Here is a 72,089-nt window from a genome sequence, read left to right on the forward strand (position 1 = left end):
TGCCACAGTGGGTGAAAAAGTTTGTACCCAAAACCTTTAGACATCTTTGCTGCGGGAAAAGGTTTTTGACAATTTACCCCCTCAATTTCATATACCTCTGTCATGCCCCTTTTCAGCCTTCTCCTGGTCTATCCCTGCTGCCCATTGAATAAAAAATACATTTGCCATCCTCAACTGGCACCTGACCCATGTCCAGCAACATTTCAGAAATCTTGTCAGTGCCCCCAAAATCTCCTGCAGTACCTGGAGTATATCTCAATGTACCCTGGTGATATATTCATGTTTAGGCGAAACATTTCCAAAGGTAATCTTTCTTTTAAGACAATATAGATGAAAAGTATTATTTTAAGAATTCATCAATGTTATCTGGTTCCTTGCATCCATTTCCCCTTTGGAATCTAATTACACACAAAGCTTGCACTGGCTCCTTAAACATCATCTGTATTGTTCACCATTCAGATGAATGATTGTCCCTTTGGCACGCAGCAATCAGTAGGTCTGGTACCTTTGGCCATCTCATATACTTTAATTACTTTATTCATGCAGGCGTTTTCTTTCCAGTATATCTATTGTCTTTTTCATTGTAAAATGACACTTAGAAAGACAGTCCATCTGAGCCCTCAAGCCTGCAGTCATTCGGTCAGGTATCAAGGTGACACTGGCCTCAACTCTATCATTTTTCCCCTTAAACCTCAATTCCCCAATGGTTCTAAAATCTTCACATTCAGTAAGCTAAATGACTAGCTTTAGGAGGGGTCAAGAACTGTAAAGATGAACAGCCCTCTGTGAGAAGATATTCCAACTTAAATGGGTGATCACTTATACTGAAATATTTTCCCCACGTGGAGACACATTGAAACATTCTCTCAGCATTGACCCTGGCAAACTCCTTTAGCCATGTTTCGATAAGATCCTCTTTTCTAAGCTTTAAAAAATACCGTCCTATTCAAATAACGCAAGTTTTCTAACTCTGGTCTTACTAAAACCCTACATTAATACTATTCATCTTGCAATCTTCTTTCGTGTCCATCATCCATGTTCCAAATGTTGACATCGATGTCATCGTCCGTCCTGAAAAGGATGCAAGCTTCTGGCAACAATCAGTGGGAGGCATCACTCGTTACAAGATGATGGTGGTAGCAGAATTAGCTCAGGACACTTCATTTCCAGTCCCGCGACGTGGATGCTTCTGCTATGGGGCCCTTCTTGCAATAAAGACCAACATTCCATTTGCATCCTGTTTTTTTGCCTATTTAAACAATTCCTTTTAGCTTATCCTATCTAAGTGGATATCCATTCATTTCCTCGCATTATATTCCATTTGCTCCTGTTATCAACAGTTGAGGTGTCAGCAGATTCTTATGGGAGCCCATAAGGGATGGTTTGGCAACACATCACACATCAGTCCTAACTCTTGTGTAAGAAGGAACGGCAGATACTGGTTTAAACCGAAGATAGACACAAAAAGCTGGAGTAACTCAGCGAGACAGGCAGCATCTCTGGAGAGAAGGAATGGGTGACGCTTCAGGTCGAGTCTGAAGAAGTTGTCTCGACCCGAAACGTCACCCATTCCTTCTCTCCAGATGCTGCCTGTCCCGCTGAGTTACTCTAGGTTTTTGTGTTTATCTTGTCCTAACTTAGTTAGCCAACTCCAAAGATATTACACCCAGTGGCATCCTATCAAAAATCTACTGCAAATCCAAGTAAATGACATTTACTGATTCCTCTTTTTCCACCATGACAGTTGTACCCTTAAATAAATCCAATCTCAATCTTTCCCAAAATCCATTATGCATATATTTTGTCACTATACCGTAAAATGGATTCCAGCATCTTCCCCAAAATGGGTATCAGACCAACTCGTCTAGTTTCTTTATTCTGTTGATTTAGCTCCTTTCATGAATATGCCATACAAAATATTTGTTTAAAGCCTACCATTTCCTTACTTACCATTAATTCCATCAAATACATGTAGTCTATGTTTCTAAATCCTCAAAGGAATTAACAGTCGGAACTAATTTCCCACGATGGGCAGAACAGATTCCAGCTTTATGGTAAGGATGACAAGGTTTAAAGGAGATGTGTGGTGCAAGTTTCTTTTAGTACACAGGTGGTGGGTGCCTGGAATGTGCTGCCAAGGGTGGTGGAGGCAGATACAATAGTGATTTTGGATAGGCACATGGACATGTTGGGAATGGAGAGTTATGGATCATGTGCAGACAGATAAGAGTAGTTCTAATAGCTTTCATTTAAAAAAAACTACTACGCATCTTACTCTTTTTTTCTTATTTTCTTCCACGATTTGTTTGCATCCTTTGCTGCTTTGTATTTTCCCAGTCTTCTGGCCTTTTGCTAATCTTCACATCATAGGCCTTTGTTTCTAAATGGAAACCACCCTTAACTACTTTAGCTTACTACCCTGGATACATTATACTTCTCAAGACTTACATTTTCAACATTATACTGTTGGGAAGCAATTAAAAATCCTTAAAATCCACCATTCTACCCTTTAATCTATTTCTCATGCAATCTTTATAGCTTTTAATTAATTACCTTTACCTATGTTTAACTTATCTACGCACTTGTTTGCACACCTGTCCCACCCTGCCACACACTAATTATTATCACCATAATTTTCGCTCATCCAAATCTCCTCTTCCTCCACAATGACTATTCTTCAGTCTAACTATACCATTACTAAGATTGGCACGGGTGCTCTTCATCTGGAATGGAGATTCTCAAAGATTCATCCTGCATGCTTAGTGTCATATCTTCAAAAAAGTGCTCCCCTTACATTTATATTATGACAAATTACTTTTGCTCATCTATCAAGTCATACAGCACAAAAACAGGCCATTCTAACTTGCCATTGCCAACCTAGATGTTCTATCTACACAAGCTTCACCTGCCTCCATTTGGTCCACATGCCTCTAAACCCTTATCCATGTACCTAGCCAAATGTCTTTTGAATATTGCCAAGTACCTGCCCCAACTACTTCCTCTGGCATCTCATTTCACATACCCACCACCACATTAAGATATGTATACAGACCTCCCAACATTTGATTTTACAAATTCATAATTTTGATGTCCAAAATTCAGAATTTTACATCAAAATTCATATGGCGCGTAATGTAATTTTTCAGCAAAAAGAAAAGTATGCATGCCCAATGCATTGCACTACATTCATGTGTGAAAAACGCCTATTACTCCCAACAGTCTGTAGTTCTTGGACTACATGTATAACGGCTGGCCTACCATGAGAATATGCTGCTATTTATAGAAATATTATTGAATAGATACTTTTTGCCACACGAAGAAAAAATTGTTTTGTTTTTTGTATTTTCCTTACACATCCCAATTATCTTGGTATTGAATAAAAGAACAATGGTCATAAAATGTATGACTAAGTTATGAAGAAAGAGTTGATATGTGACTCGACTAAGCATATGGAAGTACTTAAAGTAAATTTGCACATTAATTGATAATCAGCCCAAAAAAAGTGGTATTTGGCTTTTCTGCTGCGTTTTATATTTTAACCCTGTCTTGATTAATTTAGTTATATAATCTTGCACTTAAATTTAATATTTGCTCATTGTAGTTCCACCACTGATTTTCTGGTACTCTTGGTTCCAGAGCTTTGCTGGTTTATCCAGCTGGCCAAGGAACTCAGCAATGGGGATAGATGTGCTGGCTCCAGCTGGGCTGGAGTTCCAGAGCCCCGGCCACAGGCTGCAAATTCAACCCACCGATCGGCCATGGAAGTCCCGATGAAGTCGAGATCGGCTGCCTTGCCCAACCTAGGTGCCATATTTTGGGGGAGATTTCCAGGGCGCGGGGGATTTCTTGCGAAACCCATAGCGACCTCTAGCGGCCAAATTGACAAATTGCAATTACCGACTGTTTTGCAGAAAAATGCGAGGCGAAATCAGAATGGCGGAAATGAAATAAGAAAGCGGAAACTTTCCACCAAAATTTGGAAAGGTTGTGAGGGACGAGTATAAGAACTGCAGATGCTGGTTTACACCGTAGACATAAACTGCTGAAGTAATACAGCATCTCTGGAGAAAAGAAATAGGTGACATTGAGTCAAGACCCTGCCTTTTCTCCAGACATGGTGCTGGACCTGCTTAGTTACGCCACGCCAGCTGTTCCTTCTTATCCCTGCTCATGTGTAGCAGAAGGTACAGAATCTTGAAAGTGCACACTACCAGGAACCGCTTCTTCCCCATAGTTTTTGGGCTTGTAAATGGTCCTTCTATAAGTTAGGATACTGTCAAACTGGCCTCTACTCCCACTTGTCTGATGTGCTACAATGCTGAGAATTATATTCTGCATTCTATCTTCCTATTGTAGTTTAGTTTGACTTGATTGTATGTATAATATATTTGATCAATTTGGATAGCATGCAAAACATTTTCATTGTACCTTGCTACACCTGACAAATCTAAAATAAGAAACAGTATCTACCTCAGAGGTTTACAAAAAACAGACACGAAAGTTGGAGAGTGTAATAGATTCAGTTAACCATTGATATAAAGTAATACAATATGAATTGAGCAGCTTCATAAGTTGAAGATGGAAAGATATTTTTTTTAAAAATTAAACTAGAAAGAAATCAGCCATTTTACACAAAAAACAAGTAAAATACTTTTACAATTCCAAATAGTTTATTCAATTGTAAATTTAAAAACAAAAGAAAGTACAAAGACTGAAGTAACAAATGGTTTACAATTTAACAAACAAATCCTGAAGTTAAAAAAACCCAAAGTGGGATGAGCAACATCTGAGGGGGTGGGGGATAGGGAAAAGTGCTGATAAGAGAATGGGGATGAGGAAGGCAGGGGACAGCAGGTTATGGGCAAACTGAGCAGTGGTGAGGAATGAGGTAGCCAGTTGGGGGACAGAGAAGGGAGAAGTTTGGATGCAGAGACTGACAGGTGGAAGCAAAGAAAAAAAACCAGCAAGGTAGGGAGGCAAGGGTGAAGGTGGACAGATGCTGGTGGGCGATAATTAGGAAGACAATGGCAACAACATACTATTTTAGTAAGTTAACCATTTGTAGACCATGTTCCTGCTTATAACCCTCCCAGCAGCAGTCTCCACCGTCACCCTTTCTACCCCACCAAAATCCATATGCCTTCCACCCCCACTTTGTCTGCTTCCTCATATCACAACCAGCCTGCCTTACAACTCCACCCCCCCCCCCCCCCCCCCATAATCCCTCAGCTTTCTTCAGTCCCTATGTCACCTACCAACTGGTCTCAACCCACCCCTCTCCTTTTATCAGCTCTCTCCCCTCAGTGCTATGTAGGCTTTCAGCCTGAAACCTTGACCACCCTCATCCTTCAGATATTGCTCGATCCACCGTCATTTTTGCCCCAGCATTTGCAGTCACATGTCCTTGGTTAAATTAAGAATCGGATACAACAATTACTACACTTCCAGAGTCTAATCAAAAACTGTCATAAACCTAGGGTTACTGGACATCCCAAATCTGCCAGACATTCCTGTAGAATTTCAAAGGTTGAATTTATCCTAAACATCTAACAGCTTTTGCAGGAGTGATTAGTGGAATTTTATCTGGAACGTTGACTTTTACAGCTCTTTTAAAAAAATACAACTGTTATATAATTTACTTCTATACAATAAATCTATACAAAAAAAATCTATACAATACCTTGCTTGCATCATAGTAAATTGAATTTTTTACTTCATTGACACAAATAAGAAAAGTAGTGGGTTAGGTAGAACATGGTGAAATGTACAGTGGAATTAATCTTCCACTAGAAATGTCTTATTCCAATGAAAAAGAGTTGAGGTTGTCAAAAAGCAGGCATCAATGTGTCAAAGTTTGCAGACTTTCACTCTGTCTGGGCTGGATTTGATTCCACTACCATAGTTAGACCCTATTAAAAAGTTATTAGTTGTCCCTCTCCATTATCCATGCAGGTATCAATGCTGAGAGAGGATGCTTCAGATTTGGCAAGATATGCCATTTGAGGCACTTCACCTGAAAATTAGACCAAAAATTAAAAAACACATAAACAAATATTCTGCTATTCAGCAGCTTTGATTAAAACACAGCATTAGGGTTCAGGACCAATTACTGGTTGTTAGTCCAAAGTGAGAAGTGTTGCAGTTTGTAATGTGTCAGTAATCCTCTCTGAACCCGTATCATCATATTCAAGCGATTCATCAATGAAGAATCTGCAGTACAATATTTAAATTTTCTTATGGATATAGCTCGCAAATTATAGAATGAGGCCATTCAGCCCATCGAGTCTACTCAGCCATTCAATCATTTCTGATCTCTGCCTCCTAATCCAATTTCCCTGCCTTCTCCTCATAACCCGACACCCGTTCTAATCAAGAATTTGTCTATCTCTGCCTTTAAAATACCCACTAACTTGGCCTCCACAGCCGTCTGTGGCAATGAGTTCCAAAAATTAACATGTCTTCCGACTAAAGTTACTCATCTCTTTTCTAAAAGAGCCTCCTTTAATTCTGAGGCTAGACTATCACCAGTGGAAACATCCTTTCCACATCCACTCTATCTATGCCTTTCATTATTCTGTAAGTTTCAATGAGGTCCCTCCTCAACCTTCTAAACTCAAGCAAGTAGAGGCCCAGTGCTGACAAGCGCTCATCATATGCTGACCCACCGATTCCTGGAATCATTCTTGTAAACCTCCTCTGAACCCTCTCCAGAGCCAGCATATCCATCAGATGTAGGGCCCAAATTTGCTCAGTACTACAAATGAGGCCTGACCAGCACCGTAGAGCCTCAGCTGTGCTGTGACACAGATCAACGCTGAAGGGATGCACTCCACTCTGCAATAGAATGGGTTTTCTGGAGGAAACACAATAACTATGACAATCATATATACTCCCTGACCTGCTAAGCATTTTCTATTTTATGCTTTCATTGCTTATTGTACCCAAGACCCATTTTTTTGGTATTAGAACATCTAGATATCTCTGAACATTTAATATCGTTTTACACCATTTAAATCATATTCTGCTTTTCGTTTTTTTTCTCACTGGCACATTACCCCTAATTCCACCAAATTGAAATCCACCAATCATCTTTTTTGTGAATATACATCACTTTGCGCCTCAGAATCAATCTGATTGAAGTAGTTAAACTAATAAAACATCTAGACAGTAGACTTACTGACAGATGGGTCGAAAATCACGTAAAATAGGCAAAGGGAATTGGCAACAGAAGTAAAATCTCTTTTTAAACAGAGCAGATCGTAAGGATCTGGAATGCACTGCCAGATGTAGTAGTACAATCAGATTTAACTGTAGTTTAATAGGGAACTGGGTAAATGCTCCATAGAGGGGAAAATGGCTCAATGGAAAAGTGGAAGGCTTGCATGGAACCAGTCAGAATTCAATGTGTCCAATGGCCTCTTACCATGCTGTAATCTGGGATTTTTCCGGACACCTCATTGAATACAATCAAAATCTAATGTTTCTGTAGCACTACAACACAAGTACCCAAGTCACACTCAAAGGTGTGTCCCCCTAACCATTGCTAAGTCTTGGGTACTCCATTGACCACGGGTTTCGACTCTCTCCTGGAACAAACTGCTCAGTAAATTTCTCCTTTCCCAATACATCAATGTCTGTAATTCGGAATCTCGCTTAACTCAGGTGGGTTCTGGGGTATTTTGGAACTCTTGCAACTACCCTATATTGCAAAAATAGTGCATTACCTGTCCTGCTGTTCAAATCAAATTCTAGTTTTATACATCTGTTTTTTAAAATTAATTCACCTACATAAAATGAATAGATCTGATACGTATTTTTATAGTCTGTTTCTGTCTGAACTTACCAAGCTACAATTTTAAGGCCAGCTAAAATATAAATGCTAAACCGAAATTCATTCAACATGACCAAATCTCAACATTGACAATGTTCAAATGCATTTAATTTAAAAAAGTATTGTAAGCAACTGATCTAATGGAATTAAGGCAAGCTATCGAGAGAAAATATGAAATTTGTCTGTTAAAGGCCATAATGGGGAAATGATTACTCAAGCTTTGAGATTGGTACCGATGTATAAAATAAAAACAAGCATACTGAACCCTGAAGAGGAATGTAAACCACTCCAGAGGGACAAGAGATAAACTAAAATACAACAGGAAATGAGGTTTCGTTTCTTACACACAAATCTTGCAGTGGCAACACACAGCACATTGAATTTGGTTGACACACTGGAGGACTAGAAAGGATGCAAAAGTAATTCACTAGGATAATGCCTGGGATGCTCGTGCTGACTAATAATTCCAGTTTTTCAAAGAGTTGAAAGTTCAGCCTTGCAATTTTTTTAAAAATACTTATAGTACTCATGCTATTGCTAGTTAGTGTTTTTAAAACTACAGCATAACAAATGGTCAATCCTTTTAAAAGTGGCATTTAACTATTATCATGGATAAATATTATTCTACTTAACTACTGCAAGTGAAATCAGAACCCTTTATTTGTTGCCATTAAAATCATATATTACACATACTTACTTTTAGTAGAACTCAATAGAGAAATGCCAAAAAAATCATCTTGAAGTTCCAGAACATTCACTGAAGAACTGCTCAAAGAAATAGAATTTAAACCAGGTTGAGTTTCCAAAGAGGAAAGAGCTTTCAGCGATGTTGATTCTTGGGTAAACAGTTTGTCAGTATTGACAACTTCATCATCCATGTGGTCTATTGTGAAAGTAAGTTCCAACTTGCTTTGATCTTTACTGTCAGTATATTTCTGGAAATGAGAATGTCCCATATTTTCAGCTAATATTTTCTTTTCACTTACACCACATGTGAAAACAGCCATACTCCTCTTTCGCAATTCCTCCAGTCTATTCTTCCAGTCTATTATGTTCAAAAGAGGTTCATCAAGCTGGCCAACAATGGGACTTCTGGTGCTATTCAAACTGTCATTGCCGAGGACATCAGGAATGGTCTCATGCAAAATTCCATACCTTGGGGGCTTCAATGAATCATCTGGAGTAGTAAACACATTTTGTGACTGATTCCATGGTAACGTACTATCCGAGTTACATTCACCATCAAAGGATGTATAGAGCCTGGAGTTCTCCAAAGTATAATTGTTTTTGCACATGTCCAAAATGAAACTTTTGGACAATTTTTCCTTTTTAATTGGAGATGTTGGATTTAATTTTTCAAGAGGCAAAAATTGTAGAGAGTGATTAAGTTCATCATCCATTACATTGTTGATGAGGCTTACAGAATTTTTTTTACCATCATCTTCACTAGAACAGTTTTCTTGGGAACCAGAAGGCGGGGAGAGAATTTTACTACTCAACACACCATCTGCCTCATTACTTCTAGCTTTACCATTGAAGTAACAACCCTCATCTTCAGATCCAACATCTGAACAATGCATTTCTGGTTCCCTACAGTTATTCCACTTTTCATTTCTGATGGAAAGACAATTCGAACTAGCTGACTTAATATCAGGACTAAACAGTGTCTTACTCCAGGTTTCCACTTGATCGATTTCAGCACACTGAAGCACAGAAGTATCTGGAGGAGCCTTCTCACAAAAAGATCCAGGCACCTTCATATACGCTGCATGTGGTGATTTCTCAGGTTTCAACAGAAATTGGTCAGTTGCATAGTTTGACTGTGTTGATGCAGGTTCCTGCTGTTTCATTTGCTCAAGCTCAGATTCCTGAACTGCACATCTCCAGGTGTTTCTAATATCTGTAACTGCAAGATCAGAAGAATTTTATTTGAGATGAAACAGGTAAAAGAAAATTTCAATTGAGAAATATTGTGGATTTCAAATTAACAACCCATATTCTCCCAAAGTAACGAGGTTAGTGCCTCTCCAGCACTAACCACCTCCCCCACCCCCACCTGAACTTCCACCTATTACCCCACTTCACACCCCCTCACACTACTTTCCTCTCTCCCTGGATTCACAATCCACAACTCTTCAAACCTGTCTCAAACCTACTGTTCTTAGCGCTTGCCTTTGTTCCAATCGTTTGGCTGCCAAATAAATTCCTTGCCCGTGTCAACCCATTATCTGTCAAGTTTGGTCTTGCATCTCCCCTTTTCCAGCTCGAACCCCACCTCCCCCACAACCGGTCTAAAGCGTTTCAACCCAAAATGTCACCTATCCATGTTCTCCAGAGACACTGCCTGATCTGCAGAGTTACTCCAACACTTTGTGTCCTTTTGTGTATTAACCACCATCTGCAATTCTGTAGCTAAAGAATAAAAATCCAGCATTGAAGGCAGCTATTTGCCAAATTGTGTCAGCTGGTGAAACCTGGCCCAAATCAAGCTAGTTTCCCCTACAGCAGCAACATTTTGAATCTGCAATCTTTAACTCTTACTCATTACACTTTAAAGTAACTGAAAATATGACATCCCAAATACTGCTGTACTTCAACAAGCCTGCTGCTTGAACAATACAGCATTTAGGAATTAGGAATAATAATATGAAAGAAAAGCTCTCTTGACACTGCTGAAGGCACATTTGATACGCAGATTGGAAGAAGTGGACAAAGAATAAAAATATAGCCATGTCTAGAATGTTTCCAGAGGGCATTTCTAAGTAATTCTCCCATTATTGAAGGGCAGAGGTGAAATAAATTACCACAATTTAGCAGAGCAGATTAAAATAGCTCCATGGTCTACTATTATTCCTCTAACTTGGATTTGTTGTTTCACTTCAACAATAGGGAAATGTTGCCTTAATGAAAATTCCAGGCATTGTGAGCAAATTTGTTTAACTTTGAAATAAAGATATTTTGATCTTAATTTTAATAATCACCTGCTGTAGCGAACATGCAGCTGTCTGTCGAAGAATGAGGCAGCACATGAAGTTCGTCCAACACCACTTTAATTCCCTACACCACTCCTCTCTGCTGCGCGCCAGGGCACCTCGTGACCTCTCGAGCCGAAGGTTATGTACTGCGCATGGTTCACCACCAGGGGCCGCAACATGACTCCCCCCCCCCCCCCCCCCAGAGCTAGAGGCGCAAAAACAGACGGGCAGCTGAATGAGATGGCCGGACCTTGTACGTGTGTCACCGCGCAAAAGCCCTGCAAGGACGAATTAGGTTGGACCCGAGACGGCGGATGACCCCGACGGCGAGGCTGGGCCTCCTGTACTGGCCCGCTCAAGTCCAAATGGGTCGTTTTCAAGTGAGCCACCGACAGTGTCTTGCCAACCCCCCATGTCCAATACAAAAGTCGTGGGCCCATGTCGCAGCACCCGAAAAGGGCGCTGCAAGGGCGACCTGTGTACATTGCAGCGAAGTAAAACATACGAGCTGTCGGTGAGAGCTGGAGGCACATATGATGGAGTGACACCATGCAGAGACGTTGGGACAGGAGACAGGGCGCCGAGCGTCTCCCGCAGAAGGACCAACATGGATGACTGTGACTCCTGGGGGGGCGCCCACTGTTGAAATAAATTTCCCGGGCACGGTAAGCATAAAGCCGTAAACCAATTCTGCCGATGAAGATTGCAAGTCCTCCTTTGGGGCAGTGCGAATCCCCAACAGGACCTACAGCAACTCGTCCATCCAGCCGGGAGCAGTGATGCGAGCCATTGCGGACCACAGCTTTGACAAAATGGCCAGTGGTACTCCGAAACAGGCAATCCAATAGGCCACCAGGGTACGTGCACGACAGGGCTGAGGTGTCGATGAGCGGGATGGCCTCCGGCCACCACGTGAAACAATCCACCACTGCAAGCAGATGCGAGATACCACGGGATGGAGGTAGCGACGTGGACATGGTCGAAACGACGGCGAGGCACTGCAGTCTTGAACTGGTGCCCAGACTTGCCGCTGAACCTTTGATGTTTGACATGCAATGCACATCCGGGCCCAATGACTGACTTGCTTCCGCGACCCAAGCCACATGAATTTTGCAGCAACCAACGCCATCGTCGCCCGGATAGATGGGTGGGCCAAACCATGAATGGCGTCGAAAACGCGTCAATGCCAGGCCGCCGGAACAGGGCCTGGCTGCCCCATGTAGGTGTCACACAGGACGGTGATACCCTTGGGACCCAAAGAAACGTTGTCGAGCAGCAGACCTGTGATGGCAGTTCGGTATGCCTTCATCTCCTTGTCCACCAGCTGCGCCGTCGCCAATGCGGAATAATCAATTCCCGGGGCCACGTAGAAAACAGCTACCACAGCCGGGCAGGACGAAGTGTCCGCGACCAGGGTACTTTTCCCGGCAATGTGGCGGATGTCCATGGTAAACTCTAAGACTGCAGTGAGTTGGCGCTGCTGCTGAGCGAAGTGTTTACGGTTCGGCAAAGGTGATGGTCTCGGTCCTCCAGGAAATACCAAAAATGCCTAACCGCCAGGTGTAAGGCGAGCAGCTCCTGGTCAAATGAGTCCGAGGCATCCATGATTAGTGCTGTGGGGGCATCAACCCGCGGATGCACTAGCATCGTCACCCGATGAATGCTTCTTTCGCCTCTTCGAAAGCTGCCATGGCGATGTCGGTCCACTGCACGTCCTGCCTCTTACCCAACAACAGCTGGAATAGGGGCCGCAGTATCCTTGCCGCCGCTGGCACAAATCGATGGTAAAATTGGACCATGCCCACAAACTCCTGCAGGCCCTGCACTGTGGATAGCCATGGAAACTAGCAAATGACCTCCACCCTGTCTGTTAAGGACACTGCACCATGCTGCATCAAATGGTGGCACAAGAAATCGTCGGCTCGGAGGCCGAACCGGCACTTATCCAGGTTGATCACAAGCCTGAATTCGTTGAGCTGCTGGCACAATGCTCCTGCCGCAAACGACTCACCACCAGGATGTCATCCATATAAATGAAGATGAAATCGAGCGGCCTCCAGCCGCTGGAGACCTTGGGCATCATGTGCAATGGGAAGCCCATGGGCTGTTTGAGCTTCGAACAATTCCCATGACTTCCATCTTCTGAAACTCCGCTTTTGCAATCTGGAGTTTGTCAGGAGCCAGTCTGTGGACTGAAGCGGTGGTCCCGAAGTGAGAATATGGTGTTGAACCCCATGCTTTGGGTTGGTTGAGTTTAATTGAGGGGGGTCAGGATTGCTGGGAAGTCGGCCAAAATCTGGGCGTAGATGTTATCCACCACCGGGGTTGCGGAATGGCACAGCGGAAGTAGGGGATTGCTTCAAGCGTAGAAGCATGGACAAGGCGTTGCCCCTCACATCCACCCGGAAGAATTGCGCGCCCAACAGTCCGCCACGGTAAATGGCCAGGAAAAGTGGCAAGTGCCAAAGATCAGGGGTATGGTGCGGACGCCATACGTCCTTATGGGACTGCCATAACCAGCAAGCATAGCCACCCCGGACAGGGGCACAACGCCGACTTAGGCCCCTGTATCGACTAGAAATCTTTGGCCCAAACGCCTGGTCCCAGGCGTATAGACGGTGATTCTTGGCGACCGCCACGGTGATCGCTGGCGGCCGGCCCCAGCGATTCCAGGAAACGTACAAGGCAGGTAGCCAAGCCCCAGCGCTGATGATAGAAACATCATGCTCCTTTACTCGCTTCTCCAGCAGGCTTACAGGGCAACGCGGAGCCCCTGGCGGGCGTGGATCTAGGCCGCTGGACCTTCCAGAGCACTGTGGACACCCGATCCAGCACACCCACTTCCTGCCGCCTGGCCTGCCACAGCTCATCGGCATAGGTCTTGGAAACTCACCCCTGAGAGGAGCTAGCAAATATCATCCGTAAAAAGGTGTATTCAAATAACATGTAAGGTTGGATGCTCTTGCTCATTAGGGCTTCCGGTCGCCAAGCCCGCCCATGTTGAAAATTCCAGATGACCGAGGCCGAAAGTACAGAGCAACAGCTCTTTGAGGCCCCCATATTTCCCGGCTGCCGGTGGATTCTGCAGTTAAGGAAGTACCCGACCGGCCGTCTCTTGGTCAAGCGCGCCAACCACGTAATAGTAGCGGGTCTCGTCAGTCGTGACCCTACAAAGATAAAACTGCACCTCGGCCTTTTGAAACCATACCCGCGGCTAGGCGGGACAGAAAGTCTGCAGTTTCAGGGCGACTGCTTCAAGTTGGGCCATGTAGGTAGTGGCAGCAGGTTGGTCGCTGGCGGCGTGCATTTTGATTCTATAAAATCTCTATTTTGGACGTCGGCTGGTCACCACTCCTCTCTCCCCTCTCTGCCACGCGCCAGCTTCCCATACTCCCCCGGGGCACCTCGTGACCTCTCCCGAGCCGAAGGTTATGTACTGCGCGTGGTTCACCACCAGGGGCCGCTACACTGCAATCATTTACTTGCAAGTCTTCTGACACAGGAAAACTTATAATTTGCATCTGCAATTTTTTTTGGTTGCCAAACACCAACTCCCCTTAAAAATTGCCACTGAACTTTCTGTCCTGCGTGGCCTCCATTGTCAGTGTTGTCAAGCGCGCAAATTGGAGCAACAGCACATTTCGCTAGGGCAACATACAACCCAGTGGCATGGTAATGATTTCTCTCACTTCAAGTAACCCTTGCATCCCCTCTCTCCCCGTCCCTCCCCCACCCTAGTCGTCATATTAGTTTAATTGTCGCTATGTTGCGTTTCATTATCTGTGTAGCTCGTTATCACCTAGCCCACAGCCAATGTTGGACCATTGTGGGCTCCACCTTTCCTTGATCATTACTTTTTGCACATCTTTAATGTGTTCTACATCTCACTATACCACCGTCTATATCTCTAATTTCCCTTTCCCCAACTCAGTCTGAAGAAGGGTCTCAACCCGAAACATGATCTATTCTTTTTCCTAGAGATGCTGCCTGACTCGCTGAGTTACTCCAGCCTTTTGTGTCTACCTTCATTTTAAACCAACATCTGCAGTTAATACAAATTATTTTTTTAATTTAGTTTTGAAAACAGGACCTTTGCCCCACCGATTCTGCGCCGACCTGCGATCCCCGCACACTAACCTTATCCTACACAAACTAGGAACAATTCACAATTTTTTTCAAGCTAATTAACCTACAAACCTGTATGTCTTTGGAGTGTGAGAGGAAACTGGAGCTCCTGGAGAAAACCCATGCAGGTCATGGGGAGAATGTACAATCTCCATACAGACAGCGTCCATCATCAGGATCGAACCTGAGTCTCTAGCGCTGTAAGGCAGCAACTCTATAGCTGAGCCACTGTGCCACCCTTGCACATTGGTACATTTTGAAATCAAATTATTAATTAAAGATGTAACATAAAGGAGCTGTAGATGCTAGTTTATAGACCCAAAATGCAGTAGTAATTCAGTGGGTCAGGCAGTATCTCTGGAGAAAAACAGGTTACATTGAGTCGGGACCCTTCTTCAGACTTCTTATCATTAATTAAAGAATTATGCAGAAAACGTACTCAAGTTTTCAGGTGTTCTTCGTAGTTCACTCTGAACAATAAAGGGATTGTTGGCCCACGAGAAATGATCGCCTTCTTCGACCAGATCTTGGTTTTGGAATTCTCCAACTGAATCTTTTGTTATGTTATCTGCTACCTGCAGAAGGACAAAATGTATTAAGTATACATTTCATGTTGACTATTAGGATGACACCACTTGTCACTTCAAACAAGTTGAAGGGCAAACAGAGGATATGAAATAGTGCTGGTGAGCATAACTATGAACACCTTTCAAACATTCTAAGTATTTGAAAGGCAGGATGGTCACCTGTGCTGGGGAAAAATGTTCTATTCGGGACCAAAGAAGCATTCTGTGTGTGAAGTTATGGAATGTAGATGAGGTCTGAAAATGAGTACTTATTTTAGTTTACATTTACATGTAAAAAAGGATGAACTATTCAAACTGAATCTCTTTACAGAATGCCGATACAAATCAAGGCTGAGATCAATTATTTTAGAGCAGTTATACTCCAGAAATGGCAGAAGGTAAAGTAACACATTTTGGAAAGAATGTGGGGGAAAAAATGGAAGAGAAAGCTGGGAGCTCACACTACTTTAAGGTGACAGGACAAATTGATCAAATAATCCAATTACAGTGAAAACCCTGCAGTGTCCATAGTTTTATGAAATGCGACACAAAATGGAGAAGCAAGGAAGTTATGGATACATGTATACATTTATTGGTCAGCCTGCAGTTAAAGAAGTGTCCAATTCAATAACCAATTGATTCAATAGAATCAATGCATAGAAAATGAAAGGAATTTTGTCAAAATTACTCCAGGAACAAAGAACTTTGTGGATAGAAAAAAGTGACTGCTCTAATAGCAAGTTAATTTAAATATCGTATTTTTTTCAGTTTAAATCAGTTAAGTAGAAATTGTTTCAATTGACAGAATGATTGGCAAACAGAAGGCACCAATAGTGCCGAAAGGAGAGAATGAGCAAAATGTTTCCATGCGCTGGTTATGACTTGTAATTGAGGCTAAATTAATCTGTTTCAATAGCAACTTCCTAAAGGATGAATCTTCTTGAAAACGGACAAAAATGTACATCAATTGGATGAGAACAGGAGAATGCTGTTAACTGTTTCGTTCTTTAAAGAACCAGCAACACCAAAACTAGTCAAATAAAAAAAATCCTCTGCTGCAAGGATGTGATAAAAGGAACTGATTCTTACTTCTTCTGCCAACTGGTCAAATGTCTTTTGATGTGGTTCATTTCCTTTAGAATAACCCTCTTTAGGTTTACTTAGAAGTAATGGACTTTGTTCTTTGTGCATTTGCCAAGTTTCCATTTCATCCACGCATGGAGTCTGCAATCTACTTTCATGAGGCTGCTTAGTTACCAGCGGTACTTCAATTGATTCCTAAAAAACACATTTTTATATCAAGTAAATAGAAGTAATAATGATGGCAAAATGTATGGTCAGCAAAATAAAGCATGGATGCATGTGAAATGTTCCTTGTGAATATTTTAAAAAATCTTACATCTCCAAGACATGAAGAACTTAATTGTCCATTTGAATTCCTGATGGAAGGGATGAAACTGCAAAATCAAAAGGCAGAATTAATCTTATTCTATTTATTCACTCCCAAATTCAAGGCAAGGAGTTAATAAAATGTGAACAGATACTCAATGTTCATGGTTATGGTGCATTGGTCAAGTTTACATTTACATGAATGATACCAATTTTTCATACCCATATCTGACTAACTTCACTCCATTCCAGCTCAGATTTCATTGTTTGCGTTGCAAATACTGAACACAGATCAGTACCCTTGGAGGATGGATGTCATCTTTTCAGCAAATCCGTTCCAACATCTGGCGACGTGACAGCTCTTCCACAGCACCGATCATTTAATCCTGCAACTATCTTCAGTTCTATATTTTTCATCTTACTGCATTAGCTAAACAATTTTTCAAGCAATAAGAAACAAACAACTCCAATGGAATCCATCTTCTACAGCTTTAACCCATTGTCAAATTTTCAAACATGTCCAAGCTGGATATTCACAACTCTATTCAATCCGAATGATTGGCCTTCAATTGATCCTGAACAGAACACCTTTATTGTAATTCAATACCGAACTACTTATAATTTACTAGGTATTAATTCAGAGATCAAATCATCTGGCATTTCTTTCTCCTGGTACACAAGACCCATCATCTTGTTTGTAACTTTGTTGTTAACTACCAGTCACTTTTCCAATTGCATGTCCTCCCTCACTACCCGTGGCCTATTGCTTTCTCCCAATTGTTCTATCAAAAATAGCAGTTTAGATATTTCTTTCTCACTTCAAATTTTGTACCCTTCTACCACCCCCACACTTATTGAAACATTCGCTATTGAATATTTTAATAGCTTTGAACTTAAAAGTCACACTTATCATTGCATACACAAGTCACATAGTTTAATTATAAGGACCACACCAGACCTGCAGCACTACTGAGCACCACACGAAATGTGACATCTTTTGTTCGCCCCGTATCTGTCCGCTCCGATTTCTCTCAAGTCGGCTCGGTCATCAAGAGGCTCATTTTATTCTAGGGAGAAGTTCGTGACAACTAGAGTAAATTTAGCTCTAGCTATGTATCAGCCTCCCAAGGATTAAGAACAATAAATGGACTATAAATAAACAGACTATTCCAAGTTAGTTATCCATAGTATACAATCAGAAAATGCCCATAAAAAAACGATAAATGCGATGCAGCAAGCTTTTGCAATTTGCAGTATTTCCTTGACTTTAAAGGTCGAAGAATTGAAAATGAAGTACTACAATATTAAACCAGATCTTTTCCTCCCACCTCCCCGATCATCATATCATATCATATATATATACAGCCGGAAACAGTCCTTTTCGGCCCTCCAAGTCCGTGCCGCCCAATGATCCCCGTACATTAACACTATCCTACACCCACTAGGGACAATTTTTACATTTTTACATTTTTTTAACCTACATACCTGTACGTCTTTGGACCCTCCCGTTTTAAATCCAATTAGACCCAATTGCTAAGATAGCTTGAAGTTGACTATTTAGCAGGACAATAATAATTTACATTCTTTTGCTAACCATTCTAATGGAAAACTTCGAATCTGCAATGTTCATCCTGTCTGGTTCCACGGTTTATCTTTTCAAATCCATCTCTGCACAATACTGCTCCTCTAGTCTTCTATGCTCCATTGGGTGCATGATTAAGAATCATACAGCACCAAAACAGGTCCTCCAGTCCAACTTGTGCATGTCAACCAAGCCTGTTTAAGCCTGTCCCTTTTGCTCGTGTTTGGCCCCCGTTATCCCTCTAAATCTTTCCTATCTATGTACCTGTCCAACGGTCTTTTAATGTTGATATTGTACCAACTCAACTACTTGCTTTGGCAGCTTGTTTGATATACCTATCACTGTTGCCCCTCAGACTCCTATTAAATCTTTCCCCTCACCTTAAACCTATGGCTCTAGTTTTTGATATCCCTACCTATCTATTCTCCTCTTGATTTTATACACATAAATATCACCACTCAATCTCCTGTTGTCCAAGGAATCAAGTCCTAGCCTGCTCAACCTCTCATTGTAACTCGGGCCCTGCAATCCCATCTAATTTCCAACTTGGAATATCATAAACAAACTCGGAGTATCATAAACAAATGCTTAACCATTAAGATAAAATTCAAAAGCTTTATTGCTTTATTGCTCAAAAAGCTAGAAGTTCTAGAAAAGTATAATTTAAAAAATTTCAGGGCAATCAGAACATGCAAGATTTCCAAACTTAACTGGATTCAAAGATGAGGTCAAACTGAAATGCAATCGAGTGTACTACAGAACATACCTCTCTGAACACTGGTGTTCTGATGTGTTTGGATCACTAGAAGTTATTGAAATGCTACTGATCTCATTGTCATCTCTTCCAGAACCTTTTGTGCATTGCTCATTAGGACCTGCCCAGAATACAGAAAAATATGTGCTCATTGCAAATAGGTTATCGAAGTCAAAAGAATATTTAAAAAATATTTTCTTGTTGTCAAAGAAAGAGTTAGGTTAATTTAACGTGCAAGATTTTGAACAATAAATCAATACTCCTTTGCATGCATCTTAAAAAACTCTTGCCGAGCCAGCAAGCAAGATTAAGCCCGCAACACTGCCCTCCAACTAACTGACAGGAACCACGAACAGCAATTCTAGCAGCAGCATATTAAAGCTTCAGATTAACAACTAAAAAAACAATTTAATTTCTTTAAAAGTCAAATTTTGAACCATAGCTTTCGCTATGTTCGATCTAATTCCACGTCTAGTGGGGTTATGTTTCTAAATTATCACCATCACCCTGCGAGTCCCAATGGAACCAGAAAGTCCTAAGAACAACTACATAAAAGCTGCAATTGGCATCCTGTACAAAATGACTTGCTTCGAATCCTTAATATACCTTTTGTAGATGATACAAAAGGTATATTAAGGATTCAAGGCAAGTCACTTTTTACAGGATGCCAATTACAGGACGTACAAACCTGCAAATCTGACTCAAATGTGACTAAGGGATTGCAAATGAATTTAGGATTCTGAACACAATTAACATGTGAATATGTGGATGGAGCCCTGAAACTGACCCATACTGCAGCACTTGGTACGGGTGCTATCTCACAGCTACAGGGATCCTGGTGTAATCCAGACTGTGGTTGCAAAATTCAGAGTTTCTGCATTGTCCTCATGACATCACTGGGGTCTAATTTTCTTCTAAATCTCAAAGGATAATCTCAATGGTTAATTGGCTGCTGTAAATCACATTATTGTACATTAAGTGGCAGAAGAATCAGAGGATGTTGATGAATATTTTAAGTGAAAACAGAAGAATTTAGAACCAATAGTTCCCTACTATACTCGCTAAACATTCACGACTGCAAGGATAAATTTTGCTCTAATTTAATCTACAAGTTTGCAGATGACACTACTGTGGTGGGCCGCATCACGGACAATGACGAGATGTAGTACAGGAAGGAGATAGAGAAGTTTGTTACATGACGCCAGTACAAGATATTGCTGAAGGAGCAAGTTATAGTTTTCGGGAAGTATGGCGGAGTACATGCCCCAATCAGCATCAATGGTGTACTTCCTGAAGAGGCTAAGGAAATTTGGATTGCCTGCAGCAATTCTTACAAACTTCTATGGATGCACCATAGAAAAGCACATCACAGATTGGTTTGGGAACAGCTCTGCCCAAGACAGCAAGAAATGCAGAGTTGTGGATGCAGCCCTGTCCATCAGAGACCAGACTTCCCACCATTGTTCCGTCTATACTTCATGCTGCCTTGGTAAAGCAGCCAACACAATCAGACTTCTCTCTCCCCACCCATCCCACCCTTCTCATCCCCATACCTGAATTTACACTCATTCCTCCCCTTCCCCCTCTTCCCCATATATTCCTCATCCCCATATATTCTTCTCTCTGGCTTCACGGATTTCACTTGTATTTTTTTATTTCACACTTTTGTCTTTTCATCTCTGGTCTTTGTCCAACCATCTACCAATTACCCCCCCAAAACCAAACTTTGCACTGCCCCTACTCTCTTTCAGCTTTCACCTCCCTACTACAACACCCCCTCCTCTGATCCCAACCCAAAACATCACCTATCCGAGTTCTCCAGAGATGTTGTGTGACCAGCTGAGTTACTCCAGCATTTCATGGCTTTTTTAAAAATATTCAGACTTATTCCACACCAGTTGATCCTTCTTATCCCTGCTTATGTCTAGCTGAAGGTACAGAAGATTGAATGTGCACACTACCACCCAGGAACTGCTTCTTCCCCTCAGTTTTGGGGCTTGTAAATGGTCCTTCCATAAGATAGGATACTGTCAAACTGGCCTCCACTCCCATTTGTCTATGATGCGCTACAATGATGAGAACTACATTCTGCATTCTATCTTCCTCTTTGGTCTATCTATTGTAGTCTAGTTTGACTTGATTGTATTATGTGTGGTATATTTGATCAATTTGGATAGCATGCAAAACGAAGCTTTTCATTGTACCTTGCTACACCCGACAAATCTAAAATAAACAGCATTTTCCGCAGAGGTTATGACAAAAAACAGACACAAGTTGGATAGAGTGTAATTGATTCAGCTATGACCAAGGGTACCATGTCATTTTAATTTATATTAAAAAGGATTGAAACATTTAAACAAGTAAAAATAAGTTAAAGAAAAAAGAAAAAAACTGAATTTGCAAACATTTTCTTAATATCCAGACAGCAAATCACCATCCAATGAATGGAAACTTCAGACCTTTTTCATGTCTGGCTGGACCAGGACAGCAAAGTCATACTTCCCAGCAGTGGAGCAGTACAGTAGCTGGTAGAGTTGCTGCCCCACAATGCAAGGGACCAGGTTCAATCCTGAACTCAGGTACTGTCTCTGTGGACTTTGCACATTCTCTCCATGATCACATGGGTTTGCTCCGGTTTTCTCCCACATGCCAAAGACGTGCAGGTTTATACGTTAATTGGCCTCTGTAAAAAATGCTTTGTGGGGGGTGGATGAGAAAGAAGGACAACAGAACTAGTGCGAACAGTGATCGATTGTTGGCATGGACTCGGTGAGCCTGTTTCCATGCTCTCTCTCTCCAAATTAAAGAATGCCGAATGTCAGTACCACCTGGCTTCGCTAGATACCCATCACTCTACTCCACATTTAAGAGGAAGAACTGATGCATCAGTCATTCATCTTACCCCATACTTCAGGTGAAGCTGCGGAAGTCTGGGATTTATTTGCTACAGACAGATGATTTCCTTTGGGCCAATGGGTATATTTACTATAATTCACCAACATTTTCAGTTTTAAGCAAAACCAGAAAGAGGGGTGATAAAGTTCCAATCGCCAGTGTGTTCAAAAAGGAAATTCAGTTAAAAAAATTGAATTAGCTATCAGCAGGAATGGTAGTGTAGAGAGAAAAGGAGATTTTGTCAAGGAGTGGGGCCAATCTTTGTGGTGGCTAAGTACTCGCAAAGACCTGCTGTGTTGAATGGCTATGAAACTGTGATTACAAATCAGTCTAATCACAATAATATGGCCATCCTTTACATAACAGATGGTCACTTCAAATAAAAGGTAAGATCCTTGAAACATCGTGAAACACCAGCAATTGATATATAGCCTGATAATTATTAACATTCTCAACAATTCAATTTTGCAATAGATTTTCTTATGCATTTTAAAGATACATCTTACATGTTATTGGAATATTCATTCTAGGCAAAGAAAATCAAATTAGAAGGAATTGCTATTACAGTGTAATAAGCATTTTCTGAACTCACCTGAAAATGTTGCAGAGTGCGAATAAAATATACTGCTTTTATAAGCCTCTTCGGAAGCAGGCTCAAAAGATAAAGTTGGCATGGTTGGGAGAAGATCAAGGACCTTTCAAAGAACATGGATTAAGATGCTGATGGAATGAGATGCCCATATTTCAAATAGTACATCAAGACACACATGGACTATTCAAAGCCAATAGGATGACAATGAATTTTTTGAATTTATTTACATGACATTACTTGCAATTCTACCATTGATTGAGGATCCCCAAATTGCCACCAAATTTAAAAGGCTACTAAGCATCAACCACGAGTCCCATATTACAGATAGGGCAGGAATGGCACATTACCTTCCTCAAAGGGGACTAGCACATTTCACAGCTACGATTGGACTATTATATTTTTCTTTAAATTTTTGAGTTACTTAAATCATTTTAATTTTCCAGCAATAATGGTAGGATTTGAACGTTATTCCAAGTAATGGTCCAATCATCGGTTGCTAAATCAGTAATTTACCCATCATGCTATCTTACTTGAAATACCAGACTTAAAGCGATGACAGCAACAGTGTTAAGCATACTGGGTTTCAAGTTCTCTTTCAGTCAGCTTTAATCATTTTCTGTCCTATTCACAAGCTTTTTTTCCAAAACACTCAAACATCATATAAATAGGATGCAAAATCAATCTTCGAGTAAAAACAAAAAAACTGCAGATGCTGGTTAATACACAAAATATCCTTAGAGACCCCTCTTCAGACCCAAAAGATCACTTATTTATGTTCTGCAGACATGCTGCCTGACCTTCTGGGTTACTCCAGCACTTTGTCTCCTTTTGTGCAAAATCAATCTTGTTTGGACAAAAGGCAACAAACACTCTAGGTTGGATAAGAAAAATATTCCACTAAAACAGAGAATCAGCATGTTTCTTTCACACAATTACATAAATCAGGTTAGCATACAATCTTCAAATATGGAAAGCCATTCAATCATACATGTCTATGCAGATTATTTGGGAAAAGGCAAACAATAGACTCAAATTTCCTCATAACCTTGCAAAATTAAGATTACCATGTCCAAATGTAATTCTCAATATGATTATTTAACATAATGAAAATAGCTAGGATTCTCAAGAAACAATAGTAAACTTCAAAACCGAAGTACAAGCCTACTACCGATTTTCCAGCATCATTGGTTCCAAAGCGTTTCTGAATTATCCGTTTTGCCTAACCAGAGGTCACGGTCTCGAAGAGGAGACCAACGGTACCGGAACAGTCCGCCTAAGTAGCCGACAGGAGGAATCGGCCCACAAAGTCGGCCTTGGAAGTTGATTATGGGAATAGGGTTCCAGAGCCCCGCCCGCTGGGGAATTTCAAGCTTGTTCTCGTAATTTTGTCTGGATTAAAGGTGGTGTCGGAACACCAGTTGCCGGAAAATCAGTGGAGGACCTGTACCCACTATCTGTTAACAAATATGTTTTATGCTACAATATTTTGAATACCGAAGGTAACGTCTCTTGTGCAACTTTTCTATAGATCACTAGATTTGTTTTTTCTACTCCTGTCGAACTCAAAAACACAGGTCTACAGATTGGGGTTCATGAATAACTTTAGTAAATTAAAACTGACTTTACGTGTATAGGAAAAATAAATCAGCAAAAGGATCTACTTACAGGATATTTTTTTATCATTTGGGAAAACCCCGTTCTATTCGAATACTGCTCCCATTTCATGTCCCACGCACTTTCCATTTCAGATATTGATTGTTGGATAGAGGGCAACACTTCCTCTGTTATCTTCTGGCTATGAAAAGAATTTGACCAAATAAAAGAAAATCCAGAGAAATATATCCTATTGAATACTGATGGACCTTCAAGAATTTCTTACAGATCTCAAACAAATTGTGATTTGTTCCCTTAGTTTGTGAATGATAAACAGCTACAAAAAATAGAAAAAATGCTTGCTGGCCACCATGAAGCTCCAAAATACCCCCAAACCTCATGATTTTATTTCACTTACTTATTAACAAAAGCCCCTCAAGCACATTAACAGTCATGGTTTAAAAAAATATTTTGATGAAAAATTACAGTAATGTTTTATTAACAACAGAACTAGGATTTCAATCTTAAGTGGGACACCCATGTTTAACAGATTTTCTTGTGCAAATCAACCTGCAGGTGGAAAAAAAAAGTGAATATTTGTTCTACTTGTTGACACCAACAACTGGTGTCCAACACCAATTCTTTTGTAACAAAGACATGTTTATTTTATAATTTTCTTAATAAAAACTCAGGAATGCGTTATGTTGAGTGAAATATACCATGATATATTGTATAATAATTTAGACTAAAAGATTTCTATAAAATAAACTTTTATTTATCACAAGTTAGCTGATCAGTAAATTTTCAGAGACATAGATTAGATTCTGCACCTGAAATATTTGTTTCAAAGTAACAGAAAATGTAGAAGCTCATAGGAATGTCTTGTAAATAGATAGCTATCAAAATGCCACCAGGCATATGCACACAAAACCAGTCAGAAAAAGCCCAGGTCAATTTTGTTGCTGACAAGGGGAGAATATGCTATAATCGGCTGTCCAGTCAGAGAATTAAATGCTAACACGCCTATGAAGTAAAGGAGAACTGCAGGATTCATTTTAAACAATGAATGTCACAAGACCAATAGCAATTTTAGAGAGCAGTGTTGATAAAACGATTGGACAAGGGATAAAGATAATGTTTGATTAGTTCCTTATGAACAAATACTGTACAAAACCAAATTTCAAGGCAGCACTTGCCTCCTCTTACGCAAATGCGAATGGTTAAACCATGCATTTACCTTTTTTCTTTCATTTCAATTAGTTCATTTTTCAAAAGTTTTGCAAGATTTTCCAAGGAAAAATTATGTTCCAATTCTGCTGAGCCTACTTGGTTGCGCTGATCATCAAGAAGTCTGAGAGACCAATTGCACAGCTGGATTATCGCTGCAGGATTCAGTTTACCAGCTATGTACAGGTCATCAATCTGTGAAAAGAATCACAGGTTAAGAGCAATAGTGTTTATTCGAGCTGAAATTTTATTTACTGACGGAGTCATAGAGTGATAGTATGGAAACAGGCCCTTCGGTACAACTTGCCCACACCGGCCAACATATCCCACCTGCACTAGTCCCACCTGCCTGCGCTTGGTCCATATCCCTCCGAGCTTGTCCTATCCATGTACCTGTCTAACTGTTTCTTAAAAGTTGGGATAGTCCCAGTCTCAACTACCTCCTCTGGCAGCTTGTTCCATACACCCACCACCCTTTGTGTGAAAAAGGTGCTCCTCAGATTCTTATTAATTTTTTTCCCCTCGTCCTTGAACCTATGTCCTCTGGTCCTCGATTCCCCTACTCTGGGCAAGAGATTCTGTGCATTTACCTGATCTACTCCTCTCATGATTTTATACACCTCAATAAGATCACCCCTCATCCTCCTGCACTCCAAGGAACAGAGACCCAGCATACTCAACCTCTTCCTATAGCTCAGACCATCTAGTTCTGGCAACATCCCATAAATCTTCTTTGAACCCTTCCAAGCTTGACAATATCTTTCCTATAACATGGTGCCCAGAAGTGAACACAATACTGAACACAAATGCAGTCTCACCAACTTCTTACACAACTGCAACATGACCTCCTAACTTCCATACTCAATACTCTGACTAATGAAGGCCAATGTGCCAAAAGCTTTTTTGACCACCTAATCCACCTGCGATGCCACCCTGCAGTTTTCTGGCACATCTCCTGTATTTAAGGACGACTCGTAAATTTCAACTCTGGCTCCTGCAATTTCATCTTTTGTTTCCCACAATATCCTTGCTTATATCTGATCAGGCCCCGGAGATTTGTCTACCTTCTTACACGATAGTACCTTCAGTGATCATTTAATGCTTTTGATAAACAGGTCAGATTGAACATGCTTTTTCGGCTCCATACCAAACAAAAATCATGCTTTCCAGTTCTTTGATTAAAACTAGTAGGCATGTCGAAATTGACAATGAATTACTCAATTTTCCTCCACTCCCTAGTAGGCATTTCAACACTGACAATGAATTACTCAATTTTCCTCCACTCTTACTCCCCTCATAAGCTTTAAATCAAATGCCTTTGATGCAAGGAATATCAGCAAAGCTCTTTCCACAGCACAACCAACCACAATCTAAAAAAATATCAATGAAGAACTGTTGGTTTTAAGATGGCCTAACTACAATTCTATTATCCCTTTACCCACATCACCCAAACAGCACTAAGACAAAAAGACTAGCTGTTGCAGTTTGGATTTTTGTAAGGCACCCAGCTCATCAGGTTGAAATCTCAGTGAGAATTGGAACTCTACGTTGCAAGGATACCATTGCTTATTTAAATGTTGGCCAAAAGTCTTCAAAGTGATTAATGTAAAACAAAAACTGTAATGTAAATCTGAAATAAAAATAGAAAATGCTAAAAATATGACTAAACATTTACCATTACTCTCTCCACAGATCCTGTTTAACCATCTGAAAAATTCTAGGTTTTATTTCACATTCCAAAACATGTTGGAAGAGAAACAGCTACACCACTGCCTCTCACCATCACACCCTAAATCAACTCCATTTATACTTTGTGGTATAGAAACAGCAGCCAACATAATCAAGGACCACTCACACCCTGGTCATTTTCTCTTCTCCCTTTCAGGCACAAGATACAAAATGCTTGAAAGTACATACCACCAAATTCAAGAACAGCTTCTTCCCCACTGCTATCGCTTAAGTTACTGTCAATTTAGCAACAAGCAGTTGCTAAAATTGTTTAGCAACTCATTTAACAAGCTGGTAAATTAGTTTGTCGCGGCATGTGCTATAACAGCATTTAAGACACAAACAGGTTCATGGATACGAAAGGTTTAGCGGGATATGGGCCAATGCAGGCATTTGGGACGAGTGTAAATGGGGCATCTAGGTTGGCGTGAGCAAGTTCGGCCAAAGGGCCTTTTTCCATGCTGTATCACTCTATGTAAGTTCGGCCAAAGGGCCTTTGTCCATGCTGTATCACTCTGTGGCTCTTCATCGTGGACATGAAATTTCCATTCTAGGGAATGTGAAGCACTTGAGTTTAGATTTTTTTAATTTTTTTTGCCCATTTACCAAGAGTGCAGCAAAAAGAACTTCAAGCAGAATTGATCATTATGAAGCATACCCACCTGAGCAACTTCATTTTCAATCTTATTTACGAGTGGTCTTGGGACTTTTACAGCAACATCTGTTCCATCAAGTATGTCCAGGTCTACACGTCCCTCCATTATAGAATCAATAATTTCCTTTTCTTTTTCCAACTCCAAAAGTGCATCCATTACTATGTTCCACATCTTGCGTAGCTGAATGAAAGGTGTATGTAGTGTGAAGAAATTCGTTTCAGGAGTGCACAAGCTACATATTTCATAATCTTTTCTAGTTTCTCTCACATTGCAGATTGAACAACCAATATTCTCGGCCTTAGAGTTGCTACAATTATAGACGAGGTCCTTTCTTACAATCAGTTTTCAGAATGGTCCAGTGACTGATCCAGTGGGCCAAGGTGCCTTTTCGTTTCATGTTGTGACCCACATCCCATATCTACCTGTATTTATAACATATTACGTAAGAATATTATAGAAATTATATCTGAAACTTGTCAAGAACAAAACCTGCACATATTTTTTTAAATCGTGTCAATTTTCCGAGTAGTATTTGTCCAATCAAAGCATGTTTGTCATTGAGTCAGACGCCAATTGACCAATCAAGCGCTTTGTTTCAGGCTAGCTAGGCAGGGAGCCCACGTGCCGTTGTTCCTTCACTGTTGATGGGTCAAAGTCTTGGAGTTCTGGCAAAACCCTGCAGTGCATGCTCAGAATTTTCTCTCTGAGCTCCCGGAAAGCCGCGGAGAAATTATATCAACAAACATCTTTTAAGAGCCACTGAATACATCCTTAAGAGTTATATGCTGGTGTGATGTTTCTTATTGTATCTACATTTCTATTTTAAGTTAACTTTAGAGTGTAAACATCAGGGGTACTGTCACAAATATGTTAAAGTGTCTATATTATTCTCTCAGTCTGCTCTGCCATTCACTAGTACCATGCCTAATGCTATATTTGAAATTTCTTTCAGTTCCTAAACTCGAGGTGCTATCAATCTAATCTTGTCCTTGAATATATTCACTGATCGAAAATCTACGATGAGGTAGAAATCTGCTTGGATGAAGAAATGTCTGCTTTGTGATGTGCCTGACCAACTAACCTTGCAAGTGTTAGTTTCCTCGACACAGTAAACAATTAGTAACAGCTATCTATCAGGAATTACAACAATGTTTAAAATATTTTGGTCATGCGTGTTCAGAATTTTCTCACTGAGCTCCCATGGAGAGGCCGGGACCGGAGCAGGCCAGAGCGGGGTCTCGCGGGTCGGGGGAGCCCGCGGCTGGAGCCTGGGTCGAGGGAGACCGCGGCTGGAGTGCTGCAACTGTTTATAATTAGCTTAATTAGTGTGCAACTTTTTGCACTGGCAGCTATGAATTCCTTCTCAACGATGTTTTATCTAAATCTGTGCCAAAATTGGATAAAAGCTTGATCTACACCAAACAAAGCTAGTGAGCAAATCAAATATTTTTAAGAGTGCAAACAAGTAGTAAATAAGGGAATTAATAATATTTTAAAAGATGGGGATAGAAGAGACTGCAACCTCTAGAATCTGGAGCAAACTGCTGGAGAAACTGCAAGATCTCAATGATAACATTAATAATTATTTTTCTCTTAGACGCAGCTCGACCTGCTGAGTTCCTTCAGCAGTTACTATGTTCTCTCCCAAATGTGGTATGGCTTCGGTATTTATTTACGGTTTCGCTCTGCTGCAATTACTCAAAAACAACTCCAGATACTTGGTAGGAAGAGAGAGGCCTGCTTACCAGAATCCCCACACGAGCAATAAAGTTAATAGCAACAAACAAAAATCACCAATTTCATAAAATGAATTCCGAAGAGAATAATAAATGAAGGGTACAAAGCCAAAACACTCAATTTTAGTTGCAAATTTGTTTATAAAACAAAAATCATTGCTTCCTCTGAAAAATATTTCCTTTTACATTACTACCTTTACAAAGAAAACAATTAACCCCAGATATATGATGAAATATGACATATAAAGCAAAACGTCTAGTCTACTAAAAATAAGAAACCTTTAGCTGTCGCTTTTTGAAAATTAAAGAAAATTAAATTTTATACAAACCTCTTTCATTTCTGGATAATGTTCTTTTACGAAGCCATTAGCAGATCTAGCAAAAAAGTTTAAAATAACTTTTTAAAGTGTTCTACTATAAATTGATTTATTCACTACATATCTTTACATAGAACACATGCAAAACAAGAAATTTAGGATGATTAGAGAAATTAGATTTTACGGAAATATTATTCATTTCACATTAGGCCCACTATTATTAAGGGTGCCGGAGGTCGAACGCGCCGCCGAGAATAAAAGGGGACCATTAAGGACTAAATGGAATATTCAGTAACTTTTTTGCCACCCTAGATGCGACGACTCTTTGTATACCTTGGGTATGCAAAACAAAGAATCTCACTGTCTTAACCTTCTGGAACAGCATTCCACATGAGACCTTAGCAAAAACCTTTCTAAAAATTCAATATAAACCACATCTACCATTCTGCCATCATTAATTTTCAAAGTTAATTCCTTTAAAAACTTGAGGCATATTTCTCCTGCCCACAATACATGTCATTCTCCAACCATGAACTGGCAACCTGTTTGATCACTGCCTCGCAAGGATTGAGCACTGACTTTGGGCAAGATGAACGAAACAACAATCATCTCTGTTGAATATCCCAACATAGTAATCTCCAAACAAAATACAAGAAATCACTTCATGTTATCCTCAACTGCAATCTTTCAAAGTACCATGCTGAAGAAATTACTTTTACTGAGCTCAAACAACCCACTGTGGCACATCATTTTAGATCTATTACGTAACTGACAATTATTGTCACACTAGAATTACTCAAAAGCCAAAGCTTACAATCCATTATGAATCCACAAAAAAACCCACTAAATGAATCTTACTTTTCCAGTAGATCTTTCATTTCTTTATGCTGCTTCTTCAAGGCTTGATTTTCATTAACAAGTAATCTAGAGGCAAATACAAAAAGTTCACTGGGTATAAAAGGTAATTTACAACAATTAGTTAAGTAATGCCAATTTCATGTTCCGAAAGAGAAAAAAACAAGGGTGGTGAATCTGTGGAATTCTTTGCCACAGAAGGCTGTGAAGGCCAAGCCAGTGGATATATTTAAGGTAGAGATAGATAGATACTTGATTAGTACAGGTGTTAGAGGTTATGGGGAGAAGGCAGGAGAATGGGTTAGGAGGGAAAGAAAGAACAGCCATGATTGAATGGCGGAGTAGACTTGATGGGCCGAATGGCCTAATTGTGCTCCTATCACATGAACATGAATATCTTTAAATCACCAATAGTAACATTTTACAAAAGTATAAATAGAAGTACAACCCTGAAAAAGATGGCAAGAGTTTAGTCAAAATAATGAATATTTAAAAGATTACCATGGATGAGAAGGTGATTAGAAAATAGGAATAATATTCAGGAGGCTACTAATGGGAAGAGTGGTTAACGTAGGAGATGGAGATTAAATATATGCAGGACAAGCTTTTTTCAACAAAAAAAAAAATATTTTGCATCATTGAGCAATGTTCAACATCACTGCGTTTCACCATTCATTATTTTCTCAAAATTTATACTTTTACTTATTTTGAATATTGATGTCCCTATAGCACCGCTGACCATGTGATGCCCAATTTTGACTGAACTAAGGGTGCAGTTAAGATACAATCACCTTGAATGGTCTGGAGACATGTCCTAGGCTACAAAAGCCCCCATTTATGAAAATCCTACTTTTAATCAATGTCTTCACCGGGAAATAATTTGAGATTACCCATAGAAAAAATGCCATCTCCAAACTCTCCTTTATGTAATAAGACAAAATGTAAGATACCCCTCTTTTAGCATACACTTTCTTTTATTAAATCAATGATAGTTTTCTTGCTGATTAGCAGAAGAGCTCCTACACACCAATGGTCTGAAACTCTAAATGGCTGTGGACTAATGGTTTTCCGTAGGGAACAAAGTGGCAGTGGGTAGCATTTTGGCATCAATGCCCATAATGCTATTAGTTTTAAAGTAGTTGGGGAGAAGGATCAGACTAGTCCACAGGTGAAGTTTCTATATTGGGGCATTTAACTTGGAGGTTGATTTAGATAGCAGTTTGCACACAAGGGGGCGGCTGGCAAATGAGAGGTTGAGGCAGCAAGACTACAGGTCTAGCATGTGCCTGTCAGAGCGACGGGCATAGGCCAGCAAGTTTAAGAAGCCCATGTTCACAAGAGATGTTAAGGTTCTTGTCAGGTAAAAGGAGACATACATCAGGTTTAAGCAGTTGGGTCAGAGTACACTTAAAGCAGCAATCAGGAGGGCAAAATGACAACTAAGCCAGAGGAGTGGGCAACTTTCAAAGGACAACAGAAGATAGCAAAAAGGGCAACACAGGCTGAAAAGATGAGGCACGAAGCAAAGCTGGCCAAGAATATAAAGAAAGGACAGTAAAATCGTCTTTAGGTATGTTAAGAGAAAAAGAATAGTAAAGACAAATGGGTCCCTTGAAGGCAGAAACAGGTGAAATTATTATGGGTAACAAGGAAATGGCAGAAGAGTTGAACAGGTACTTCGGATCTGTTTTCACTAAGGAAGACAATCTCCCAGATGTACTAGTGGACAGAGGATCAAGGGAGACTGAGGAACTGAAAGAAATTTGCATTAGGCGAAAAATAGTATTGGGTAGACTGATGGGACTGAAGACTGATAAATCCCCAGGGCCTGATGGTCTGCATCCCAGGGTACTCAGGGAGGTGGCTCAAGAAATTGCGGATGCATTGGTAATCATTTTCCAATGTTCAATAGATTCAGAATCAGTTCCTGAGGATTGGAGGGTACCTAATATTATCAAGAAAGGAGCGAGAGAGAAAACGGGGAATTATAGACCAGTTAGCCTGACATCGGTGGTGGGGAAGATGCTGGAGTCAATTATTAAAGAGGTAATAATGGCGCATTTGGATAGTGGTAAAAGGATTGATCCAAGTCAGCATGGATTTATGAAGGGGAAATCCTGCTTGACAAATCTTCTGGAATTTTTTGAGGGTGTGACAAGTAAAATGGATGAGAGAGCGCCAGTGGATGTAGTGTATCTAGACTTTCAGAAAGCCTTTGATAAGGTACCACACAGGAGGCTGATGAGCAAAATTAGAGCACTAATTGGGGGTTGGGTATTGACATGGATAGAGAATTAGTTGGCAGACAGGAAGCAAAGAGTAGGAATAAACGGGTCCTTTTCAGAATGGCAGGCAGTGGAGAGTGGAGTGCTGCAAGGCTCGGTGCTGGGGCCTCAACTATTTACAATATATATTAATGATTTGGATGATGGAATTAGAAGTATCACAAGCAGGTTTGCGGATGACAAAAAGATGGGTGGTACTGCGAAGAGGATGTTAGGAGTTTGCAGCGTGACTTGGACAGTTTGAGTGAGTGGGCAGATGCAGTATAATGTAGATAAATGTGAGGTTATCCACTTTGGTGGCAAAAATAAGGAGGCAGATTATTATCTCAATGGTGTCAGATTAGGTAATGGGGAAGTGCAACGAGACCTTGGTGTCCTTCTACACCAGACACTGAAAGTAAGCGTGCAGGTACAGCAGGCAGTGAAGAAAGCTAATGGCATGTTGGCCTTCATAATGAGAGGATTTGAGTACAGGAGCAAAGACGTCCTTCTGAAGTTGTATAGGGCCCTGGTGAGATCACATCTGGAGTATTGTGTGCAGTTTTGGTCTAATTTGAGGAAGAACGTCCTTGTTATTGAGGCAGTGCAGCGTAGGTTCATGAGGTTAATCCCTGGGATGGAGGGACTGTCATTTGAGGAAAGATCGGAATGACTAGGCTTGTATTCACTGGAGTTTAGAAGGATGAGAGGGGATCTTATAGACATATAAAATTATACGGACTAGACAAGCTAGATGCAGGAAAAATGTTCCCAATGTTGGGGGAGTCCAGAACCAGGGGATACAGTCTAAGAATAATGGGGAGGCCATTTAAAACCGAGGTAAGAAGAAACTTTTTCACCCAGAGAGTTGTGAATTTGTGGAATTCTCTGCCACAGAAGGCAGTGGAGGCGAATTTACCTGATGAATTTAAAAGAGAGTTAGAAAGAGCTCTGGGGGTTAGAGGTATCAAGGGATATGGGGAGAAGGCAGGCACAGGTTACTGATTGTGGATGATCAGCCATGATCATAATGAACAGCGGTGCTGGCTCAAAGGGCCGAACGGCCTCCTCCTGCACCCGTTTTCAACTTAACTCAACAGGCCGGCATGGACAACGTGGGCCAAAGGGTCAGTTTCTGTGTGGGGAAAGAACTGCAGATGCTGGTTCAAATCGAAGATAGACACAAAATGCTGGAGTAACTCAGGGGACAAGAAGCATCTCGGGAATGCTCCAAATAATCAGGTATACAGCTTCTAATTCTTTAATGAACGGTATGATGGGATGTGAAAGTGTCGCTTTTCTTTAAAAATAAGTCTTTTGAACCTAAACTAAGCAAAAGATAATTTGTGACATTGGCTTCAATCGTCATTATACCTTTTCTACCACAGTACCTACCATCCTACTCGCTGCCATCCAAAGAATACCGATGGACTGGACTATAGTCAATGCGGGTTTTCCCACCTCCTACAGGGACAAGTTAGTTTGTTGCATCACATCTGTCTTGAATAGTTCCGGGATATCACCCTGATGCATACCTTAGATTTACGAAAATAAAGAGCAATAGACGATACAAAAAACACAGAAACTGAAATATACTCACGTCTCCCTTCTTTTATATTCTTGGACAACAAAAGCCTCTTTTTGAATTCCTTCTAAAAACTGGTTACGCGCAATACAACATTTCATCACTGCCAAATGTAGATCTTGTGATCTTCCTCTCACTATCTTGTGGCACGAGTCGCTCTCTTTTTAAAAAAAGGTGTAAAAAGATTGAACATAGAAGTAAATATACCAACTAAACCATGGAGTGAGATTTTGCCTCCTAACTTGAAAGAAACAGAAAATAAATCTCATGGAAGCACCATCCTGAACCTGAACTTTAAAAACAGAATAGCTAATGTAGATCCTTTAAATTGGAAACCCTAACTTGGCAACCCCTACAAATTTAATATCAAGATGATTTTTTTTTCATAAATTAGGACAGTTGGGCATGGGTGTAACTTGCATCCCTTTATATATTAGGAATGCAAGTTACACCCTACTCAAGGTCCCCTTTTCCACAAAATATCCTGTTCCTGCTTTGCAAAAACTTCAATGTCCTTTTAACTTCGAACAGGAAAGAAATGTGACCATGTTCTTTACTTCTAATAGTCAAATGCAGAATTAACTCTTAAAATATCCTGCCTGAACTAATATTTACTACTGCTGGTGAATAGGATCTAACAGTATCTGTGCACAACTTTATACAGCACAATAGTAGCTTCAAAGTAGTCGAGTACAAAAACAGATTTTCAAGTAACAGGTAGAATGCTCACTAACAATTAAGCAGCCATTGGCAACATACTTTCGCAAACCTAGCTAAAGTTAGGTTAATCAACGATTCTGCTCTGAAGCATTCGATATAGAACCGGCCAACACAAAGTAGAAACCAAAATAAGTACCTAAATTACAATTGTGAAAAATACTGGACTAAAAATTTGCTTTTGCAAGACCTCCTGAATACCCCGACACCACGAACATTGAATCTAGTCAGTGACTTCCATAATCCGTTACCAATGTGTGTCATACAATCAAGCAGATTGCAGACATTTTCTACGAAGTGAACACAACTTCTTCTAAGTCAACTGTTAATATTGGCCAAAGGTAGGCTGCAAACTAAATGCACAAACATATTTTTCCAAAAATTCTGTTGAGATTTAGCATATCAGTAAGTCATTTGCAAATAACTATTTTAGAATCAGAGAATTGAAAGATCGATAAATGTATTGTTTATGCATTGATGCTAAAAGTTATTTTAAGTTTAGCCCAACATAATTCACTTACTTTCAATTTGTTTTTTTAACTTCTGTGTGAGCACATATTTTGCAAAAGCATACATCAGATTGATAAACTTAGGGCCTCCTGGAGAAAGAAATAAAGAAGCCACCACTTGTGGAAAACCATTTCCAGGGTCATCCTTGAGGGGTGAAAGAAAACAAAGTATTAAAATAAAGGCATATTCACTTATTGGAATAGAATTTAATATTCCATGACCACACGGTTGAATTTTATGCTGCTACCTTCTTATAAAATACAATCAAGGATGCAATTTCAAACAACAGGTTATCATGGTTTTCTTATATGTTATTACCCAACCCTGACTGGCAAAATTTATTGGCCTTTACCGACCACTTCTCCCCACCTCCACCAAAGGTGGTTATAAAATGCCAATAAAGCACTGAGACAACAGGTGTATTTGTCTGCAGCAAAGGTAGTTAGAATGGTATTCTAACCAGTCAAAAGATTAACATTAGTTCCATTAAAAGCTCTTATTCCACAACAATATTGGACAATTGGAAAGATTGTGTTTTCCCCAAGTTTTATACTGCAGGATGCTACCTTACATCCCACTGCCTCTCCTCAAAGCATTCCTTTAACATAATCTCTGATGTTAAGAGATCTCTGACACTTAGATGCAGTCTATTGAACTTTTGTCTTCATCCCTTCTACTTTCCAGAAGGAATGACAGCTCTCACCTTCCACCACTGAACTATTTACTTAGAAGAGCTTGCCTTGGCATATCCATAATGATGCTTGCAGGTAATAACCATCATCTTCTCTAAAAATTCAAGTTAGCTTTTAAGGACTGCTTAAAAGGAATGTGGAAACACAGGACGAAAATCTATCTGGACTTGGCCGAAGCAGCTGAATGCATAGCTGGAACCAACAAAAACAGTGGTGATGGCCAAAATGCGCTGGGGAAGAGGTAGAAAATGGACAAGAGTTTTGGATAAGAGTAGAAAAAGAGTATCAGCAGCAAAACATGAGACATGGTGAGGTTGTAGTCAGACTACAATATGTTAGGTAAAAATACAAGGTCTTAAGTGAAGACCTGAAACTCGTGATTAAAGTCGTAAACAACTTTGTTTGTTTCAGACAATTGCCAGAGTAAGGGACAGAGCTAGTGACAGAGTTAATGTCTTCTCAACATTAAGCTGCAAAAACTTTGGACAAGCAAAAAAAATGGGCATAAAGATATGAAAATGAACTTAAAACATTTCTACTGGGTTCTATCCACAATTACAATGTTTCTAGCAGCTTGAAGTCTAACAGTGACATTTAATTGCATTAACGAAGACTCAACGATATATGTGTAGGAAAGAACTGCAGATGCAGGTTTAATTCGAAGGTAGATACAAAATGCTGGAGTCATTCAGCAGGACAGGCAGCATCTCTGGAGAGAAGGAATAGGTGACACGTTTCATGTCAAGACCCTTCTTCAGACATCAGTCTGAAGAAGGATCTCGACCCGAAACATCAAGCTCACTCCCCTGACATCAGTCTGAAGAAGGGTCTCAACCCGTAACGTCAAGCTCACTCCCCTGACCTCAGTCTGAAGAAGGGTTTTGACCCGAAACGTCACTCAAACATATAAACATAGCACAAAAAGTAAGGAAATTTGTGTTTGGTAGATTATTTCTTTGTTGTAACAATGCTTCTTGGCAATAAATCTTATACCGTTGGAAAGCCTGTTTATTTCCCTTTTAAATGGTGCCACATTTGTAAGGAACATGCATTTGTGGGATGAGCAGCAGAGCTGAGTATGTGGGTTGCGCCCATGAAAAATCTGCCAAATCTTCTCTGCCAATGCCAAACAGCTTATTCTGCCATTGACTCTTGTTCGGTGTCGTTTGGTGGATTGGATGATTGAAGTCTGAAGAAACAAGACTTATTGGTAATTTAACAATTTATTCATTTAATAAACAGGAGCCACAGTAGCGTGTGGAAGAACCATACACAGCCATAACAGCCTGGCACCTCCTCCTCATGCTGGTCACCAGCCTGGTCACACACTGTTGTGGGATGGCATCCCATTCTTGTCAGCACCTGGGGGTACCAGAAGCTCAAAACAAGAGTCAATAGCAACAGCAGAATAAGCTGTTTGGCATTTGCAGAGAAGATTTGGCAGATTTTTCATGGGCGCAACCCATATACTCAGCTCTGCTGCTCATCCCATAAATGCATGTTCCTTACAAATGTGGCACCATTTAAAAGGGAAATAAACAGGCTTTCCAACGGTATAAGATTTATTGCCAAGAAGCATTGTTACAACAAAGAAATAATCTACCAAACACAAATTTCCTTACTTTTTGTGCTATGTTTATGTTTCTTGTTTAATTACTTACAGCAATTTTCTTCATCCATTCATAGCATGCTTTTCTGAAGCATGCAGCACCTTTCTTATCATAAATGGGCCAACAATCTCTTTGGGGAAAAAAAATAAATGGAACAATTGTTAACTTTGCAATGAAATACAAAACCAGAATTTTAAAGAACATTTTTATATGTTTTGCTTTCACCATGTAGAAATTACAGCACTGTTATACATCGTCCCCCCATTTCAGGGCACCATAATGTTTGGGACATATGGCCTCATAGGTTTTTGTAATTGCTCAGGTGTGTTTAATTACCTCCTTAATGCAAGTATAAGAGAGCTCTCAGCACCTAGTCTTTCCTCCAGTCTTTCCATCACCTTTGGAAACTTTTATTGCTGTTTATCAACACAAGGACCAAAGTTGTGCCAATGAAAGTCAAAGAAGCCATTATGAGACTGAGAAACATGAATAAAACTGTTCGAGACATCAGCCAAACCTTAGGTGTACCAAAATCAACTGTTTGGAACATCATTAAGAAGAAAAAGAGCACTGGTGAATTTACAAATCACAATGGGACTGGCAGGCCAAAGAAGACCTCCACAGGTGATGACAGAATTCTCTCTATAATAAAGAAAAATTGCCAAACACCTAACTACAGATCAGAAACACTCTTCAGGGGTCGGGTGTGGATTTGTCAATGACCACTGTCCGCAGAAGACTTCATGAACAGAAATATACTGCAAGATGCAAACCACTGGTTAGCTGCAAAAATAGGATACCCAGGTTACAGTTTGCCAAGAAGTACTTAAAATAGCAACCACAGTTCTGGAAAAAGGTCTTGTGGACAGATGAGACGAAGATTAACAGATCAGAGTGATGGCAAGAGTAAAGTAAGGAGGAGAGAAGGAACTGCCCAAGGTCCAAAACATACCACCTCATCTGTGAAACACGGCGGTGGGGGGGTTATGGTCTGAGCATGTATGGCTGCTGAAGGTACTGGCTCACTATCTTCATTGATGATACAACTGCTGATGGTAGTAGCATAATGAATTCTGAAGTGTATAGACACATCCTATTTGCTCAAGTTTAAACAAATGCCTCAAAACTCATTGGCTGGCAGTTCATTCTACAGCAGGACAATGATCCCAAACATACTGCAAAAGCAACAAAGAAGTTTTTCAAATCTAAAAAATGGGGAATTGAGTAGCCAAGTCAATCACCTGATCTAACCCCAATTGAGCATGCCTTTTATATGCCGAAGAGAAAACTGAATGGGACTAGCCCCCAACACACGCATAAGCTGAAGATAGCTGCAATACAGGCCTGGCAGAGCATCACCAGAGAAGACACCCAGCAACTGGTGATGCCTATGAATCGCAGGCTTCAAGCAGTCATTGTATGCAAAGGATATGTAACAAAATACTAAACATGACTACTCTCATTTACATGACAGTGCTGTGTCCCAAACATTATGGTGCCCTGAAATGTTGGGGACTGTCGGCTGAAATGATGTTCATTATTGCTAATTATTGCCAATTGTCCGCTACAACAGAGTACGGTATTATCATTGTCTAGCCCGCAACTCCCTTTTCCCTACAGACACAATTGCTTTTCTAACTTGATTTTCAATAACAAAGTTTCTTTGGAACAACTATTTACTTGTATCAGTGGATGGAAACTAAACTAATCTTACCTGAAGACAAAATTGGCACGTGCTTGGTCCAATTGCAAGAACAAATAGTACACAACAATTTGGAAAGCTTCCACATTTGGTGTGTCAAACATATTCCTGTTGAAGAAATTACATCATCTTTAATATCAGCTGTAGTGAAATCTTAGCCACGTAAGACAGCAAATTTTGACATTCAGAACTATATTCTGCCCCGTTTCTATTCTACCCAAATTTGACTTGATCGCATTTACATACAGTAAACGTTGCGAGATAACATGCAAAACACGGCTCCTCACTGTACCTCAGTACACATGACAATAAACCTAAACAGATAAATGAAGGGGAACATTATTACAAGACCCATTATTCGATTTGAATAAGAGCTAACGGAACCAAAAGGAACAGAACACAAGGGCCAACAATCCGCTGGAAGAACCCGGCGGGTCCACCAGCATCTGTGGTTTTGATACAGGGTTTGAACTCAAAAATTGACCATTCTTTTCGACCCACAAATGCTGCTCGACCCACGGGTTGCCTTCCGTAGGTTATTTTCCAGCATCTCTAGTTACTCGTGTCTACACAAAACAAGGGCCCGCTGGAGCGAGTAACGTTCCAACACTCTGGGATTGATCTTTAAACAGAGAAGAGGAATTAATAAGCGTAGGAAGGAACGCAGATGCTGGTTTACACTGAAGGTTTACACTGAAGATGTACACAAAATGCTGGATAACTCTCTTTCGGGGTTCGAGACTAAAGGATCTCGTCCCGGAACATCACCCAATCCTTCTCTCCAAAGATACCTGTTTCCCCCCGTTACTCCAGCATTTTATGTCTATCTTTAGAGGGATTGATCGCCATGCTCAGGTGGGCAAACGTTTATCACAACTCCGTCTTTGCACAAAGGACGCTTAAAGTAGTGAGGTCAGAGAGGCCCCGACAGGAAGCGAGTGGGCTTCAATTGTGATTGATATTGCATCTCACAGTGATCATGTAGTCTTTCCACTGGCTGGTCAGCATGAAACAAAAGCTTTTCACTGTACCTCCGTAATAAACTAAAGTAAACTCCCGGGCAGAAGGCGGGGCTCGATACCCCAAGTTGAGAGAGGAGAGCACGTATTCACTCACACGCCGAAGACGGGGCGGTTCACCGTTCGCAGCTCATCTCCTGTCGGTGTGAAACCCAGAACCAACAGCGCCTTCCACAGGCTCTCCTTTCGCCATCCTCCCGCCATCCGCGCTCACCACGTCCCGGTCCAACCCACGCGAAGGCAAAGCTCGGCCTCTGCTCGGCTCCGACCCTGCTCCAGCGTATCGAGGACTGGTCCGGCCCAGCCCGTGACGGTCTCGACTAGACCCGCTCCTTTCCGACTCAGTGCGTGGTCCACCACACAGTCAGCGGTCTGATCCGTGCGGCTCCGGCTCGCTCCTGTGCACCACACTCTCCTTTCCCCCTCGGTCGTCTCCTCGTTTCTATATGCACTCTGTTTACTCCGGCATGGCACCACCCGCTTCTGTGCACGTCACCGCGGCCCAGCTCGGCCCGCTCGTCTCTCCCCCTCCTGTGCAACACAACCCGGCTCCGTCGTTTCTTCCCCCTCCTGTGCGCCACAGTCCGGCTCCTTCTTCCCCCTCCTGTGCACCACTGTCCGCTCGGCTCGTATTCTCTCTCCTTCCTCCCGCTCCTGTGGCTGTGCCCCACACTCCGGCTCCTTGTTCCCGCTCCTGTGCACCACAGTCGGGCTCCTTCCTCCCGCTCCTGTGCACCACAGTCGGGCTCCTTGTTGCCGCTCCTGTGCCCCACAGTCGGGCTCCTTGTTGCCGCTCCTGTGCCCCACAGTCGGGCTCCTTGTTGCCGCTCGAGCTCGCACGCGCGCGATGGGGGACAACTTCAAACCACCCGCAGCGTCTCCCCGCCCGCCGGCCAATCAGAGCGCGGCGGTGACGCGCGACCCGGGGGCCGGCTCCCCGCTCTCATTGGCCGAGACGGCGAGCGCGCGCTGGCCCGCGCCCTTTCCATTGGCACAAAACAAAACGGTTGATGAGCTGAACCGCGGAAACATCGAAAATAGGCGCCTTCCAGCACCGCCGCCATTCAATCTGATCATGGCCGATCATCCACAATCAGTGCCCCGTCCCTGCCTTCCCCCTCATCCATTGATTCCATTTACCTCTAGAGTTTAGATTTAGAGTTAGCTAAATCTAACTCTCTTGAAAACATCCAGTGAATCGGCCTCCATTGCCTTCTGTGGCCGGGAATTCCACAGATTCACAACTCTGGGTAAAAATGTTTTTCCTCATCTGTCCTAAATGGCCTATTCCTTATTCTTAAACTGTGATCAGCCTGGTTCTGGACTCCCCCAACATCAGGAACATTTCTCCTGCATCTACCCTGACCAATCCTCTTAAGAATTTTATGTTTCTATAAGAACCATCTGAGTCCTGGCTGATGGCTCCCAGAGGATTAGTGCATGGTTACAACTATGGCGTGGGAAAAGAAGTACCAACAAAGATCCTTAAAACTCTTGGTTATAAGTAATCCAAGAAGATATCTCCTTCGCATCCAGTATCTCCTTCACATCCTACACAAGGAAATACAAATGCTGGAATCTCCTTCACATCCATCAAAGGACACCAGTAGTCCTTCCAGATGAGACGGGGGTTCAAGACTGCAAGTAATTGCAGAACTGTGGAAGTAACCCCGTCCATCGCACAGACCAGTCTCCCCATCATTAATGTAGTATAAGAAAATAACTGCAGATGCTGGTACAAATCGAAGGTATTTATTCACAAAGTGCTGGAGTAACTCAGCAGGTCCCCATCATTAAATCCATCTACACGTCACACTGTGGATGAGAAAAGAAGACCCAAGAAAGATCCTTAAAACTCGTGGTTACGGGCAATCCAAGTCAAGAAGAATTCCTACACAAGGAAATCCAGATGCTGGAATCTCCACATTCATCAAAGGACACCAGCAGACTGCCCAGGTGAGACAGGTTCAAGACTAAGAAATTGCAGAGTTGTGGATGTAACCCAGTCATCTCATAGACCAGCATCCCCACCATTGACTCCATCTATACTTCACACTGTCTTGGGAAAGCAGCCAACGTAATCAAAGACACTTCCCACCTGTCAGGCAGAAAATACAGAAGCTTGATAGCATGTACCACCAGTCTCAGGAACAGCTTCATTCCGTCGGATATCAGGCTTCTAAATGATCCCGCCATAAACTAGGGTACAATCAGATTCTCCTCTACCTCATTGACGACAGTAGACTTTGTTTCTGGAACTTAGTTTAGAGGAATTGTTACACTAAAATGCTGTGAACCATATTCTGCACTCTGTGTCTTTCCCTTCACATCTATTGTATTTGAGATTGACTTCATTCATCATACTGTAGTAGAGGTGCATGTGTTGTATAAACACTCAGTTTAATATTTAAACGCTACAGCTCAACAATTAGTACAAGAGGGCAAGGTGTGTGTTAACGTGTTGACTGTGTAGTGAAGACTAGCTACGTCCGCTGCACTCCGCCAGCAGACCACCCAGGTCGGCGTTGATTGGTCGGCCCAGATCACGCCAGGTCCACGTGAGTGCTCGAGCTCGACGAACGACGGTTCGAGACCAAAGTGGCTCGGCCCGCCACATGACCCCCCCCAGAACCGGAGTATTGGAGGCGGTTAGGCTGTCGAGTGAGGCGGCCTGATTTTGTGTACGTGTCTCCTGTGTTTGGGGTTGCAGCTGGTTGAGTTGAGGGCGGGTTTGGTCGTGATGGTGGGGGCCCTTTGCGGTGGGGTTGTGCCACCTGCACTGCTTAGTCACTGTCCAAGTGTGCCGCCTTAAGACGGTCCACGGAGATGGTCTCGTGTCTGCCGCCCATGTCGATGATGAAAGTCGTGGCATCATTTTGCAACACTGAAGGGTTCCTCGTAAGGCTTTTGCAGTGGTGTACGGTGAGAATCTCGGCGAAGGAAGACGTACTGGCAATCCTGGAGGTCGGGTGGGACGTACGTGGTTGTGAGACCCTGTTGGGACTGGAGAGAGCATGCCCACGGAGGCGTGTCAGCATGGTCGTGGGTGGTTCTTGATGTGCCCTGGGACTGTAAGTTGGGCGCCATACACCAGTAGGCTGAGGAAGTTGCCAGGTCCTCCTTTGGGGCAGTGCACATGCCTAGCATGACCCATGGCAATTGGCCCATCCGGTCTGGGCCCGTGAACCATGCTTTGAGAGATGCCTTCATGTGCCGGTGAAAACATTCCACTAGGCCGTTTGCTTGTGGGTGGTAGACCACTGTGTGGTTCAGCTTAGTGCCAGGCAGCCGGGCCATTGCTGACCACAGCTCAGAGGTGAACTGCGCACCTCTGTCGGAGGAGAAGTCCGCCGGCACGCCGGTGGGCAGTGAGGGCACATGCACGGGTCGTAGTGGAGGTATCCGAGAGCGGGACGACTTCCGGCCATCGCGTGAATCTGTCCACGATGGTGAAGAGAGGAGCTGTCCAACGATGTCGACGTGGATATGGTCGAAACACCAGTGTGTCATGGTGAAATTCTGCAGCGTCGCCTTGATGTGTCGCTGAATCTTGGAGGAAGTTCAGGCTTTGAAAGGGATTTAGGAGCACAGTGCTCTAGGATTGGATGGTGTTGAAAAGGACTTGGATCAACTGACGGGAAATAACAACATACTATTCCCAAACCATTTTACCCTGTGGATTAAATCTGGTGCGGGTTTGTAGGTTAAGTGGCCTGTGTAAATTGCCTGTAATGTATGGAGAGTGTCTGAGAAAGTAGGATAACGTGGAACTGGCGTGAACGGATGATGGATAGTCGAAGTGGACTTTGTGAGCCGAAATGCCTGTTTCCATGCTAGATGTCTAAACTTTGAATTAAACTAAACTAGTGGAAAGTGGTTACAACCAGACTCCTGAGGTTGAGACCGAAAGCGATTCTTCTGACAATGGTCCCCTCGAGCATAGATCTGGAGGATGATCTGAGACAGGCAGTGGAGTTGCTAAGCAACCGGAATAAAGAGGTATAAAACCTTTTTATCCTTTGACTTGAGGCAGGAGTCATTCTACACACACTTAAAATGAGTCACGCTGTCCTGATACCTAAGATGGAAGAATGGCACTGAAAGGCATTGACAATTACAATCATCCAATGCTTGAGACCAGTGATTCCCAAAGTTTTGATCCCCGTGTACCCCTTCATAAATTTTCGTAAGCATCTTGTACCCCTCGGTAAAAACAATCGTATTTCATTGTAAAAGTCGAGAAAAATTGCATACATTTTTATTTTGGATTAAGGTATGCATGTAAACAAACGTTTTCTATAATATAATGTATAATTACTAGAATAAAATTAATAAAGTATCCATTAAATAATTTTTTAATTAAAATAATTTATCATCAATGTGAAGAATGAAATTGCTTATGTTGGGAAAATATCTCGGCAAAATTTGGCTCTGTAGTTGTTAATTTCAACCTCAGTTGTCTAATTTGCGGTTCCACTTCTTCGTCTTAATGTCCACAAGGGCCGAAAATCTATCTTCACACAGGTATGAGCTTGGAAATGGAAAAATGTACTTTAGGGATTTATCTGACAATTCTGGAAATTCATTTTGTGTTTGTAACCAAAATGAAGATAATATGTTCTCTTTATATTTGTTTTTTAAGAATCCATCAGAAGTTAGTTCCAAAAATTGTACTTCTTCTGTTTGGGACAGACCTTTTGGCACTGATTGATCGATATTGAATGGGTATCTTATCCACTCAATATCTATGTCCAATTCAGGGCAATACTTTTCTAGATTCATCTGTAAACTCTGTTAATGCTGTGTTATAATAATCATCACACCATCTTCAATTTGTTCGCTCGAACTTGTCTGTAGTTCATGAAGAGATGGAAAAGAGTCCACTTTGCCATTAACAACTCGCTTTTGCCACAACTTAAATTTAGCCACTGTGGCGCTCACCTTATCTTGAATGGAAAATATAGAAATTTCCTTACCTTGTGAGGACAAATTAAGATTATTTAAAACAGAAAATATGTCTGCCAGATATGCTAATTGACAAGAGCCATCTCCAGTCTTCTAGACATTCTTTCAATTCAAAGCTTTCATTAAGAAAAACCAGTAGTTCATTCCGGAATTCAAATAAACGAGTCAACACTTTTCCACGAGAAACCAAACGAACCGCGGTATGGAAAAAGGTATGATTACTACCCACTTCTTCGCACCGTTGTGAGAAAAGTCGGGCATTCAACGGACATCCTTTAATATAACCTATGATTTTCACTGCTTCATCTAGAACTTTTTTTAGGTCCGCAGACATCATATGTGTAGCTAAAGCCTCTCTGTGTATGCAACAATGTGTCGATTTTGCATCTGGAGCAATAGTTTTAATCCTTGAAACAAGCCCTTTTTTACATCCGACCATGGCCTTCCCTCCGTCTGTGCTTATTCCAACACAACGCTTCCAATCAAGTTTGTTTTGTTGCATAAATTCATCCATAATGTTAAAGATTTCTTCTCCAGTTGTATGTTCTGGAAAAGGTTGGCAAAATAAAAGGTCGTCATGAAGTTTTTTGTCTTTTTCATACGTAACGAACACCAAAAGATTTGCAAAATTCGCAATGTCAGTGGATTCGTCCACCTGTAATGCATAATAATGATTCTGACGGATGTTGGACAATAATATTTGTTTTATGTTTTCAACGATTTTGGTGATTCTTCGATGAACAGTTTTATTTGAGAGACAAATATGATCAAAAGACCTTTTTGTCATCTCTGATCATTACTTCTGCCATTATCTTTGTTGCAGGCTTGACCAAAGTTTCGCCAATTGTCCCCGGTGTGCCATTTTTCGCTATTAAGAGCGACACCATATATGAAGTTAATAAGGCTTTTATATTCTTACTTCTTGTCAGGCCCCACATCATTATCTGAGTTTTTTAAAATCTTTAAGTTTATTCTCGAAAAATTCCACATGTTTGTTTTTGTATTCGATATGTTTCGATTCAAAATGGCGCTTCAAGTTGGAAGGCATCATACTCTCATTTGTTAAAATTTCATAACAAACTCGACCAAGTGGACCCGTTGGGCCCATTCCTCATAAAGGGGGGACAGGGAAGGGGTGTCACTGATCTCGGCCCCTTGGCGCCAGCGCTGCAGCCAGAGCAAGCCGTGGACCCAAAGCCTCTCCTGTATTGGTCTAGCACCCTCACCACCCCACTCAATCCCCCTTATCCCCCCCTCCTTCCCAACTCACCCACTCCATCCCCCTACCCCACTCCCCCTCACCCCCCTCCACTCTCCCCTCACCCCCTCCCCTCACCCACTCACCCCCCTCCCCTCAACTCTCCCCCCACTCCCCTCCCCTCAATCCCCTACCCCCCCAGCCCCCACCCCCTCCCCTCCCACCAGCCCCCCCACCCACTCGCCTCTCCCCTACCCCCACCCCCACTCGGCCCCCTCGCCCAGTCCCTCCGTGGACCCATTGGCGGTGAAAGCCACCTACCAGTGCCCCGTGCATGCAGCGCTGATTGTCGGCGAGCAGCGGCGGCTGGGGCCCGGCGGGAGCCAGGACTACACCTTCCAGTGGGCAGTGCGGCGGCGGGAGGTGCACACAAGATGGCGGAGCTGGAGGAGGAGGAGAAGAAGGAGAGCGGCCGCCAGTTTTGTGGAATCGTCAATGACGCGTCGGTTGAAGCTGCCGTCATTGACAACGCAGTTGGTTGAAGTGGCCGCTGGAGGAGATGCAGGAGGAGGAGAAGAAGCTGCCCGCTGGGGTTTGTATTCCGGTGATGGTGCGGGGCGCTGGGCCTAGCCGGGAGCGGCATTCGACGACGCCGTCGGTTGAAGTGGGCACTCGAGGGGATGGAGGGGAACGATCAGTTGATGGGGTGGACGACCATCTCCCTCCTGGTCGGAGCGTCCCCCGGGGCCGAGGGTGGAGAGGAAAGGGGAGAGGGAGCTCCTGACCCCGACCCGGGCGCCCTCCTGCCAGTGGCCATCTTCTTTCGCTTCTCAGGTGCCGCGCTCCTCGCGGGGGGGGGGGGCAGGGAGCGCAATTAAATTCATGCGTGTCCCATTGTAATGTCACACGCTGAGGACCTTTAAGAAATCGGATTGAAAGGAGATTTTTAAACCTAAAATCTCTCCAACTTTAAAAATATAAAACCAATTTAAATAAAACGTTTTATTGACAGTTGCCAGGACAATATTGATTACGGTGGTGGTAAAATTGTTGCGCTATCTTTTACTGTTTTGGCTGTAGTTTCATCACAATCTCAGAAATACATACAAATATATATATATATACATACTAGACCAAGTGGGCCCACAACTCATTGGGTTTTCATTGTGATGTGGGGAAAAAATGAAATAAATCTCAATGAAAATCGCAATTTTTCTTTAAAATTGTGTTTTTTTCTGCATTGGTCTAGCACCCTCCCCTCCTTCACTCCATCACCTCAATCCCCTTCTTCCCCACCCACTCGCCCCCTTCCCCTCCCACCCCCAGTCACCCACGGCATCCCCCCTTATCCCCCCCCCTATTCTTAGGGCCTCTCCAGCGGCGCCGCCATTCCCGCCCCTCGGGTTTCCATTATGACGTTGAACATGGAGGTATTACTGCGCATGGGCGGTTGACGGGCACAGCAAGTGGAAAAAGGATTTATTAAAGTTTAAAATGTGAATAACAAACTATAACAATTTGAACGTCAATAGGATTTCTTGACGCAGGAATTTTCAACATCAGCATCATTTCCCCTTTTCACAACAGGATGGAGTTGTCGAAAATCGCCACAACAAATGGTAAGAATGTCGCCAAAAGCTCATCGTTCTTTTTGCATAGATCTCGAAGAGTTCTGTCCACCGCTTCAAAGCTCTCCCTCCTAATCATCGGGCACTCTTCCCAAACAATCAGTCTCACACTCCTGATCAAATAAACCATGTTGGAGTTCTTCTCAATGTTGCACATTGCATTATCGGTCACTTCGATGGGTATCTTGAATCGAGAATGTGCAGTTCTTCCACCAGGCATCAATGCTGCTGCCATGCCAGAGGATGCTACAGCAAAAGCAACATCAACTTGACCTCGAACTTTGGAGAGGATCAAATTCTGAGAATTGTTTTGCCCATTCCTGAAAAACATTGAAGGAACATTCCTTTCCAAGCAGCTGCACACATGGTCATACATTGCTCTTTCCTCAGCATTCAACAGAGGCTCATTCTCTTCAACAAATTACTGTTGTTCAGGTCTATTGTACTGCAATTCACTCAGCTATTCTGGATTGTCACCATCAAGGTTCATCCTTCCATGTCTTGGTAGTGGCACATGAAAGATCCCAGCGTCTTGTTGTAATTCGCAAGCTTGTCTTGAATATACAATAGAGCCTGATCATGATGCCTCTCATCATGATATTTGGATCATCGATTGTTCTCCGTTCTTTTTGAAGGTAATCTTCAGACATTGAATTCTTGAAGCGATCCCATAATTGTCGAGAAGTGTTGATCTCAGCAATCGTCAGCAAAACAAACAAATCTCTCATTGCTTCGGGGAGTCTTGTCCGCTCAGCATCTTCCATCGTCTGTTGCCAATGGTCGTCAGTTTGCAACAAACCTCTTTCTATGCAGACATCTTCGAAGGAAGAATATGTCCGCTATGCATCCTCGATGAATCGAAGGATACTGGCCCTTTTACGTGATGGAGAAGCAGTCTCAAGTAGTAGAGGCCACATCTTGGAGAAACGGTATACACTCGTCCCAGAACGTTGGCTTCAAAAATACCTGGAAGATCTTCCACTATCTTCCCAACCTTCCTTCTTTGCCATTTCTTATTGTTCCATGTGTAAAATCGGGGTACATCAGCGTAGTACAGTGTTCTTGCAAATTAATCTCGAGAACACAATTCCATGAATTCAGTTAAAGTTATTCTCATGATATCCACATTTCTCACCAGTCGACCAGCATCGACTCTGATGACGACTTGTTGTTCATGTGATAGATGTACCTGGAGTCGAATGACAGCGGGGCGTCTCTCATGAGTTGGAAATCCAAGGATTGATCCCACTGCTTCCGATGGACCAATGTATCTGCCAGTAGAGTACTGTGCAATTTCATCATCCCTGTTATCTCCAGAAATTGCTTGATCATGCCCCTTCAAGGTGTACTTGAACATGTATTTGAAGGACTTTACAGTGGAGCATATCTCAACGTTGATGTGACATTTGAACAACTTAAAGAGTTGAGCATTACAGGGCACCATCCATTCAGAAGTAATAGGTCGATCCCGGCGTCCTTCTTGATGTCCCTGAAATCCTCCCATATCCGGAGATCGACTCCTGTACAGAGGATGTGACTCATCTCCACAGCTTGTGCTTTCGATAAACGGCTTCGGGAATCTCTTTCTGCATCTTCCATTCTTCCAACATGGAGAGGTGTGGTCGCAGTATAGTTCATGAACAGACCTCCCAACATTTGATTTTACAAATTCATAATTTTGATGTCCAAAATTCAGAATTTTACATCATGAGTATATTCTGGTATTTATAGAAATGTTAGTGAACATAAATACTTTTTACAACAAAGAAAAAATTGTTTTGTTTTGGTTTTTCTATTTTGGTTTTGCCATACACATCCCAATTCTCTTGATATTGAATAAAAGAACAATGGTCATAAAATGTATGACTAAGTTATGAAGAGTTTCATTTAAAACTGCACATACTTAATTTCATTGAAGATATACTTGCTCCAGTGGTCTTCAACAGCAAATCACAACGGCCCGGCAGGTGGCGAGGCGAGGACCAGTGGGTGGTGATGTGAGGCGAGGCCCGGGGAGCGGCGAGGCGAGGCCCGGGGAGCGGCGAGGCGAGGCCCGGGGAACGGCGAGGCGAGGCGAGGCCCAGCAAGGCAGGGGCCCGACGAGCGGCGAGGCGAGGCACTGAGCGGCGAGGCGTGGCCTGGCGAGTGGTGAGGCGAGGCCCGGCGAGTGGTGAGGCAAGGCGAGACCCGGCGAGGCAGGGGCCTGGCGAGCGATGAGGCGCATACCGGCGAGCGGCGAGGCGACTCCCGGCGAGCGGCAATGCGAGTCCAGGCGAGCGGCGATGCGAGGCCCGGCGAGTGGTGAGGCAAGGCGAGGCCCGGCGAGGCAGGGGCCTGGCGAGCGATGAGGCGCATCCCGGCGAGCAGTGAGGCAAGTCCCGGCGAGGCCTGGCGAGTGGCGAGTTGTGGCACGGCGAGGCCCGAGGCACGGCGAGGCAGCGGCCCAACGAGCGGCGAGGCACTGCGAATGGCAAGGCGTGGCCTCGCGAGCGGCGAAGGCAGGGGCCTGGCGAGCGATGAGGCGCATCCCGGCGAGCAGCGAGGCGAGTCCCGGCGAGCGGCGATGCGAGCCCCGGCGAGCGGCGATGCGAGTCCCGGCGAGCGGCGAGGCAAGGTGAGGCCTGATGAGCGGCGAGGCAAGGTGAGGCCTGATGAGCGGCGAGGCAAGGTGAGGCCTGATGAGCGGCGAGGCAAGGTGAGGCCCAATGAGCGGCGAGTTGAGGCACGGCGAGGCCCAAGGCCCGGCGAGGCAGCGGCCCGACGAGCGGCGAGGCACTGCGAATGGCAAGGCGTGGCCCGGCGAGCGGCGAGGCATGGCCAGGCGAGTAGTGAGGCGAGACCCGGCGAGTGGTGAGGCAAGGCGAGGCCCGGCGAGGCAGGGGCCTGGCGAGCGATGAGGCGCATCCCGGCGAGCAGCGAGGCGAGTCCCGGCGAGCGGCGAGGCGAGTCCCGGCGAGCGGCGATGCGAGTCCCGGCGAGCGGCGATGCGAGTCCCGGCGAGCGGCGAGGCAAGGTGAGGCCTGATGATCGGCAAGGCAAGGTGAGGCCCGATGAGCGGCGAGGCGAGGCCTGGCGAGCGGCAAGTTGATGCGAGGCCCGGCGAGGCAGCGGCCCGACGAGCGGCGAGGCGAGGCACTGTGAATGGCAAGGAGTGACCCGGCGAGCAGCGAGGCGTGGCCTGGCGAGTGGTGAGGCGAGGCCCGGCGAGTGGTGAGGCAAGGCGAGACCCGGCGAGGCAGGGGCCTGGCGAGCGATGAGGCGCATCCCGGCGAGCGGCGAGGCGAGTCCCGGCGAGCGGCGATGCGAGTCCCGGCGAGCGGTGTGGCAAGGTGAGGCCCGATGAGCGGCGAGGCAAGGTGAGGCCCGATGAGCGGCGAGACCTGACGAGCGGCGAGTTGAGGCGAGGCGAGGCCCGAGGTGAGGCGAGGCACTGCAAATGGCAAGGCGTGGCCCGGGGAGCGGCAAGGCGTGGCCAGGCGAGTGGTGAGGCAAGGCCCGGCGAGTGGTGAGGCAAGACGAGGCCCGGTGAGGCAGGGTCCTGGTGAGCAACGAGGCGCATCCCGGCGAGCGGCGAGGCGAGTCCCGGCGAGCGGCGAGGCGAGTCCCGTCGAGCGGCGAGGCGAGTCCCGGCGAGCGGCGAGGCGAGTCCCGGCAAGCGGCAATGCGAGTCCCGGCGAGCGGCGAGGCAAGGTGAGGCCTGATGAGCGGCAAGGCAAGGTGAGGCCCGATGAGCGGCGAGGCGAGGCCTGGCGAGCGGCGAGTTGAGGCGAGGCAGCGGCCTGACGAGCGGCAAGGCGAGGCATTGCGAATGGCAAGGCATGGCCCGGCGAGCGGCGAGGCATGGCCTGGCGAGTGTTGAGGCGAGGCCCGGCGAGTGGTGAGGCAAGGCGAGACCCGGCGAGGCAGGGGCCTGGCGAGCGGCGAGGCGAGTCCCGGCGAGCGGCGATGCGAGTCCCGGCGAGCGTTGAGGCAAGGTGAGGCACGATGAGCGGCGAGGCCTGGCTAGCGGCGAGTTGAGGCCCGGCGAGGCGAGGCACTGCAAATGGCAAGGCGTGGCCCGGCGAGCGGCGAGGCGTGGTCAGGCGAGTGGTGAGGCGAGGCCCGGCGAGTGGTGAGGCAAGGCGAGGCCCGGCGAGGCAGGGGCCTGGTGAGCGACGAGGCGCATCCCGGCAAGCGGCGAGGCAAGGTGAGGCCCGATGAGCAGCGAGGCAAGGTGAGGCCCGATGAGCGGCGAGGCAAGGTGAGGCTCGATGAGCGGCGAGGCGAGGCCTGGCGAGCGGCGAGTTGAGGCCCGGCGAGGCGAGGCCTGAGGAACGGCTAGGCGAAGAGAGGCCCGGCGAGGCAGCGGCACGACGAGCGGCAAGGCGAGGCACTGCGAATGGCAAGGCGTGGCCAGGCGAGTGGTGAGGCGAGGCCCGGCGTGTGGTGAGGCAAGGCGAGGCCCGGCGAGGCAGGGGCCAGGCGAGCGACGAGGCGAGTCCCGGCGAGCAGCGAGGCGAGTCCCGGCGAGCGGCGAGGCGAGTCCCGGCGAGCGGCGAGGCGAGTCCCGGCGAGCGGCGAGGCAAGGCGAGCCCCGATGGGCGTCGAGGCGAGGCCTGGCGAGCCGAGGGGAGGCCCGGTGAGCGGAGAGGCCTGGCGGGTGGCAAGGCAAGGCGAGCGGCGAGGCCCGGCGGCAGGCGAAGCCCGGCGAGCGGCGAGGCGAGGTCCAGCGAGAGTTGAGTCGAGGCCCGGCGAACTTAGAAGCCCGGCAAGCGTAGCGATGAGAAGAGGCCCAATGAACGGCAAGGCCCGGCCCGGACTGGCGAGCCCAGGCAAGAGGCGAAGCTGGGTGGGCCAAGCAGCGGGGCAAGCAGTGAGGCAAGTGTCAAGCCATGTGTTTTCCGGAAAAATGTGAGGCGAAATCGGAATGGCGGAAATGAAATAAGAAGGCGGAAACTTTCTGCCAAATTCGGAACGGTTCGGGGGTCTGCATGACCACGGAGGTCTTCCTCCCTCGTGCCATGATGTTAAAAAGAGATAGGTATTGATCAGGTGAGGGGAGGGGGGGATAAAGGGGGTGGAGGGGGGATGGATTGTGTGAGTGGGGAGGGGGGATAAAGTTGGTGGAGGGGGGGATGGAGTGGGTGAGTGGGGTTCTTTAAAACAACCTTAACTCAATTTCAGTTAATGCAGGGGAGGTTTGGTGGAGTTTTAAGGGGGTTATCTTTAACAGCTAAGCAGCGAATAAAATCTTTATACAAAAATGTTTGTTTGTTTGTTCCTGAACTACAGCCAAAACGGTTCATGATAGCATGACAATTTTAGGTCCTCTTTACCATCGTCCCGTGATCTTATTGGAAGAAGTTTCATTGAAATAGGTGTTATGTTTTTAAGTTATTCACATTTAAAAATTTAAATCCATCTCCTAGGGAGGGTGGAGGGAGGAGGGAGGAGGAGGAGGGGGAGGGGAGGGGGGAGAGCGAGGGGAGGGGAGGGAGGAGAGAAGAGGAAGAGGGTACGGGGTGAGGAGGGGGGGGACAGGAGAGGGGGATGAGGAGGGGGAGAGGAGAGGGGGGGATGAGGAGGGGGAGGGGGGAATGAGGGGGAGAAGAATGGAGGAGGGAGGGCACTGCGAATGCGGGAGGGGTTTAGGCCAAGCGGTTCAGCTTGGTCTAATTAGTCAGACCTTTAACTGCTCTGCGGCAGCGGTTCAGCGGGGCTCTGGAGCTGAGAGTGGCAGCAGGAGCGGCAGCGGCGGTGATGGCTGAGCAGGAGCTGGAAGGCTGAGCGGCGATGGCAGCTGGAGACGCCCGGGGTTTAGAGCGGGAGGAAGAAACGGCGGCGCGATGGATCAGCGGGTCTCCGAGGCCCAGCAGTGAAGGAGACGCCCGGGGTTTAGAGTGGGAGCGGCGGTGGCGCTGGCGCGATGGCTGGATGGAGGCTCCGGGGCTCAGCGGCGATGGCAGCGATGGAGATGCCCGGGGTTTAGAGCGTCAGCGGGAGCAGCGGCGGCGGTGTGATGGCTCAGCGGGAGCTGGAGAGCGGAGCGGCGGCCATGATGGAGATGCCCAGGGTTTGGAGCAGGAAGAGGTAGCAGCGACGGCGGCGCGGTGGATCAGCTGGGCTCTGGGGCCCAGCAGTGAAGGAGACACCCGTGGTGTGCAGCGGCGACAGCGGTGATGGCGGGGTGAGGGCGGAGCGGCGGCCATGATGGAGTCGCCCGGGGTTTGGAGCTGGAGTGGCGGCGGCGGTGTGATGGCTCAGAGGGAGCTGGAGGCCGGGGCGGAACGGCGGCCATGATGGAGATGCCCGGGGTTTGGAGCAGTGGTGGTGACGCTCCTCCCACGTGGGCCACGGAACCAATCGGGCGTCTGGCGAGAAGTGGGAGCTGAACGCAAAATGGCAACCCTTCCCCCAACTGCGTATGCGCAGTCACCCAGCGGCTATATTACGTAAGTGTAGGCGCTGGTCTGGCAGCCATCTTACGTGAGGACTGGCCCCGACTGCGCATGCGCTGGTTTAAAAAACTTTAAAATATGAATAACTTTAAAAATATAATACCAATTTCAATAAAACTACTTGCATTACCATTAAGCGATGACGATTCGTAAGGTGGGCCTAAATTTGTTGTGCTATCGTGTACCGTTTTGGCTGTAGTTCGGTCACAAACAAACAAACGATAGTTTTAGTATATAGATAGATGACACATAATGGAGCCGGTTCTTCATCTTCATCTCCCGTCCATGAAAATCCATATTTCAAGTCATTTACATCGTACTTACAAAGTTTCTTCGCCATCTTCTTAGTTGTTCCTTTAGAGATGTCAGGTGGCACACCCGTCTCAATTTCATTACATTCACATGGTCCAGATATATCGATGTTTTCTTGTTGTCTGCAGCTACTTCTATCTTCCTTTTTGCTCTCATTTGTGCGTTTTATATACCCAGTTTTTAACCAATGATCCATAATTGAGAATTTAAGGGCAAAAGAAAAGGTTTACGAGTTGTCGCAAAACGAGAAAATGAAAATTTATGAGTTGTTGCGCGAGAGTCTGCAAACTACCCAAATGCAGCAGCTATCACAACTTGGGTAGTGGAATTCACATGAAATATATAATGTATTTGCAAATATGTATGTATAAAATAATTCGTAACCACAGTATTTTTTTCTAATAATGAATATGTTTCAGTAGCGCAAAGCTAAAAATTGCCGAAGTACTGAACTGGAGGTAAATGTAAGGTAAACTAAAGGTTTTCACATGAGAAGCAAGAGAAAGATATTTGTTTACAAGTACTTTAAGAATTGATGCATCAGTAAGAGCTCAATCGATTACATCAAACCAGGGAAGATTAAATAATATCTTGGAGCTCAGGTTGATCCTTGGAATGGAGTTACCAAGGAGTGGTACAAATCGCAAAATAAAATCGCACAGTGCCAAAAGAAGAAAGTTACAAAATACAAATGGGAGCCATTAGTCGAGCTGCACTTGACGTCAGAGCGCCATGGAAATAGGACCTGATATTTTTTAAGGGGAGAGAGGTGTCAATGGTAGACATTATAATTCAGTTTGAAAGTAATGATCAATCACTTTGTGGAGGAACTTCATGTTTGGTGAAGGCATTATCCATCATTGTCAAATTATCCAAATGTCATCCTGATCAAGAGATGTCCAAGCCGAAGTCCAGGCAAATACTTAACACATATAACACCAGCACCCTACCAAACTTGACCAGCCCTTAACATTAACCATCTTAGAATCTTTTGCTCTTTTTGTCTGGTCATCTCTTACCATTAAAGAGCTCAAATTTTCTATTTAGGGACGGTGGTGATGGGCATGGGAACAATGTGTCCTGCCCAACTTAAGTGTGTGGAATGGAAACAGTGTATCCTCAATTCCAAGAAACTCAGCCCTTGATGCTGTATACAATGGTCTGGGAGAGGAAGCTGACATTGCTGTGTTTACCCTTCAAGTGGATTTGGAGGTATTATTCCAGTATGTTGTGATGCCTGCAGTAGGTTGCCCAGTTCCTAGATATATACAAGAGGGCATAGATCACTACAGCCTGGTCGACAGGAGTTATGTACCAGTCGGAGCTATTGATTTTCAAATATTTTTTTCCTTTGTTAACCAAATTCTATTGGTGCCTCATTGAAGGCAATGATGGATATCAATATTTATTGGCCTTATTTATGCAAAATATACATGTACTTGTTTACACCATAATGTATGTGCAAATAAATTACCATTGTTGTGATCTGTAATTCTTTGCCTGAACAGATGGTGGAAGCAGATTGAAATGTGGCTTTCAGAAGAGAATTGAAATTCTTTTTGAGCGAGAAAAAATGCACAGCTACAGCAAAAAGAGCTGGGGAATGGGATGAACTGAACAAGTCTTTCAGAGAGCCAGTATGGATTCAGTGGCCAACTTTCATCATGTAACAATGTACATTTTTAAAAAATGATTTCAGTTCTTTCTGCTAATAATCAGTATAATTGGAGGAACAAATGCCATAACGTCATTTATGAAGGATAATTTTTTCACAACTGAAGCATATTCTGTTTGACAGAAGGCATAGTTTAACACCAGATAATTTGAAAAAAATGCTAGTAATTATGTGCAACCAGGCAACTTTGGTCACTTAATGTAGTATACCTTTATATTATCATTTTTAACCATATTTTGTGAGTATGTGTGCTCTGATTACGTGGGTACCAAATCATTTTTAAAGTGTCATAACATAAATCCATAGTTGAGTAATTTACCAGAACCATGGAATTCTTTAATGGTCCATCCCTTAGGCTTAGGTGATGTAGGAGGGCATTTTGTACTATACCCGTAGCCTATATTTGACTTTACTCAAATAGGCACATACACAAAATAAAACAGCTCATAAATCAGTGGTGAGTCTATCGAACAAGTCAGTTTATATATATATATGGGGGGGGGGGGGGGGGGGTGGGAATGGGCCCAACCCTTCGCTAGTATATTAATAAAGGCCTTAGCAATGTACATCGGGAAACAGTGTGAGCAAGCTCAAGCTGTTTCAACAAACCAAAGTAACTTGGATTTTTATAGGACTCAAATATATATATATATATAAACTGACTTGTTCGATAGACTCACCACTGATTTATGAGCTGTTTTATTTTGTGTATGTGCCTACTTGAGTCCTATAAAAATCCAAGTTACTTTGGTTTGTTGAAACAGCTTGAGCACACTGTTTCCCGATGTACATTGCTAAGGCGCATCAGTGAAAGTTCCGGGGGGGGGTGCGCATTAGTGAAAGGTCCGTGGGGGGCGGGGGAGCGCATCAGTGAAAGGTCCGGGGGGGGGGGGGGGGGGTGGGGAGCGCATCAGTGAAAGGTCCGGGGGGGGGGGGGGGATAGCGGGGAGATGGTCTCCCGGGTGTGGGAGAGGAGAGAGAAGCGAGGGGAGAGAGGAGAGGTGAGCCCATACGCACAGCAGCGCCACGCTGAAAGCCTTCAATAAATCAGTAGGAGGGGGGTTGCGCGAGCTTTTTGACGTCACACGCTGAAGGCAATTGAAAAAACGGCTGGTTTTTTTTTTAAACTAAAACCTCTGTAACTGAAAACACACGCGACCGAATCAAATAAAAATGTCATTTTCCAGCAGCGTTCAGCGCGGTGATGAAGGCGGTGCAAAAATCGTGGCGCTACGGTTCACCGTTTTTGCCGAAATCAGCCGAAATAACAGGGGGAAAAAGTCTTGACTTTTAAACCTCTGTAACTTAACAAATATACGACCGAATTAAATAAAAATATCATTTTCGGCAAGCGTCCAGCGGTGCGATTAAGACGGTGCAAAAATCGTGGCGCTACGCTTTACCGTTTTCCCGAAATCAGCCGAAATCACAGACATACACACGCTGAAAACTAAATCCGCACCACAGCGCCCCCCTGAAAACCTTCAATAAATCAAGGGGGGGGCAGCACTTTAAAACCTCTGTAACTTAAAAAACATGCGACCGAATTAAATAAAAAATATCATTTTCCAGCAGCTGTCCGCGTGGTGATTAAGGCGGTGCAAAAATCGTGGCGCTACGGTTAACCGTTTTGCCGAAATAAGCGAAATCACAGATATATACATATATATTCATACATTTATTCACAAGATCTGACTTTTAATAAGATAGATAATATGTATATATAATATATATTAATAAAGGCCTTAGCAATGTACATCGGGAAACAGTGTGAGCAAGCTCAAGCTGTTTCAACAAACCAAAGTAACTTGGATTTTTATACCCTCATGACGAGAGCCAGGATGTTTAGGCGCTAAAACTCTCTGAAATTGGCAGGCAAATAGACATAATAAAGTTACGAAAAGGGCATTCATTGACATAAAAAGGCATGTATTTCCACCACCAAAATATGGTTAAAAATGATAATATAAAGGTATACTGCATTAAGTAACCAAAGTTGCCTGGTTGCACATAATTACTAGCATTCTTTTCAAATTATCTAGTGTTAAACTATGCCTTCTGTCAGACAGAATATGCTTCAGTTGTGAAAAATGTCTTTCTACACCAGCTGAGGTCACTGGTGCATACCCAAAACAAGCTACAGACTCTATATTCATGTTGATATCTTGTGCATAACAACTACCTTTGAGAACTTTAGCTATGTTTTGTATTTCTTCAAGATCTTTGTTACCTAAAATCACTCTCACATTTTCCTTGTATGTCTTTACCTACATCCGCCAGGAACTTTACGAATATCGTCAGTTACTTTGTTGAAAACCTGCAAGTTATTCACTAATGTTTCGCTATGTTTCTCAAGGGAAGTGGTAGCTTGTGGGAAGTTTGCAAAATTGGAAGCAATAAACACAAGATCGCAGTGGAGGGATTTTTTCTGCATCATTTCACTGACGATCCTGACTGCAGCAGATTCTTCTTCGTCAAAACAGTTGACGATTTCTTTTATCTTTTCAAAATTTGCAGCATAGTAGAGTACAGCACCTAGTCAAAATGGGCTGAGGAGATAACGGAATCTCGGGTGCCATTGCCTTGAACAACTGCACATGTGACGGTGCTTTGAGAAAGATTTTCTGGACATTGGAAACTAGGCGATCGACATTTGGAACCAAACTATGTATGTGCTCGGCAATTCTATGAAGTCAAATGTCAAATGCAACATTTTGGGGAATAAAAATTTAAGAGCACGAACAGCTTTTTTCATGTACAGAGCTGCATCAGTCACAAACAGAAGAACATTCTCATGTTTTATACCTCCTGGCCAAAGTACAGCAAGTGAAGATGTAGACAACTGAGCATTAGTTGAGCTGTTTGACTTCACCAATATTTCCGGTGTCAACAAATACTCCTTTGATGGTTGACCTGCCTCCAGGGTCCCGATGACCACATTGGCAACATATCTACCCACAGCATCGTTGTCTCATCTATTGAGATCCATATTTTGTTGCATGCAACTTCATCTCTAATTTTCTGCACAACAATGTTGAAGTTGCTGACAACATAATTTTTCTGTAATGATGACTCGCTCGGTATATGTTCCTCTGTGTATTTCTCTAGAAAACCTCTGACAGATTTGTTTTCCAATTTCTACAGTGGAATTCCAGCATCAATGAATGCCTTGCACAAATCACTCGAAAACTCAGATTTATGACTGGAACCAGCAGTAAATGTAGTGAGGAGACAAGCTTGCGTATTTCCCGCCTTCAGTTTCTCTGCCGCCGACTTGTCTGTACATGCTGGGAGAAGAAATATTTCTTCTCATGATACACTGTTGTCTCACATGCTTTGCAAAACAGCACACAGTTGTCTGTGGAGAATATATCATTCTCGTACACTCACCAAATCGTTCAGGTTTTTACAAGGCGTTGACTTGATTTTAGGCATTGTGACGCTTGCAGGGGTAGATCCTACAGGAGTGGGGATACAGACCTCTACAGGGAGGCAAAGTGCAAGCTGAGAAGAAGCATCAGAGCTGCCAAGTAAAGGTACTCTGAGAAGTTGAGGAGCAAGTTCTCAGCTAATGACTCTCTTCAGTTTGGAAGGGCTTGCAAGAATGACCAGCTACAAGAGGACCCCCCCCCCCCCCCCCCCTCCCTTGGACAATCATCAGCTGACTAACGACCTGAACAAGTTCTACTGCTGGTTTGAGAAACAGAAACATAATCCTGGTACCCCCTCCCCCCAACCAACACTTCACACTTACAGCCTGACTCCAGTTTGAAAAGTCTGAACCCTTCCCCACCCACCCGTCTCCAATCACCACTTAACACCCACTTACTGCCTGACTGCAAAAGACTGGGGCCTCGTCCACTACCCACGAATGAACGACCGAAAGTGGCACCCCCGGTTTCGCCCCGATGCTGGAAATTTTCTTTGTTACGTTAACACGGCAAAGAAAGGCTGATTTAGACACTCGATCATGAAAAAGGCATTATCTTTCTGAAACCATCAAAAAAGGCATGAAAAGGCACTTATGGCACATGCCAAAATTGAAGTAACTTGGATTTTTATATCCTCATGACACAATGGTTACTTGTGGAGTTGAAATAAACCATCATTAATCAACGACTCTATGACCTTTCATCTTTGTGTTTCCCCGGTTAACTTTAATCTTGAGTTTCTTCTTGTTCCTCCCACAATGTTCCTCCCATAGATCTAACATGTAAATATCATAAATATCCAGATTCTCCTTGTCTAATTGAGTCCCCTCGTAAAAGAGGTAATTTGTTAACCTTTGGGAGACTTGCCTGCTAAACACAGTGACCTGTGCAAGATTGCAACAGATAAGAAACTAGACAGGACAACAAAGGACTAACCTCCCACCTACTGAAAAGAAAGCCTGCTTCTCAGCAGAATGCTTCAGTTTTAGCTATGTTAACTACATTCTATCTTGGCCATTTCCCATCATGCTCCCCCATATGTGAGCTCCAGGGTTAACCAAACTATAACCTACTCATGGGTAGACACAAAATGCTAGAGCAATTCAGCGGGACAGGCAGCATCTCTGGAGAGAAGGAATGGGTGACGTTTCAGGTCGAGACCCTTCTTCAGACTGATCCGAAACGTCACCCATTCTCTCCAGAGATGCTGCTTGTCCCACTGAGTTGCTCCAGCATTTTGTGTCTACCTTCAATTGAAACCAACATCTGCAGTTCTTTCCTACACATATGACCTAGTCATCTTCCGTATAATTCTCAAAATTCCAGATAACAGGTAAATTGTTTGAAGTTGGCTTCAATTTTGGAGAGTTCCTGTTGCAGAGATTATTCTTCATGTTTCAATGGCTACTTGTTAGTTGCTGTGGTTGTCGTCAGAGAGGCAATGTGTCATTAACATGCAGTGGCATCCTTAGGGCAATGATCGATCAAGGTCAAATTTGTCACATAGATTCATCTCATTACAAAGTGTATTTCACTTATAGCCAAGGGTTCCTTTCAGAAATAAATCCACAGCACAACATTAATAGAGGTTAAAACAATTGATGAAATATGGTTACAATATTCAAATGAAATATGTGCTTATTGTTAAGTTTGAAATTTCCAAAATGTTTAAATTATAAATTGTAATACCGTTAGAGCCATACAGCATGAAAATAGGCCCTTTGACCCAGCTAGCAAATGTTGACCACATCTAAGCCATCCCATTTGCCCGTGTTTGGTCTATTTCCCTTAAACCCATTCTTATCCATGTACCTGTCCAAATATTTTTTAAATTATGTTATTGTACCTGCCTCAACTTATGTTATTGTACCTGCCTTCATCTGGCAGCTTGTTCCATATACCCAACGATATATTTTCTATAGCAGGGTGATCCAAACTGTACACAATTCTTCTGGTGCGTCTTCACCAATGTCTTGTAAAGTCCCAATTTTAATACTCATTTCCCTGACTGATGAAGGCTGATGTACCCAAGCCTTCTTCACCATCTGCATCACTATCTGCAATGCCTCCTTCTGGGAACTATGTACGTTTATTCCAAGATGCCTCTCTGATATTCTAATGCTTCTCTTTCGCATCACCTTAACATCAAATATTGAGGAGTCAAGCAGGTGATATATAAATGGTATCTTGCAATTATTCGAAATGATGTATCTCAGGAAATCACTTCTAAATTCAAATATTGCAAGTACATGGATGGCTCTAATTATTTATATTTTGTTTCCAAATACACAGGACAAGATGTTAGAAATCCAGAGTGCCAAATGTCAATTTGCTCCCGGTGGTAATGGGAGGCTTATGCACTCACCTATGCTCCTCCGATGTTGAGAAAGGCTAGGCAGACACGTCATTGGGGTTATCAAGTGGGCACCTACTTTCATCGACGTTTCGCTGATTGGACCCACGACGTCTCCAGTAGGCTCAGCAGTGCATTCTGGCGTCCCAGAGCCACCCCCCTCTGCATCTGCCTAGCCGGCTTATTTGGGAGACCAGATGGGGTCTTTCCTCTTTAGCCAGAGTCACTGGCTACTCCGGCCATAGGCTGGTCATAGCTTTTATACACAGTCAATGAAGATGACCTGAAATATCGTTGTATTATTTATGTTATATATGGTTATTAACCATTCAAAATTGTCAATGTTGCAGATAAGAAACACAATGCCCATGTAATTGACACAGGATAGGCACAAAAAGCTGGACAAACTCAGTGGGTCAGAGAGCATCTCTGGAGAAAAGGAATAGGTGATGTTTCGGGTTGAAACCCTTGTTCAGACGTAAATTACACAGGACCAGGTACGTGTTAATAGAGACGCAAGAGGCTACAGATACTGAAATCTGATAAGTAAGGAAGATGATAAGTAGAACTATTTAGAAGGGTATGTTGGTGGGGGGGGGGGGGGGGGTAGAGAGAGGAGGGGGTATCATGAATAGGAGCTACCATGGAGTGATGGGACCAGGTGGGGGAGAGGCAAACCAGATATCAAAAGGAGAAAGAAAAGAGAATGCAGGGAACATGCAGTTGGAAAATTTGATGTTTCTACCACTGAGTTGTTGACTACCCAGGTAGAATATGAGATGTTGTTCTTCTAGCCTGTGTTTGGCCTCACTCTGACAATTGAGAATGCTAAGGAAAACGAGTCGTGTAGAATGACAACAGTTGTCCATCACATTTCAAATCAGATTATTTGCTGCAATTATCTGCATATACTTTGTAAGTGGTCCCGATTTCTGAAAGATGGTCGGAGAATTGTGTACTTTTGATTATTCAGTAAATAAAACATGTGAGGTGCAGAAGGTAATGATGCCATCATGTTTTGTGTAATGTAAACACCACATGTTGGTGTTGGATCAGAATAGAGAACCCATCTCTGTTTGAAAATGTTGAAGTCTATTAGATATTATTGTGATGAGATTACAAGCACTCTCTGAATATACAAAGGTCCACCTAAACGTACAGTGCTATTGGTGATAAGGAAGGGTTTCCAATGAGAGCCAGCACTAGTGGCAAATGCCTTTAAGGAAAGAACCCCTACATCGAGTTTGTCATGTAAAAAGAGCAAAAAATAGCATCAAATGCCAAAGTACAGGCTCAATGATTACACCTGCATGGGTGGACGGTGGGTTAGCTTTAAGAGAGAAAGAGAACTGCAAGCAGCGGGAATCATACTGCAATCAATTTTATTGGGAGATATATGAATGAAGATTGACATGACCCCTGCCCACACTGTATTTTCAAAAGACTGTTCCCTTTTGTTCAAAGTGTCATATCTACATCACACTTGAAATGCTCCCATATGCTTGTTTACCATTTCACATACTTTTTGTGTCAAGTCCACTTTTGAGATTAGTTCTCCTGCTTTTGGCTGTTTTAACTTTAAATTTCCCTTGTCCTAATCCAAATCCAATATTGCTCTCATTTACTGGCCAGAACACAGGAAGTGGAGGATGCAGCCTTTTGGGAGAATACAGAAGTTTAGTTGCCCTCATGTCCATTTTACAGACAAGTTAATTTTGGCAAATGTAGGGAATATAAATTCAAAAGGTTCAGACTCCAAAAACAATAGACTTTCCACCTGTTAAGCGGCTGGAAATTTCTCCCTATAGGGTAGACAGTACGTTGTGAAATATTTGAAATTGGACACAAGTAAGCCACTTAATGACATTGAAATTTAGAGCTCTATTTTTCAGCAAACATTTCAAGAGATTTATAAAGTTAAGTAGATCTGCATTAGGACTTCAAACCTTTTAGTTATTTATTAACTAGATTTTTAGTTCCATTCGTTATTGTTAGATCCTCAACATTAGTTTGACCTGTTATTTGCTACTGTTCTCTTCAAAGAATTACAAGTTGCATGTAATATTATTAATCATTAAATTTGTAAGTGGCGCAATGATGTATCCCTTGATATTTGCTCGGACAGTGGAAGGTCAGGAGTTTGTGCAATGGATATCTTCCAGCCAAGCAATGACCATTTTCAGAAGTACTCATTCCATGCAGAATTGTGTTGTTTGTATCAAATTAATGTCTACATCTCATGCACCTGGTCTTAATGCTTTAGCATCGATGAACACACCTTTACTTGACTATGTAGCTTACATAAGTTTGAGTGTGTACCCCTTTCAGAATTGTAGTATGTAGCCAACTGCTCTCCTCATGCTGCAACCAATGCGCCAGTGCAAAACTGGACAGAACTGGTCCTTTTCTGTGGAAATAATCAAGGATGGTGTGTCCCTTATTGTAAGCCTTCATTTGATTGAATAAAGTAGCCTGGTTGTTAATTTGAATTATCATCTGTTTTCCAAAATTCTGCAGAGATACTAAAACACTTAAAAACTCTCAAAAGTATCCCTACATTTATCAAATTTAGATTTTCTCAAATGGCACAAAATGGATCAATGCAGTAGCACAACAGGAATGCACCAGGATCCCAGATTCAATCATGACCTCAGCTGCTGTTTGCACAGAGTTTGTACATTTTATTTGTGATTGAATGGGTTTCCCTCTGGTTCTCCAGTTGCCTTCCACTTCTTGGTTAGTAGATGAATTGGTGATTGAAATTTCTGATTCATGGCATAGGAAGTAAGAGAATTGCTGGGGTGGGTGGGGGGGGGGGGGGAGTTGACAGACTTGTGAGAGAGAATAGTTTACAGAGAAATTGGTAGATAATAGCTCAGGGAATGTTGCAGCTTGTGTTAATATTCAGCAGAATCTGAACAATGTTCAGTCTATTCATTGGAGGCAAGTAATATTCACAATTACCAGACACTAAATATTTGCAACATGGATTTATTCACAAAATGCTGGAGTAACTCAGCAGGTCAGGCAGCATCTCGGGAGAGAAGGAATGGGTGACGTTTCGGGTCGAGACCCTTCTTCAGACTGATGTCAGGGGGGCGGGACAAAGGAAGGATTTGCAACATGGAAGTCTATTCCCTTCCACTGGATGTTCAATAAATGGAGCATGGCTGAATAGTCCACCATCAGCCTTCTAGAGTCACCACATAACAGAAAATTACCTGAAGCAATCACCTAAATGCTACAAGGCTAGGTCAGACGCTGTGTGTCCTGTAGTGAGTAACTCACTCCCTGACATTACAAAGATATTCCACCATCTACCTGGTGCCTACCAAGGCACCAGGCAGCAGCATAATAGAATACTCTCCAACAGCTTCAATAATAAGCAACAACAACAGCATCAGCAACGGTTATGCAGCATTTTTGATTTTAAAATTAATTCCAAGACTCTTCACAGGGATATGATTAAACAATCCATTTGCTTTTCAACACGAATTAAGGCTAACATTTTGTGTCTACCTTTGATTTAAACCAGCATCTCCAGTTTTTTTCCCCTATGAATTAAGGCTGATGGGTTAAAGATAGTTTTTATTCTGTGCCTTAAACGGTGACGAGGGTGGCAGAGTGGGGGGAGTGGTTGTAGAGAAGAGGCATTTTGAAAACTGTAGGCTCAAGGAATTCCAGAGAAAGGAGAAAGTTAAAGGCTAGGCTAGCAATGTGAAGTGTTTAGATCTGGGTATTGTCAAACGGTTAGTATTGGAGGAGCAAAACTATCTCAGTAAGTTAACTAAAAGTGATTTCACAATAGGATTAAAGGATTGTATGAGAGCAAGAAGAGCTCAGGTCTGGAGAGTGGAACAAGGGAAGTGAACCAGGCATATACTGGAACAATCAGGTCCACAACAAAGCAAAGGAGAAGACATACAGTAGAATGCTGGAGTAGTTCAGTGGGTCATCTTAACATTACGTCTTATTACGCATTGGTTCAGATTGGAATCTTTCTTCAGACTGATTGTAAAAGATAGGGGGGAAGGAGGGGAGGGGGATGCTGGAAGAGAGGGGCAGATGGTTGGACAAAGACCAAAGTTGAAAAGACAGAAGCTGTGAGATACAGGGATTGAAGAGTTGTAATTGTGGAGCTGGAGGAAGAGATATAGGTGGAAGAGAAGGAGGCGAGAAATAGGTGCGAGTCCAGGTGAGGCATGGGGGAAGAAAGGGGATGGGTTTATGGGGGCAGTAGGGAAAGGGGGAAGGGCTGTAGGTACCTAAAATTATAGAGAATTTAATGTTCTTACCATTGAATTGTAAGCTACCCATACGGAATATGAGATGTTGTTCCTCCAGTTTGTGGGTGTCCTCTCTCTGGCAGTGAAGGAGGCCCAGGACTGAAAGGTCAGTATGGGAATGGGAATGGGAAGAGGTGTTAAAATGGATAACAAACTCCCCCTTTCCTTCACCTGCAGATGGGTTGAGGCAAGAGTAGTCAGACAGTGTCTAGGAGGTGGAAATAGGCACTGTCAGATCAAGCACAGACTCGGCGATTGTTTTGCTGAACACCTTCGCTCAGTCCACCTAGACCTATGCGATCTCCTGGTTGCTAAATACCTTAACTCCCCCTCCCATTCCCATACTGAACTTTCTGTCCTGGGCCTCCTCCAGTGTCAGAGTGAGGCCAAAAGCAAATTGGAGGAACAGCACCTCATATTTCACTTGCGCAGCTTACAAACCAGCAGTAGGAATGGTGATTTCTCTAACTTCAAGTAATCAATGTTTTCCTTCTCTCTCTGTCCCTCCCCCACACTAGTTTCATTGCCCTCCTGATTAATTTTACTGTTTGTATACCTCGTTGTCATCTTCCTGTCAGTCAACAATGAACCATTCTCCATTTCCTTGATCATCGTCTGGTATTTTTCCACCTTACATTCTCTTTGTACTCTTCCACATCTCCGGTTTTGCTCTATTCTGATTCTCAGGCATATGTTGTGCTTGCCTTCATTGTTGAGCCAATTGAGTATAAAGTCAGGAAGTCACGAGGCACCTTGATAAGACTTGGTTAGGCCACCTTTGGAGTGTTGGGTATAGTCCTGGTCATCCCATTACAGGAAAGATATGGAGGCTTTGGAGAGAGTGCAGAGGAGGTTTACGAGAATGATGCCTAGATTAGGGAGTATTAGCTACAAGGAGAGGTTAGACACAACTGGATTGATAGCTCTGAAACATCAGAAGATGAAGAGAGGTTTATCAGAAGGATATAAGATTGTGAGGCAAAGGTAAGGTAGACAGAACATTTTTCCTCATGGTGGAAATGTCAAAGCCAAGAGGACATAACTATAAGGTCAGGGGGAAAAGTTTAAAGGAGATGTGTGGGACTAGCGTTTTATACACTGTGGTGGGTGCCTGGAATGCGCTGCCTGATGTGGTGGTGAAGGCAGATATGATATAGACATTTAAGAATCTTTGGATGGGAACATGAATATGAACATGAATATGCAGGGAATGGAGGGATGGAGAAACATAGAAAATAGGTGCAGGAGTAGCCCATTTGACCCTTTGAGCCAGCACCGCCATTCAATATGATGATGGCTGATCATTCAAAAGGAACTCCGTTCCTGCTTTTTCCCCATACTCCTTGATTCCATTAGCCCTAAGAACTAAATCTCTCTTAAAAACATCCAATGAATTGGCCTCCACTGCCTTCTGTGGAAGAGAATTCCACAGATTCACAACTCTGGGAGAAGATGTTTTTTCCCACCTCAGTCCTACCTCATTCTTAAACTGTGAACCCTGGTTCTGGACTCCCCAACATCGGGAACATGTTTCCTGCCTCAAGTTTGTCCAATCCCTTAATAACCTTATATGTTTCAATAAGATTCCCGCTTATCCTTCTAAACTCCAGTGTATACAAGCCCAGTCGCTCCATTCTTGCAACATATGACAGTCCCGCCATCCCGGGAATTAACCTCGTGAACCTACGCTGCACTCCCTCAATAGCAAGAATGTCCTTCCTCAAATTTGGAGACCAAAACTGCTCACAATACTCCAGGTGTGGTTTCACTAGGTCCCTGTACAACTGCAGAAGGGCCTTTTTGCTCCTATACTCAACTCCTCTTGTTATGAAGGCCAACATGCCATTAGCTTTCTTTACTGCCTGCTGTACCTGCATGCTTACTTTCAGTTACTGATGAACAAGGACACTCTGGTCTCATTGTACTTCCCCTTTTCCTAACTTGACACCATTCTGCCTTCCTGTTCTTGCCACCAAAGCGGGTAACCTCTTTGGTTAATTCCTACTCTTTGCTTCCTGTCTGGCAACCAGTTCGCTATCCATGTCAATACCCTATCCCCAATACCATGTGCTCTAATTTTGCACACTAATCTCTTGTGTGGGACCTTGTCAAAAGGTTTTTGAAAGTCCAGATACACCACATCCTCTGGCATTCCCTTATCCATTCTACTTGCTGCATCCTCAAAAAAAATCCAGAAGATTAGTCAAGCATGATTTCCTCTTCTTAAATCCATGCTGACTTTGACTGATCCTGCCACTGCTTTCCAAATGCGCTGCTATTACAATATGGATCATCTGTAGGCAGAGGAGATTAGTTTAACTTGACATCATGTTTGACATGGTCTTTATGGGCTGATGGGCCTGCTCCTGTGCTGTACTATTCTATATTCTATTTTCTTATATATAGATGATTTCAAACTTAACAGTGACCATATATTTTAGTTGAATGTTGTAACAATCTTTCAATTGTTTGAACCTCTTTAATATGCTGTATTATAGATTTTATTTAAATTAACACTAATTAAATTATTACACATTAATTGAATAAAATATTAATTAGATGATTATGTGATGGGAGCCATTGAATGAATGAATGAATGAATGAATATAACTTTATTGTCATTCAAAACTATACACTAGACGAGTGCATATTTGAACAAAATTCCATTGCAACTGGCTCACAATGTAACACCAAATAATAAAAATTGATGAAAGAAAAATAAATAAATAAGTAACACGTAAAATAATTGCGGCGGATCATTGTGAATTCAAGAGTCTGATGGCTTGAGGGAAGAAGCTATTGCAGAACCTGGCTGTTCTGCTCCTTATGCTGCAGTACCTTTGACCAGAGGGCAGCAGGGTGAACAGTCCATGATGGAGATGGGTGGGGTCTTTAATGATATTTTTGGCCTTGGACAAGCAGCGTTTGTGTTCAACGTCCTGGATGGAGGAAAGTGAAGTCCCGATGATTTTCTCAACCGTCCTCACCACTCTCTGCAGTCTGAGGCTGGAAAGTATATTGGCAAATATACTTTGTATTGAGATGAATCCACTTGCCTAATTCAACCTTGACCGTCTGTTGATGTAACCAATTATTATTGCATGTGGAAAAGGCAATGTGTCTCTGACAACAACCAATGCGACTTACAAGTAGCCAAAATAAACAATAAAATCCCATGAGTAATTTCTGCCAGTGATCTCTCCAAAACTGAAGCCAACTACCCTAAGGGATGAAATGCCCCTCATTATAGAATTCCATTCTTCTGGTAAATTATCCACTATGGAATTATGTTATGACATTTTAAAAGTGATTCGGTTCCCACTTTTTCAGAGAACTCACAAGGCAATAACCTTTATGTTACAGCAATAACCTCTATGTTAATTTTAAGCGTACTTGATTTTTATAGAGAAATTTCCTTTCAAATATGCCACTAGTTGCACTAGTTATACTGCTACATGCAATTATTCTATTAGCAGAGTAAATTAAAAAAATACTTTTTATTATTTTGAAATGTATATATGGAATTGTACTTTGTGAAAGTGGTACTGTAGCCCATTGAACCCATATTGACTTTCTGAAAGATTTGTTTGATAAGTTCCATTTCCCAACTATTTATTCTGCAGCTGTGCATTTTTTTCTTGCTCAAAAAGAATTTCCAATCGCTGCTGAATTTCAATTCTCTACATTTAATAGTACTACTCTTAGCAGCAATGATGTACGGAAGGATCTTGATATCCAAGAACATTGTTCACTGAAAGTGGCAATACACAGCAGATAGAGTGGTAAAAAAAACATATCGTATGCTTGCCTTCATTGATCGGGGCATTAAAACAAGAGTCAGGAAGTCATGCTGCAGCTTTATCAGTCTTCGGTTTGGCCGTATTTGGAGTATTGAGTGGAGTTGCCCCATTATCGGAAGGATGTGGATGCTTTGGAGACACTACTAGCCTATACTAGCTAGAAGGTATTATCTAGAGTGGGTGGACACACTTGTTTTCTCTGGAACGTCGGGAGTTGAGGGGTGATCTGATGGAATTATATAGAATTATGGGACGCATAGGTAGGGTAGACTATCAGAACCCATCCCCCATGATGTAAATGTCAAAGATCCGAGGGCATAGCTTTAAGGTGAGGGGTACACAGTTTAAAGGAAATTTACGGGGGAGGTTTGTACACAGAAAGTGATAGGTGTCTGGGAACGCTCTGCTTGGGGTGGTAGTGGGGGCATATATGATACGGGAGTTGTACCGGCGGCGCGCACAGGGGAAGGTGTTGCAACGGCAGCGCGCACAGGGGAAGGTGTTGCAACGGCAGCGCGCACAGGGGAAGGTGTTGGATCGGCGGCGCGCACAGGGGAAGGTGTTGCAACGGCAGCGCGCACAGGGGAAGGTGTTGGATCGGCGGCGCGCACTGGGGAGGCTGTTGCAACGGCAGCGCGCACAGGGGAAGGTGTTGCACCGGCGGCGCGCACAGGGGAAGGTGTTGGATCGGCGGCGCGCACTGGGGAGGCTGTTGCAACGGCAGCGCGCACAGGGGAAGGTGTTGCACCGGCGGCGCGCACAGGGGAAGGTGTTGGATCGGCGGCGCGCACGGTCGGGACGTTACTTGCCCAATGCCAGTGGGGCGGGGTTTGTGCAGCGACGGCAGCGCTCGGAGATCCGGGTTCAGCACTGTTGCGGGGAGCTGGTCTGGTGCGCTCGGTGTTGAGATCGTGGTGTGCCGGGCTGTGGACCACTTTGCCATTTATTTGGTCTGTATGCTCTTAACAATCTTAGTAGAGACGCTTGCAGAAGAAGCCTTGTTGAATCTTTGTTTTGTATAAGTTAGTGTAGATTTGCGGCTTGTTTTCGGGGTTGCTTCAAGCAACCTCGACCATTAACTCTG

General features: G+C 43.4%; 3 protein-coding genes and 1 non-coding gene across 7 annotated transcripts in view; 1 reads left to right on the forward strand and 3 right to left on the reverse strand.

Annotated features, from left to right (window-relative positions):
• Positions 1 to 5,229: 5,229 nt before the first annotated feature.
• Positions 5,230 to 41,769, reverse strand: haus6 (HAUS augmin-like complex, subunit 6). Of its 2 annotated transcripts, XM_078394915.1 has the most exons (17): positions 41,018 to 41,769; positions 39,914 to 40,009; positions 38,251 to 38,329; positions 35,909 to 36,041; positions 34,686 to 34,830; positions 30,825 to 30,890; positions 29,979 to 30,024; positions 27,920 to 28,093; positions 25,540 to 25,724; positions 24,375 to 24,504; positions 22,710 to 22,812; positions 19,235 to 19,343; positions 16,897 to 16,954; positions 16,587 to 16,775; positions 15,371 to 15,506; positions 8,529 to 9,737; positions 5,230 to 6,013 (listed from the first exon to the last, which is right to left on the reverse strand). In XM_078394915.1, exons 1-17 carry the CDS (start codon positions 41,122 to 41,124, stop codon positions 5,913 to 5,915), a joined length of 3,066 nt encoding a protein of 1,021 aa, XP_078251041.1. In that variant the 5' UTR covers positions 41,125 to 41,769; the 3' UTR covers positions 5,230 to 5,912. The 2 variants fall into 2 exon arrangements, with proteins under 2 accessions (XP_078251041.1, XP_078251042.1); XM_078394916.1 differs by lacking the exons at positions 38,251 to 38,329; positions 41,018 to 41,769.
• LOC144592521 (small Cajal body-specific RNA 8) lies at positions 17,882 to 18,013 on the reverse strand. The gene has a single exon (XR_013547145.1).
• A 3,945-nt stretch (positions 41,770 to 45,714) lies between the features above and the next one.
• Positions 45,715 to 46,672, reverse strand: LOC144592229 (zinc finger BED domain-containing protein 5-like). The gene is given in 2 exon segments (XM_078396764.1): positions 45,715 to 45,957; positions 45,959 to 46,672. Coding segments are annotated over 2 exon segments (957 nt in total).
• A 24,387-nt stretch (positions 46,673 to 71,059) lies between these two features.
• Positions 71,060 to 72,089, forward strand: part of LOC144589941 (perilipin-2-like) — a 12,467-nt gene continuing 11,437 nt past the window's right edge. For 2 of the 3 annotated variants that reach the window (XM_078394883.1, XM_078394885.1), the window contains exon 1: positions 71,834 to 71,955. The gene's annotated coding sequence lies outside the window, so the exon portion shown is untranslated. Of the gene's footprint in view, positions 71,170 to 71,833; positions 71,956 to 72,089 lie in introns of those variants that run through there. The other variant, XM_078394884.1, reaches the window with a different exon arrangement.

This window comes from Rhinoraja longicauda, chromosome 3 (assembly GCF_053455715.1).
Source record: "Rhinoraja longicauda isolate Sanriku21f chromosome 3, sRhiLon1.1, whole genome shotgun sequence".
NCBI lineage: Eukaryota > Metazoa > Chordata > Chondrichthyes > Rajiformes > Arhynchobatidae > Rhinoraja > Rhinoraja longicauda.

Bases quoted from the DNA above. Each gene is read 5' to 3' on its own strand.
- haus6 (XM_078394915.1), bottom strand. From the start codon at position 41,124: ATGGCGGGAGGATGGCGAAAGGAGAGCCTGTGGAAGGCGCTGTTGGTT. The intron at 38,330-39,913 runs GTAAGATTAGTT...TTTTCCCCAAAG, and splicing joins CGTGCCAATTTTGTCTTCAG to AGATTGTTGGCCCATTTATG. The intron at 28,094-29,978 runs GTTTGTATAAAA...CCTTTCATTCAG, and splicing joins ATTATCCAGAAATGAAAGAG to CTACGCAAGATGTGGAACAT.